The sequence below is a fragment of the Phocoena phocoena genome, chromosome 20 (genome assembly GCF_963924675.1).
Source record: "Phocoena phocoena chromosome 20, mPhoPho1.1, whole genome shotgun sequence".
Classification (NCBI taxonomy): Eukaryota; Metazoa; Chordata; class Mammalia; order Artiodactyla; family Phocoenidae; genus Phocoena; species Phocoena phocoena.
In genome coordinates, this window is record NC_089238.1 from 2277010 (window position 1) to 2348397 (window position 71388).

The 71388-nt window shown below is 45.3% G+C and overlaps 5 protein-coding genes across 5 annotated transcripts; 4 read left to right on the plus strand and 1 right to left on the minus strand.

Moving 5' to 3' along the window:
• Window positions 1–913: 913 nt before the first annotated feature.
• On the plus strand, window positions 914–10019 carry LOC136141526 (uncharacterized). Its single transcript, XM_065899718.1, has 6 exons — window positions 914–983; window positions 1625–1716; window positions 4136–4241; window positions 6580–6669; window positions 8624–8715; window positions 9837–10019. The coding sequence occupies exons 1-6, from the start codon at window positions 914–916 to the stop codon at window positions 10017–10019; spliced, it is 633 nt and encodes a 210-aa protein (XP_065755790.1).
• A 14949-nt stretch (window positions 10020–24968) lies between these two features.
• Window positions 24969–31875, plus strand: ZIM2 (zinc finger imprinted 2). The gene is made up of 6 exons (XM_065899045.1): window positions 24969–25347; window positions 26955–27058; window positions 27703–27750; window positions 29018–29144; window positions 29329–29421; window positions 30893–31875. Exons 1-6 carry the CDS (start codon window positions 24969–24971, stop codon window positions 31873–31875), a joined length of 1734 nt encoding a protein of 577 aa, XP_065755117.1.
• An 8422-nt stretch (window positions 31876–40297) lies between these two features.
• LOC136140901 (olfactory receptor 5AR1-like) lies at window positions 40298–41264 on the minus strand. Its single transcript, XM_065899046.1, is given in 4 exon segments — window positions 40298–40749; window positions 40752–40861; window positions 40863–40913; window positions 40915–41264. Coding segments are annotated over 4 exon segments (963 nt in total).
• Window positions 41265–41915: 651 nt separating this feature from the next.
• Window positions 41916–42883, plus strand: LOC136140902 (olfactory receptor 6Z7-like). Its single transcript, XM_065899047.1, is given in 2 exon segments — window positions 41916–42773; window positions 42776–42883. Coding segments are annotated over 2 exon segments (966 nt in total).
• Window positions 42884–65788: 22905 nt separating this feature from the next.
• Window positions 65789–67335, plus strand: ZNF835 (zinc finger protein 835). Its single transcript, XM_065899048.1, is given in 2 exon segments — window positions 65789–67276; window positions 67279–67335. Coding segments are annotated over 2 exon segments (1545 nt in total).
• Window positions 67336–71388: the final 4053 nt, after the last annotated feature.

The window sequence follows — 71388 nt, forward strand, 5'->3', positions numbered from 1 at the left end:
AAACTAAATAAAAATGATTTTTATGTAGACATGACCCATGCAGTGTTTGAACGTACTTATACTAAAAAATGTGTTGTGTATCTGAAATTCAAATCTCAGTTTGCTGTGTATTTCTTGTAATCTTGTTGTTGTTCAATCTGGCGAGCTTGATCCGTGAGATCTCTCGGCTCGTGACGGGAAGGCTGGAACCCCCCAGTGCACCCTCCAAACACACTGGCCCAAGTCCCGCCGAGGGTAAAGCTAGGGTGGAGGCGGGGTCCCAGGACCCCACAGCTGAGCCTGCTGCTAGGCACCCTTGCAGCAGTGTTAGCTTCTCCCCAGGGGCTGTGGTGAGGTGTCTGTGGACCGGCCCCCTTCGTCTTCACCGCAGTCCTGAGAGGCCATCACTTGATCATCCTGTACCAGAACAGGCCCCCGAGGACAGGGAAGAGGGGTCCTGGTCTGAACCGTTTGGTCAAGCTGCACTGTAGCCTTAGGACCAGGCTGAAATACAGCACTGGGAATGCTGGCCATGAGCGTGCTTATTTAGTGCCTGCTGTATATGCCAGACACCAGAGGCCCTTTTGATATCCAGTTAACTGACATTCACTTTCAGGGGCCCAGCACTTCGTGTCATAATATTTCTTGTTTTTCTTAAAGGATCAGAAACCCCACACCCATGGTCTCTGCCCTTGCCCTTGCCAGTCACCATGGCAATCGCTCTCCCCATATCACACACTGGGCCTTGGAAGAACACTAGAGGGAGGCATTGCCAACACTCCCCTTGGATCTTGGGGACCTGGAGACTTGGGGAGGGGATGAAGCTGTCTGAGTCCACCTGACATCTGACAGCGGTGCTGGGGCCACCTGGGTCCCCAGCCCAGACACTAACTGCTCTGGTCTCCTGTCCATAGGGAACACCTGTGGTGTCACGATGCTACCTCTCAGCACCATCGAGGGCCAGGAAACGGAGGCGGTGCAGACCAAGCCGCCGGAGAAAGGAGGTGAGACACACATGGGGTGGAAAACTGTGGGCAGTTGGAAGTGGGGAGGGTCTCCATGGTAAGGCTGATGAGGAAGTGTTGACCCCGAAGATTGATCCCAACCCCAAATATCTCCCGCAGGCTCTTCCTGGGGAGGGGGTGCCTTGAAGGACACCCAGGATGGAACTCCCTGACATCACCTGATGTCAGTGCATCCTGTCACTGCCCTACTCAGAGCTGCAGGGGTCTCCTGGGAGCCGAATGAATTTGGGCTCCTTTTTGTGGCCTGGACACCCCTGTTGTCTTACCCCAGCCCCTTCACCCACTGGCATTCCCTGTCTGTTCCCTGTGGACCTTTGGGCTGCAATTTAATGCATGTCTGCAGGCCCTGCTGTGCAACCTCCAACAAGTGTCCTAACTTCTCTGTGCTTTGGTTTCCTCTTCTCTAAAGTGGGATGATGAGAGTAGCCATCTCAGAGAGATATTATGAACAAGCAAATAAGCTATGATGTGTAAAATACTTAAATGCGTGCCTGGCACAAGGAAACTACTCCACACATATTAGCTCTTGCCAGTGGTTTCATAATGAAGATTTTATTATTATTGAGTTTCTCAAGCCTCTGAGGGCAAAGTGGCCTCATGCCTCTTTCCTCCTCCCTCAGTCCTGCTTTCTGAGAACCCTGATGATCCACCAAAGAAGCCCATCAGAATGAAGGGAACAATGTTATTCAGAGTCCTGCCATTCTGCCCTGTGGTAAGCCTGTTTCTTTCCTCCCTTTGACCAGACTCCTGAGTTCTGAGAGATCCGGAACTTCCTTTGCCCAGCAGAGACACTTGGGTGTCTGTGTGCCCCTTGTCCCTCCCTCATCCCAGTTGTGGCCCCATCCTGTGGGGGACAGTTTTCCTTGAAGATGCTGCCTGCTTTCCTGCCTTCTTTTCTTTACTAATTCCTGCCTCTGCTCCAATGTCACCTCCTCCATGAAGCCTCCCTTGCTCACTTTGGCCTCATTTCTCTCTAACCCCTGCCTTCCTGAATTTTTTTCAGAGTAATTATTGCTACCTGAGAGCACACCTGTATCTGTGTGTTCATCATCTGTGTTCCCTACTCGAGTGGTTCTTGGGGAGCAGCAACCTCCTCTGTTGTTCAATGGCATATCCCCCTGCCTAGAACAGATGTAACCAGCGTTAGGCACTGTATACACATGGGCTGATTGAGTGAGGGAATGAGTTACGTAAGGGTCCCTCCTGCGTAGGCAGCTGTGGCTTTGTCCACCTGGACAACATTCCTCCTTCTGCTACTAACACGCTTGATTTTTCTTGGGGGACCACCTGTCTCCATGCCCTTCGGATGGATCTGATCCCATCCTCAGACCAGCTCCAGGTATGCCCCTGACCAGTCAGAGCCAGCAATGCCAAGGTTCCCCGTGATTGTTCCAGGCTGAGCAGGTGACTCAACCTTGGCCAATGAGGCGTCTGCTCTGCCTCTGGGATTCTTAACAGGTGGGAGGGGAGCTTGGAGCGGCCCTGATGGGGAACCAGGGGGGCCCCGGGGAGAGGTCAGGGGAGGCACAGGGTGAGGATGCTCGCAAGAACACGTTTCCTATTAGTGCCTGCAGCAGTCCCAGGGAGGACTCTCTAGAAATGTTATTAGAAGAGAACGTAAGAGTCACAGATTTTGCAAAGCAGTACAAAGGTCATCCAAATTCACCAATTGTTAATATTTTTCTGTTGGTATGTTTTCTCTTGTAAATATAATATGTATATTATATGTATATAATATGTATGTTATATATATATGTATATATTCCTCAGTGTGTATCACCTTAGATATAGAATATTCTCTTATATAGTGTGGTTTTGAAGACCAGAGTCACACCCTGCCACATGCTAATGTTTTTTGCTGTTGTCGTACGTTGTTGTTTTTTACCTTTCCGCCCAATGAGATTCAGGGTAGCTATGATCTCTGGAATACCATCTAATTGATGCCGTGTCTTGCATTTGAGCAGGATTTCAGGTATAATTTTCTTCCCTCCAGCACAGTAACCACGCACTATATGAGGCTACTTCAATATCAATTAATCAATCTTTAAAAAAATTCAAAACACGGTTTCTCGGCCGCTCAGGGCAGGTTTCAGTGGCCAAATGTGGCCAGTGGCTACCGTACTGGACAGTGCAGATACAGAACATTGCCATGGTCACAGAAGGTTCTGTCTCGGGACTGGGTTAAATATCTTATATTATCAGAATTATCACACAGTGTAGCCACCAGAAAGTGAGGATATGGGCTTGGTGAGAGCTTTTTTATTTTAAGGTTGTTATTTTAAATTTTGTACATAATCAAGACTCAATGGCTGTTTTTATATTACACTCTTTTCATTCTCAGGATCCATATCTTCATAAAGTATTTCTTTTTTAAAAGAAAAACAACAAAGTGTATCTGTTCACATTTCTGCTCAAACTGCCCTTTTGCCAGAGAGCAGCTTGGCTTCATCTACTGAAGGAGCTGGCACAGAAAATTGTCTAGGTCAGGAGTGGGCAGACTCTGGCCATCCAGCCGCAGCCTGTAGTGTAAATAAGGGCTCATTAGCACAACCACGTCCATCCTTAGGTAGGGTCTGGGCTGCTTTCCTGCAAAGTCCAGTAGCTGTGACACAGCCTGTATGGTCCAGATAGGGTAAACTATTCGCCATGACATCCTTGACAACAAAGGTGACTGATCTGGCTTTGAATAGATGCCAGACTGAAAGCAATACGGGTGAAAGTGTGAGAAAAGTTAGAAGGGGAAAACAAACTGCTGTGACTGTGATGCACAGCGTAAAAGATATTTTGTGTTTGGGTCCAGCACGCATGTGCTTCTATGTGTGTGGCATGTGTTTCTTCATATTCCAGTAAGAAGTTTAAGAAACACTACTTACCCTTATTACCTGAACAACTGATTCTCTTCCACCTAAAACGTGCCATTAGCGACATTTTATATCGGTTTCTCTAACCAATGAGGATGAGGAGGTCCCCGACCTCCCCCAATAGTGAAATTGAAGGGAGCACTCAGATACCTGTGCTGGTGTCAGAGACTGTTTTAACCACCTGACTAGTGTTGGTGGTCAGGGGGGTTGAGGGGGTGTGCGTGACGCTGAGCGACTCAGCTCTGTACATTCCTCGGAGTTTGTCCACAGATTCCCTGGACATCTTCGGAGCCAGCGCTGCGCGGGCGCCAAGAACAAACACTGAGCAAGCCTGCCCGCTCCTGCCCAGCGGCCCAGACAGAACCCGGGTCCGGAGGTCAGTCCCGCGGCTGCAGCTCTGAAGCGTCTGCGCCATCCGGGTGGGGGCGCAGCGCGGGGCGGCGGGATGGCGCCGCGGGGTCTCCGCGGGGAGGGCGGCGCGCCCAGGGAGGATGCGCGGGTGCGTTCGCGGCAATGGGGCGCAGGAGCTGCTGCCTAGGAGCCCCTGAGACCCGATGGTGCCCGCGGTGGGGCCCCTTGAGGAACCCGCGTCTCCCCTGAGGGCGGCCAGGATGCTCAGACCCTTCCGAGCCGCAGGGCGACTCCAGGTCCGAGGATTTCTCTGGCCGCTGGGAGGAGGGAAGAGTGGAAGGGACAGAGGAGTTTGGGGTGTCAGTAGTAGGGGTGGCGGGGACTCCGTCCAGGACAGGTGGAGGAGGAGCCCGGGTCCTGGTCCTGAGGTTTTAGGGGGTAGGACGGGCAGACGGGGGACTCTGTAGTTGGATGGAGGAGGCGGGAGGAATAGGTTTGCTCTGCACTCCACAGAGGTCAGTTGGGTATCAGAGGGTCAGGTAACGAATTTGCTTAATGGAACATAGGAAAATGATTTGTGGGAGAGTCCAGAAGGTAGTTTGGGGGGTCGGGAGGGGCAGGGAGTCCCTGCAGATGGGTTGGGGGTTCACAAAGGACGGATAAGAGGGTTAGCAGATGAAAAGGGCGCTTGGAAAACAGGTTTTGAGCCTCCAGTGCTTCTGTGTGCCTGCGTGCTGCGGGTGGGGGCGGGGCGTGTGCTGGGGCGATTATCTTAGAGCAGCGGCCTCTGCGGATGGGCCCTGGGTGAGAATGAGCGTGGGCCCTGGGTATAGGCAGAGGGAAATTATGTTGGAGAGGGTGACGTGTAATTTCAGCCTGTGGGTCTGCGTTTGTGGGTGGCTAGAGGGTGTGTGTGTGTGTGTGTGTGTGTGTGTGTGTGCGCGCGTACGTCCAGGACTTGTGTGAGGAGGGCGTTCAGTACTAACTAGCAGGCCTGCCCACCTGAGTGGTGGGGGTCTCAGAGTTTCCCTGGAGTGTGTCTGCAGGTGTGCTTGTGTCGTCATGCCCTGGTTTCGTCAGTGTTCATTTGAAAATGTGTGTTTCTGACAATTGTGTGTGTGTCTGGCGGGCTGGGTGTTCCCACAAATTGATGCATCTTGTATTTGCACGATTAAGAGTGAGAGTCTGTGATTACATCTTACACTTCTTAAAAAGGTTTACAGGAAGAGGTGTTGACTCTGATTTTCCAGATAGTGTGTTGTCAGTGTGTATGTATGTGTGTGTATTTAATCATATTTAATCCTCGTGTTTAATAATTAATTTTACTCATTTTTCTGGAGAGGAAAGCTGACAGCACAAGAGGTGAAAGAACCTCTGAAATGGGGCTTGCCAAGTAAAATACAGGATGCTTACTTAAATTTGAATTTCAGACAAATAATGAATTACTTTTGAGTATAATTATGTCCCAAATATTTCATGGGACTTGGGTATTCGTAAACATAACTTCGTATATTAAATAAGTGATTTTTATGTAGACATTTACCATGTGGTGATTGGGACCTATCATGCTGAAATATGATTTTCCTATCTCAAATTCAAATCTCAGTTTGCTCTGTGTTGTAATATTGTTGTTAACTCTGGCAAACTTGATCCTTGAGATCTCTCAGCTAGTGACAGGCAGGTTGGAATCCCCACAGTGCACCCTCCATACAAACTGGCTGAAGTTCTGCCCAGGGTAAAGCTGGCGTGGAGGCGAGGTCCCAGGACCCCACAGCTGAGCCTGCTGCTAGGCACCCTTGCTGCAGTGCTGGCCTCTCCCCAGGGGCTGTGGTGAGGGGTCTGTGGACCACCCCCCTCGTCTTCACAGCAGTCCTGAGAGGCAGTCACTTGAGCATCCTGTACCAGAAGAGGCCCCCGAGGACAGGGAAGAGGGGTCCTGGTCTGAACCGTTTGGTCAAGCTGCCTTATAGCCTTAGGACACAGCTGAAATACAGCACTGGGAATGCTGACCATGAGGTGCACTTATCGAGTGCCTGCTGTACGCCAGACTCCAGAGGCCCTTTTTGATACCCAGTTAACTGACCTTCACCTATGATTCCCAGCAGTCTGTGTCATAATATTTCTTCTTTTCCTTAAAGGGGCACCATGGCAATCGTTCGCCCCAAGTCACACACTGGGCCTTGGAAGCAGCTCTAGGAGGCAGGCATTGCCAACACAACCCTTGGATGTTGGGGACCTGGACTCTTGGGGAGGGGATGGAGCTGTCTGAGTCCACCTGACATCTGAGAGCGGTGCTGGGGTTCACACCCAGGCCATCTGGGCCCCCAGCCCAGACACTGACTGCTCTGGTCTCCTGTCCATAGGGAGCACCTGTGGTGTCACGATGCTACCTCTCAGCACCATCGAGGGCCAGGAAATGGAGGCGGTGCAGACCAAGCCGCCGGAGAAAGGAGGTGAGACACACATGGGGTGGAAAACTGTGGACAGGTGGGAGTGGGGAGAGCCTCCAGGGTAAGGCTGATGAGGAAAGGTTGACCCTGAGGACTGATCCCAACCTCAAATATCTCCTAGTTGCTCTTCCTGGGAAGGGAGGGCCCTGAGCGGCACCCAGGATGGAACCTCCGTGACATCCCCTCGTCAGTGGGTCCTGTCTCTCCCCTGCTCAGAGTCTTCAGGGGTGTCTCTTGGGAGCTGGAATCAATCTGGGCTCCATTTTGTGGCCCAGATACCTGCCTGGACTGGCCCTGCATCCAGTTGCCAAGTCAGGAATTGCAGGGTCATTCAGGTGGAAGATGAAGGAGGCCTGGCCCAAGGATTTAGCTGAGGGGATGGGGAAGAGTGGGGTAGGTTGTGGACCCTGCTGGTGGCTTGGTCTCATGAGTGAGGGATTCTGGGTCTGTTGTGATGCTTCCTTTCTGAAACGTCTTACTTTGTGATAATTTTATATCCACAAGAAGTTGCCATAATAGTACATAGAAGTTCCATGGACACTTCATCCCATTTCGCCCAGTATCTTTATTTTATATGATGATACTACAACATCAAAACTAGCCCATGGATATTCGCACAATCCATGTGTGTTTTTACTTGTGTTTCATCACATCTATAGCTGTGTGTAACCATCATACAAAACAAGATACAGGCCACTTTTTAAGCTACATACTCCCTTACCAGAGGTAGCTACTTTCCAGCTTCTTGTCCAATCTTCCAGAATGTTCTATGCTCACTCATACAGACAAGGATGTGTATCTGTTACTATGTATTTATGTCTGATGTACTGTGTGTACTCTATATGCCACTGCCGGTTCCTATTTTGTCTTCTTTCATTTAATTCTGATCTGACACTTGGTATCTTCCAGTCCCAGTCACAGTGCTTTCCAAGCACCCAATCACTCATGCTTCACAACTCTGTGAGGTAAGGACAGTGATTGCCCCATTTTGCAGATGGGAAATCTGAGGGGTGACAGGGATGAATGAACAGCTCATGCTGGGATTTGAAGCGTTTGGCCTCAGGGTCTTTGACCTTAAGCTCTGAGTCCCCTGTCCATCTTGGGGACTCTTCCCCACAAGATGACAAGTTTGTGTTCCAGCTGTCTGGCATTCCATGGTCTGTCTGTCCTGTGTTCTAATTTATTTAACCTGGTTCGTACAGGTCGCCATTTGGGTTATTCCCAATCTTTGAGGATGACAATAAATGCAAGTAGAGGAAGGATTATAGTTGGGCCATATGGCACACAGAGGAGTATAACCATGATAATGTGTTTAAAAATTGAAATGGAAGCATCAAAGGGGTGTACATTTGTAATTTTGACAGGTTGACCGAATGGTCCTCCATAGAGAGACCGATTTCTATTCCCAGCAGGAGAGTAGGAGTTTCTAAGAAAATATCTGGATTTGTTGGTAGCTTTGAAATATCAGGGGATTTCACTCTAAATCAAGACATCTGTCTTCTGTGGGGAAACTAGACAATTTTCTGGAGAGGCATCCCCACAAGCAGCTGCATATCAGCTGTCCCTTCCTCCTGGACACGGGCTCCCCAGGGTGCCACCATCTCCAGAGACCCTGTTGTCTTACCCCAGCCCCTTCACTCACTGACATTCCCTCTCTGTTCCCTGTGGGCCTTTGGGATGCAATTTAATGCATGTCTGCAGGCGCTGCTGTGCAACCGCCAGCAACTGTCCTAACCTTCTGTGCCTTGGTTTCCTCATCTCTAAAGTGGGATGATGATAGCAGCCATCTCAATTTAGCTATGATGTGTAAAATACTTAACTGCGTACCTGACACATGTAGCAAGTACTCAACACATGTTAGTTCTTGTCAATGGTTTCATGATGAAGATCTTTTTATTATTGAGTTTTCAAGCCTCAGAGGGCAAGGTGGCTTCATGCCTCTTTCCTCCTCTCTCAGCTCTGCTTCCTGAGAACCCTGGTGAGCCGCGGAAGAAGTCCACTGGAATGAAGGGAAGACTGTCATTCAAAGTCCTGCCAATCTGTCCCATGGTAAGCCTGCTTGTTTCCTCCCTTTGACCAGAGGCTCCTGGGTTCTGAGAGGTCAAGTACTTCCACCACCCTCTCTGCCCAGCAGAGACCCTTGGGTGGCCAGGTGCCCCTTGTTCCCCCCAAGGATGTGGCCCCATCCTGTAAGGGATGGTTTTCCTTGAAGATGCTGCCCTCTTTCCTGCTTCCTTCTCTTTCCTAATTCCTGCCTCTGCTCCAATGTCACTTCCTCCATGAAGCCTCCCTTCCTAACTTTTGCCCCACCCCCCTGACTTGCTGAATATTTGTCAGATAATTATTGCTACCCGAGAGCATACCTTGTATTTGTTTGTTCATTCTGAAGGGGTAGGAACCAGTTCTGTTGTTCAATGACATATCCCCCTTGGCTAGAACAGATGTAACCAGCGGTAGGCACTGTACACATGTGGGCTGATTAAATGAAGGAATGAATTAGGGAACGGTCCCTGCTGAGGCAGGCAGCTGTGGCTTTGTCCACCTGGATACCATTCCTCGTTCTTTTGGTAAAACACTTGATTTTTGGGTGGACCATCTGCCTCCATGAACTTTGGATGTGTCTGATCCCATTCTCAGACCAGCTCCAGCTATGCCCCTGACCAATCAGAGCCGGCAATGCCAGGGTTCCCTGTGATTGGTTCCGGGCTGGGCACGTGACTCAACCTTAGCCAATAAGGAGTCTCCTCCGTCTCTGGGATTCTTAACAGGTGGGAGGGGAGTTTGGAGGGCCCTGATGGGGAGTCAGGGGGGCCGTGGGTAGAGGTCAGGTGAGGCACGGGGGCAGGATGCTCGCAAGAACACCTTTCCTGTTAGTGCCTGCAACAGTCCCAGGGAGGACTTTTGAAGAGGTTTTCTTATTAGGGAATAGTGTGAGAATCAAAGACTTTATAAAAACAGTACAGAGGTCATCCAAATCCACCGATTGTTAACACATTTTCTATTTGCATGTTTCCTCTAATATGAAAATATATAATACATGATGTTGATGGTGCTCAACATCCTGCAATGTACAAGATGCCCCCCTTCCCCGAAAGAATGATCTGACCCCAAAATGTCATTAGTGTGACACTAACGTTCTGTTCTTTCTTCTCTGTTCGCTTTCCTTCCAGCCAAGTGTTTGCTTCACCTATTACTTGGAACAGGATGACCCTGACTCTGATTCCCAATTTCCTCTTGAACCTTCGAAACCTGACCCAAATTGCACCTTCGTTCCTCTGCCTGTGTTAGAGTTTCATGAAATCAAGGTGTGTGAATGTCCCCTGTGCTGTCTCAGCTTTGTCACTGCTTCCTAATACCTGAGCTCCCTCTGCTTCCTGCTCTTGACTCAGCACCCTGGAATCATGCATGCTGGGCTACTGTGATGTAAAATCCCCAAATACAGCTGCTTAAATAAACCGAACTTGATGTCTCTCTCATGATTGTGGTCTGTGTGTAAAACTCCCAGGGCTGGGGTGTTACATCCCCGTGGAGTTGGGCAGCCTTGCCCACCTTGACCTTGGTGCTCTGTGCCACGTGGCTGGAGAGGGCTCACCCCCCATATCCCGTCCACATTGTGGCTCAGGGGAAGGGGAGGAGGATGAGGGAAGGGGAAGCCACACTTTAGTCCTTCAGAGGACAACTCCTACAAGATGCCCAGATCACTTTTCCTTAAACCTCATTGGCCAGAACATAGTCACATGACCACATCTAGCTGCAAGAGATGCTGGGAAGTGCAGTCCTTAGCTGGGCAATCCTGTGTCACCTACTAGCTTCTATTATTACAGCAAAGGAGAATGGATATTGTGTCCACCGCTGACCGGGTCTCTTATGTTAATTTAGCCCCGGCACCAGGCTGTGATGAACACATGAGTGAATAAATGTACTCTTCAATACTGTATCTCTCTCCCATTGACTAGGATCTCCTCCATTTTTACACAAATATTTAGAATGATGAACCTTCAAGCGCTGACCATGTGGTAGGCACTGAGCTAATGTCTTTACACATTTTGATCCACTTAATTCTCACAACCATATGGCTGGTTCTGTTATTATCCATCTTTCCAAGAGAAGAGAACAGAGAGGCACAGAGAGTTCATGTCACTTGCTTCAGGTCACACAGATCATAAGTAGCCAACCCAAGATTCAAGCCCAGGCAGGCTGGCTCCAGAGTCTCTGCCAACAGCCACAAAGTCGAAGTTGTCGACTGAAGTAAAAATACACAACATGAGAGGGGTGAATTTCAATTTTACTTGGGGACTTACTGAGGATTAGAACCAGGAGATAGCCTCTCAGAGAGCTCTGAGGAACTGTTCCAAAAGCTAGGTAGGAGGTCAGTTTCTGTGTGATTTTGGAGAAGGGGCCCATGCAGTCAAGCACACATCTCAGCACAAGGTTCCTGTTGGTCATGAAGAACAGACATCTCAGTCAATGATTTTAGTGCTTTTCTAAGTATGGGAAGATGCAAGAATCTTGGTTCATAATATTTTCTCCTGAAAATATCTAATTATCTGAGGGTCATTTCCTCCACTTTTCCCAGAGCATAGAATGCCTCACCCGGATCTTCACTTTGAATTCCTTTCAGGGTGAACTGTAGGTAGGACTGGAGAGTGGGAAGCATCCTTTAGTTGGTAAATTTTAAAAGCAACAGCCACAGGGGGTCATGGAGGTGTCTCTGCTGAGATTTCTGGGCTCCTCCAGATGCCTGGTGGACGCTGGTCCTCAGCTCACCTAGGCTGGCTCCTCTTGGGGGACTGGGGAGACCTGGCCCTGCTCCAAGTATCTTTCATCCTCCAGCAGGCTTGCCTAGGCATGTTCATCCCCACGCAGTGTTCAGGGCACAAGATAGAAACCAATAACAGTTTCTCAGGCACTTCAAACTTCTCCTTAAGTCACATTTTGCCAGGATCCCATTGGCCAAAGCAATTTTCATGGCCAAGCACAGATTCAGAACAGGAGGACACTGCACACTTAAATGTCAAATGGTATGGACATGGGGCAGGGTGGAAAACTCTGGCCGTTTTTGCAATCTACCACAATGCAATTCTGAACACATTCCCAACTTCCAGTGGATTTCCATGTCCTCTCCTGGGCCGCGTGGGGGACCAGTCCCTCGGTGAACAAGGATGCTGTCTGGCGGTACAGGAACCAGTGATCTTCAAGGACGTGGCCATGTCCTTCACCCAGGTCCTGCTGGAGCTGGTTCAGAAGGACCTGTACAAGGACGTGTTGTTGACAACTGTGGGAATCTGAGCTCCCTGTGTAAGGACGGCCTCCCCCAGTTCAGACACGGCTCGCCAGAGCTTGGTGGTCTGGTGATTCCAAAAGGCTATAAAGTTTCCAGAAGACACGGATGAGCTCCAGCCCAGGGCTGGCCTCTAGCACTGGGGTTTTGATGGTGTTGGCTCTGCTCCTGGTCTCAAGACAGCTTCCAGGAGCCCCAGGAGCACCAGTGCTCTAATTCACTCGCAACAGGAATGGTAGACTATTTTGGCGCTTGTATTCCCCCCAGGAGTCTGACCTGATCTGATTGGACCTGGCTTCATCACATGACCACAGCTAACCAATTACAGTGGCCAGAGAGATAAGGTATGAGCTGATTGGCTGATGTACGCAATGGGGTGGGCTCTGCTGCCTGGGAACTACTTGGGTCTCCATCCTTAGAAATTTGAGCTGGTGGGGTGGAAGGTGTGGGTAGGTCAAGGTGGATGTGGAGGCTGGGGAGGGAGTTTCCCCACGTTCTCTCTGGAGGTCCTTTTTTTATCACACGGTTGGTCTTTCTATGCAAACATTTGGTCTGGGTTGCATGCTGGGAGGCATCTCACTCTTCTTTCCTTCTTTGGAGCAGGGCATCAGGTTTTCAAACCAAAGTTGACCACCAGGTTGGAGCAAGGAGATGATCCTGGTGTCAGGGAGAGAGATGTCCCTGGAGCCCCCCAGCAAGGTGATGTGGAATCAACGTGAGCAGGAGAGATAGCACTGCAATCTCCATGGGAAATCCTCCCTATACGCCCCTGGGGAGGTGGGACTAGTCTGCAGGACAAGTTTCCTTCCAGGATGGCTTTTCCATTCCTCCAGCCCGAGAGATCCTTCCACTCTAATGTTCTCATCCCCACCCTTCTTCCTTGTCCTGCATCCTCTGTATCAGACTCCTTGGGTGGCAAGTGAGAGAAACCCTGACTCAGGGCCTTGGCACTGGCTGTTTCCTCCATCTGCAGGGCCCCTCCTCCAGGGTTTTTCTGCTGCTGCTTCAGCCAGCACCTTTTAATTTTCCTCCTCGTACGCATGTATTGGTGCCTTCATAGTTTACAAGATATTTATGGCAGTTCTTTCGTGCTGGCCGGTTTTAAGATTATCACCAGTTTACAGCCCTCTGTTACTTAGGAAGGCATCCACCCATTTCTGAGTAGTAAAATTATCACCTATCAGCTTCTTCACCTCAAGAATATAGGAGAACATATAGAGAGTTTTCTCATTCAGATAATACACACATTTCCTAAGAATCCCAAATAGTAACAAGGTGTATTCATTATAAAAACAAACAAACAAACAACCTTTTTCTCACTCCAGCTTCTACTTCTGAAGTTCTAACTTTGTTGATATTTATAACCTATCCAGCTTGAGATATTTCAATAAATTTAAGTTTTGTTTTCCAAAACCAGATTCCAGTGGTACACGTACACATCCATCAGAATGACTAGAGGAGAAATATGAGAGTTGGTGAGGCTGTGGAACCCCTGGAACTCTCATGCATTGTTGTGGAAGGGTAAATTGGCGCAGCTCTTCAGAAGAGAAAACTAGTGGCTGGCATCTAGGAGAATTGCACCTATACATGCTCCGATCCGAATAACTCCACAGTGTGGCTGGGGGTCAGCGTGTGTCTGATGATTCTGCAGCCCCCCTACCCCGCCCCCCTCCCCGTGACCCGGGCATCCAGGCTGTTGTGTCCCTGCCGCTCAGAAGCATAACCTGCGGCTCTTCCCTGTCAACTCGCACTTCCCTTCTCCTGGAAGACCTGGTCCAGGACTGGGTCCAGGTGGGGTGAGGGGGAGGGGCGCTGTAGGGAGGATGGCTGTTTGAGGCCCAGCTGGAATGCCCAGAAACAGAGACAGTGAGGCAGGAACGCTGGGGTCAAAGAGGAGGTGCAGGACCAGGATTTCCAAACCCTAGTAACGATAAGTTGTAGCCAGCAAGACAACTTTGTATACTTTGTTTCAGGCACTGTTTCAGTCACTCGACCTGAGTATCTATGTGGACAGTGGAGGGGCAGTGGTCGTGAGGGGCTCCTTTCGCGCCTTCGTCCTGCGCGGTCCCCGGGCACGTTTTCTGGACCCTCTGCAGGATGCCTGGGACCAGCACTGAGCTAGCCCGCCCCGCCCCTGTTCCCCGGGAAGCCCGCGCCAAGTCACAACCCGTTCGGGAGGTCAGTCCTGCCGGCTGCAGCTCTGAAGGGTCTGCGTGTGCTCGGGGCTGGAGGGCTGATGGGGGTCGGGGCGGCAGTGGGATTGCGCTGAGGGGCTGCAGAGGGAAGGGGAGGGGGCTCTCGGGGAGGGGGCTCCCTGAGAGCGCGCGCCAAGTGCGTTCAGGGTCTGGGGGGCTCAAGGGGCGCTGCCTAGGAACCCGGGACCCGTGTGGCGGGCGCGCCGGCTAGTCACGTTGAGGACCAGGGAGTCACCCCAGGACGCCCAGCAGTTCTTGGTCCGGTTGAGCGCACGGGCGACTCTGATTCCCGTGGATTCCTCCTGCCACCTAGAGGAGAGAAGACTGGAGGGACAAGACAGGACGCTGGGTCCAGCAGGGAGGGGACCATGGGGGCTCTGTCTTCCTGACTGGTGGGGAGCACGGGTCCAGGGGGTATGGGGCCAGCGACAGGGACTGTGATGCAGGGGATCTGAAGCCCCGGAGAGGAGGTGAAGGAAGCCATCTCCTGATACCCCCTAATAACAATAAAATTGTAGCCAACCCATAAATTGCCTGTACAGGTCTCATACACTATTTCAGTCACTTGACATGTGATGTGGTTCAGGATACCCTACGCCTAAATGTGGCACCTGGCATATTGAAGCTGAAGGGGTTTGAGAAAACAGCCAAAGCAGGAAATTCACTCTCACCTCTCCTTTCCCCTTCTTCCCTGAAACAGGTCATAAATCCCTCATGGGAGACGTGCCCTCCCTATACCAGAAGGAAAGGAGCATCCTTATCTCCAAAGAAAAAGGAACGCTTCCAAGAAGAATCCTAACACACAGGCCTTGCTAAGTTTCCACCAGGTTATTAAACTTACCTCCTATTCCTTAACCTCTTATAGTCTTCCACAACCGTCCACGCCCTATCAAACCTAGCATAAAATACTCAGGTCTGTTTCTTTGGGTCTTCATTTCCTTAGGAAGGCTCTTGTGTCATGTAAAAGTTATATTAAAACAACTTGTAGGCTTTTCTCCTGTTAATCGTCTTTGTTAGTTAACTTTCAGACCCACCCAGGGACCATAAGAGGGTAGAGGAAAAGACTTGCCTCCACTACGCATGCAGTTAATCATATTTGATTCTTATATTTAATAAGTTACTGTCTTTTCATTTTGGAGGGACAAACTGAGGCTCAGAGAGTTTAAATGACCTCTGAGTTGTAGATTTCCAGATAAGGAGGGCACTTTTGGGGAATCCCCCCACCAGGAGTTCGTGTGTTCCGACTTTGTGAGACTAGGCTTGACTCTGCAAGAGTCTCACGTGTATACCTAAAAAGTCATCGCCAAATCTCAGGTCATAGGTTTTTCTCTTGTGTTTTCTTCCAGGGGTTTTCAAGTTTTGGTTTTACATTTAGGTGTGTGATCCGTTTTGAGTTAATTTTTGTGATGGGTATAAGGTCTGTGTCAAGAAATATTAACCATTATGTCATCATCATCATCACTACCATGAATATCATTATGCATAAAATAATTATTGCACGTTTCAGTATGCTTTCCCCGCATATCTTGAGCCCCTGCCCGATAAATATTCTTTAGTTAAATACAAATGGCTCCTAAACACAGGAAAACATGTTCTACCTTGCTCATGAAAAAAGAAACATAAACTAGAACTGCCTTGAGTTTCTCAACCTTGGTTTTGGAAAACTTTAAAAAGCATCATATAACACTGAGAATGCAGGTTTGCTCACACAGGCTGGTGGGGGTCTAAGCTGCAACAGCGTCTATGGAACGCAATTTAGAAATCTCTATCAAAATGACACACACACGTGCAGTTTGCCTCAGCGATTCCACTCCAGGGGATTTATCTTCCTAGCAGATTTACACAACTCGGAATCGCTGAAGGTCAAAGTTATGCACTGAATACTGGTAGCAAAGGGCTGAAAACAACTCAACCACCCAGTAGTCAGGAATGGGTTAAATAAATCAAGTCACAACTATATGGCAGAATCCAAACAGCTGTTCAGAAACAGTGGGCAAATTCTCTTTGTACTGATATGAAAAGCTCTCCGAGGTATACTGGTAAGTAAAAAATGAAGGCACAGGGCTTCCCTGGTGGCGCGGTGGTTGAGAGTCCGCCTGCCGATGCAGGGGACACGGGTTCGTGCCCCGGTCCAGGAAGATCCCACATGCCGCGGAGCGGCTGGGCCCGTGAGCCGTGGCCGCTGAGCCTGCGCGTCCGGAGCCTGTGCCCCGCAACGGGAGAGGCCACTGCAGTGAGAGGCCCGCGTACCGCAATAAAAAAAATAAAAAAAAAAAATGAAGGCTCAGAATACTGTGCAAAGTCTCCCACCTTTTGTATAAAAAAGGGAGGAAATAAGACCAGGAGTATTTTTGCAAACATAAAAATCTATGTATTATTTTTGGACAAATATATAATTATACGTAATAGTGAATCTATGTATCATAATGATAGCTGTGTTATATATTCCTTAAGTACACATTTTATGTTACAGTATATATCATATTGCGCAAGTGTCATACATTGTATTATATCTTTACATTTTAAATTTATTTATAAGATATAGATTATATTTATATATTTAAAATACTTTATATTTTAAAATATATTTATTTGTATTACAGATATATATGTACAGAATATATATTATAGTATAGATACACGTTTATAATATATATCAATGATAACCAGACGCATCTGTGTGTATAATGCACAGATACATATATATCTACTTATATATACATAAAGAAATTGTGGAAGGACGTTGAAAACGTTCATGCTTTCATAATTATTCATAAATATTCAAATAATTGCACTGGTTACCTGGGTGTATGTGGTTTATGACATTAAAAAGTTGGTGGGTGAACACCACACACTAAAATAAAATCAAAATGGATTAAAGACCTAAATGTAAGGCCAGACACTATAAAACTCTTAGAGGAAAACATAGGCAGAACGCTCTATGCCATAAATCACAGCAAGATCCTTTTTGACCCGCCTCCTAGAGAAATGGAAATAAAAACAAAAATAAACAAATGGGACCTAATGAAACTTAAAAGCTTTTGCACAGCAAAGGAAACCATAAACAAGACCAAAAGACAACCCTCAGAATGGGAGAAAATATTTGCAAATGAAGCAACTGACAAAGGATTAATCTCCAAAATTTACAAGCAGCTCATGCAGCTCAATATCAAAACAACAAACAACTCAATCCAAAAATGGGCAGAAGACCTAAATAGACATTTCTCCAAAGAAGATATACAGATTGCCAACAAACACATGAAAGCATGCTCAACATCACTAATTATTAGAGAAATGCAAATCAAAAGCTACAATGAGGTATCACCTCACACCAGTCAGAATGGCCATCATGAAAAAAATCTAAAAACAATAAATGCTGGAGAGGGTGTGGAGAAAAGGGAACCCTCTTGCACTGTTGGTGGGAATGTAAATTGATACAGCCACTATGGAGAACAGTATGGAGGTTCCTTAAAAAACTACAAATAGAACTACCATACGACCCAGCAATCCCACTACTGGGCATATACCCTGAGAAAACCATAATTCAAAGAGAATCATGTACCACAATGTTCATTGAAGCTTTATTTACAACAGCCAGGACATGGAAGCAACCCAAGTGTCCATCGACAGATGACTGGATAAAGAAGATGTGGCACATATATACAATGGAATATTACTCAGCCATAAAAAGAAACGAAATTGAGTTATTTGCAGTGAGGTGGATGGACCTAGGGTCTATCCTACAGAGTGAAGTAAGTTAGAAAGAGAAAAACAAATACTGTATGCTAACACATATATATGGAATCTTAAAAAAAAAAAAAAAAGGTTCTGAAGAACCTAGGGGCAGGACAGGAATAAAGATACAGACATAGAGAATGGACTTGAGGACACGGGGAGGGAGAAGTGTAAGCTAGGATGAAGTGAGAGAGTGGCACAGACTTATATACACTACCAAATGTAAAAGAGATAGCTAGTGGGAAGCAGCCACATAGTACGGGGAGATCAGCTCGGTGCTTTGTGACCACCTAGAGGGGTGGGATAGGGAGGGTGGGAGTGAGATGAAAGCGGGAGAGGATATGGGGATATATGTATATGCGTAGCTGATTCACTATGTTATACAGCAGAAACTAACACACCATTGTAAAGCAATTATACTCCAATAAAGATGTTAAAAAAAAAATTGGTGGGTGGCACACAGACACACACACACAGACACACACACACACACACAAACGGTGAGCAGACTTTCCACTGCATACTGCTTATTTAATTAAAAAAAATTTAAACCATGTGTTAACTATTGAAAAAACTACTAAAGCATTTACAGGAAGCAGGTCTTCCGTCCCCTCCAATCCAGCCTGGTTCTCGCGTGCCCCCCAGCGGAGCCGGCCGGAAGCGGCCTGCGTTTCCCGCGCGGCCCTCCGGCCGCCCCACAAGGCGCACGCGCAGACCGCACACAGCGCATGCGCCGTGGGTTTGGGCGCCAAGTCCGAGGCCGAGCGTTTCAGTCAGGCGGCGGCGGCGGCGGCGGCGGCGTCGTCGGGCTAGCAAGGTGAGCGCGCCGTTTCCCGGGTCGCACACTGCGGGAGGCACGTGGGGGCACGGAGCGGGCTCGCGGGCAGTGGAGGCGCGGGCCTACCTGAGGCGACGCTGGGGGGGCCGGGCCCCTTCACTGGGAAGTCCACGGGAAAGGAGGCGCTAAGTAGCGGCCCTGAGGGGAAGAGGCAGGAGGCCGCGCGGGCGGTGGTCGGCTCTGAGGAGGACGCGGCGGCCTCCCTGCCCCTCACGCCTCGGCCTCCTGCCAACGACCTCCTCGGCCAGAAGGCTTTCAGGCCTGGACGGTCCGCCCGCTCCCGCCTTTCCCCACCAAACACCCTCCTTTCCCCTTGAGGAGCTTCGCCCACCCTCCCCTTCGAGGACCCCCCCCCGTTCCCCTCAGAACATCCTCCTTCTCCCTTGAGGACCTCCCCCCGCCCTCCCCCAGAACCCCTCCTTCCCTCTTGAGGACCCCCACTCTCCCCTTCGAGTACCCCCCAGCCCTCCCCCTCCAGGACCCCTGCCTTCCTCCCCAAGGACCCAACCCTGGCCCTTCCCTTGCTAGAGCACCCTCCCTCCCCTTGAGGATCCCCCCTCCTCCTCAAGGATTGCCCCACCCCCTGCCCTCCTCAAGGACCGCCCTACCTTTTGAGGACCCCCCAGTCACTTTCCCCCCCCGTAGGCCCCCTCCAGTCCGCATCCAGACCCCGCGCCCCCTTAAGCCCCCCCCCTCCCCTCAAGGCCCAGCTCTCATACTTGGCCCTGCCCTTGTCCCGCCCCTCTGTCCTAACGCTCTCCCAGCTCCACCCCCTCTATCTGCCTCAGCTCAACTCCTTCATTCTGCTCCCCCCTACCTCTGTCCCACCCTTTCTCTCTGTGTTTTTCCCCCTTGCTCTGGTTCCACCTCTCCTCTCCCAGTCCCTTACCTTCCCTCTACCTCAGCACGGTCCCCACTTCCGCTGCTCTGCCTCAGTCCCACTCTGCGTCTGTCCGCTGTGCCTTGGCCCCTGCCCCTCCTTGCTGCTCCTGCCCCCATCTCAGTCCCACCCCTCCTGTCTGTGTTCCTTCCCCTTGACCCGTGTCTCCTTCTCCCTCAGCCCTGTTCCACCTTCTCCTCCGCTTCTGTCCCAACCCTCCTCTCCGTATCCTTCCCCTCTGTCCTGGCTCTGGACCCCTCCCTCTCCTCAGTCCCGCCTCTCTTTTCTGCTGCTCCTTTCCCTGAGTCCTGCCCCGGCACACACCTCCTTTGCCAGACTGGCAGCTCTTTTCTGCGCTTCCTCTTTAGCTTGCCCCACTCCTCTGCTCTGCCCCTGCGCTCTGCCTTGCCTTGCTTTGCTCCCTTTCTCTTGCCTCGGCACCTCTCTTCTGTTTGCTCTCTTCAGTCCCTGCTTCCTCCTCCCACCACAGCCTCTGCCCACCTGGGATCTCTTGGTCTCCGTCCCCTTCTCCCGCCACTCATCCACTCATCCCCATTTCTCTAGAAGTTCTTCCCTGCTCAGAAATCAAGCAACCTACCATCACTCATACATTTTTTTTTAGGAACTCGAGCTTTTTTTTTTTTTTAGTGTTTAACATATTAGCTGCTTTTGTCACTACCTTCTAACATGCTTCCCTGGAGAACTGGGTTGAGGGGGCGTGGGCGCGGGAGTGAGATAGAAGGGGCTATTTGGGTAGAAAGGATAGAAAGTATAAATACTACCTTTCTCCTTTCAGGAAATTTACTTGCTGCCCTCTTTCGTTTCAAAATTCATAATATTTTTGCATTAACTTACATAGTACATCTATATTCGTCACTATAAAACATGTTTCTTAATAGTAGACTTAAAAATTGATTCTTTAGGATGGTATGCCTCGTGATTTTCAGCTCCCACCTTATTTAAACCTTACAGCAACATGAGAAAAAAGGTCTTTCTTCTTTTTCCTTATTTTCACAGATGAGAGAAGCTAAATTTATTTATTTATTTATTTTTAATTAATTTTTGGCTGCATTGGGTCTTAGTTGCTGCACGTGGGCTTTCTCTAGTTGTGGCGAGCAGGGGCTACTCTTGGTTGCGGTGCGCGGGCTTCTCATTGCGGTGGCTTCTTTTGTTGCGGAGCATGGGCTCTAGGTGCGCAGGTTTCAGTAGTTGTGGCACACAGGCTCAGCAGTTGTGGCTCGTTGGCTCTGGAGCGCAGCCTCAGTAGTTGTGGCGCACAGGCTTAGTTGCTCCGCAGCATGTGGGATCTTCCTGGACCAGGGCTGGAATCCATGTCCCTTGCGTTGTCAGGTGGATTCTTAACCACTGCACCACCAGGGAAGTCCCGAGAAAAGCTAAATTTAGAAAGATGCTACTAATTACCCACGTTTCCACATCATTTTGTGTAGATGGCTAATGTTCCAAAATAAAGAAACCATTTACTTCCCGTATGTCAAGTAAATATTTAATAATGAATGTTTAAAGTGGAAATGAAATTATTCTTCTAAGGAACTTTTTGGTGAATGGAGAAATCAGAAGTGCAATTATGAATTATTTTAAAAATAATCAAAACAGGAGTGGTGACATCCCCTAAATTTGATATATAACCAAAATTAACAGCTTTCAATAGTCAAGAAAGAATGAAATAAATTAGGCATTTGTTTCAGGAGATTCCCAAAGTCCCACAAACAAACTGATAAAACTCTTAAGGAACCAGGAGTAAGAAAATAATAAAGATAAGTGAAACTAATACGTGAGAAAACAAAAATAATGGCATTGGAAGTAGCAGCTGGTACCTGGGATGAGTGGCAATAATGAAAAAAAAATAGTAGTAATTAACAAAAAAGACAAACTAGGAATAAAACAACATTGATTATAGACAGGATAAAGTTGTGTACTTAGGATATTTCAAATTCTCAATCATGTGTTAATATATTTCAACTTCAAGCAAATGGATGATTTTCCTGGAAAAGTATTTTTTAAAAATTGGATTCAAGAAATAGAAAACCTGAGCAGACCAATGAGCATTACAAAGCACCGAACAAAGTCATTAATTGGTTGACATCAGAGAGCCTTTTGCCCAGATGGCTTTAGTGGTATCAAGAGTTAAAAAATAAAGTTTAATTAAAAAAATTTTAGGAAGAAAAACAATGTGCCAAGAACTACTGAGGTATGTGGTTAAAAGTTGGATGATAAGGGATGTAGGATTAGGATAAGACTGAGCTCCAAAAGATAAATATTTAAGGGAAGCAGAATCAAGAATTTATGTAAAAGAGAGAAAAGGAGGGATGCTGAGGGTGCCCTCTGAGGAGACAGAGCCATGAGTACCTGTGGCCTGGAGCTCCAAAAGATAAATATTTAAGGGAAGCAGAATCAAGAATTTATGTAAAAGAGAGAAAAGGAGGGATGCTGAGGGTGCCCTCTGAGGAGACAGAGCCATGAGTACCTGTGGCCTGGAGGGCCTTGACTGTTCAAGGTCTTGCTTTCCCTCTTTGGGCCAGGAGAAAGGATTGTGACTCTCTGCTCTAGCTTTGGACCTGGCTAGTCTTGGGAGGCAGGCTGGCAGGATTTCACAGTCATTTCCACTACTCCTTTCTCAGGATCCTTCCCTGGAGGCTGCAGACCTAGAAATTCAATTCAGGGGGGCCTCATACATCCCAAGAAGGAAGCAATAGCAAATTTAATAATTGGTGGTAGGTGGGAAAGGTTTTAGAAAAAATTATACTCTTCTCATACCTTATCCCAGACTAAATTGCAGCTAAAGAATTAAAATGAAATGTTTAAATAAAGAAATAAGAAAATATATTTAAATATTTAACTGATCTCTGAATGGGTAGTGATAAATTGGACTTTGAAATATTAAAATTCTATGAAGACTAAAGAGAAAGTGTGGCATGGTTGGAATTTTTTTTTTAAGCAAATAGGTCAAAGAGTGAATATCCTTTATTTATATGGAGGCTTTACCAATCAGCAATAGGAACATCCTGGTGGAAAAAGGGCAAAGGATAGGAGCAATGTATAATTGGCCAATAAATCTGAAAAAAGTAGTAAGCTCTATTATTAATCAAAGGAAATGCAAAATTAAAGAATAAAATATATCTTTAATTTGTCTTATTGGCAACAGATTTTGAGAAATGATAATGTTCTTGGCTGGCAGAACTAGTTACATAATTTGCAGGGTGGAGTGCAAAATGAAAAAGCGGGGCCCCTTGTTTAAAATATGGAAAGTCTCAAGACAGCAACAGGAGAGCATTAAATTAAGCTTGAGCCCTTCTGAGGCTCTGTGTGACTGCACTGGTTACACGCCCATGAAGCTGGCCTATTGACATGCAGGGTGGGTATGTAATCTTATATATTGAGATTGGAAGAAGAAACTGGTGGAAGCCTTTGAGAGGAAAATTTGGCAGATTGTGTTAAGAACTTTTTAAAAAGTTCATACCCTTTGTCCAGGTAATTTCGCTTTTAGGAATCTGTCCTAGAAGGGAAATATCAGAGATGTGGACAAATACTTAGTTTCAGTGGTGTTCACTCATTATGATTTATAATAATGAAAAACAAAAATGCCTTCAAACAGAAAAACTGCTTGTCATATAAATCACAGGTGCATGTTTTTTAGTGGAGAGGAGAAAAGAAAAAAGGAAATGTTTCCCCCAAGTGGCAATTTTGTTCGAGATTTCATAGAGTGCAAATTTTATAGAAGAAAAGTATTTTTTATTTTCCTGATCATAGAAGATAGAAGGTTCATTGTAGGACATTTGAAATTAGGAAGTAGTTTTGAGGGAGAAAGTATAAAATCACCAGTAAAAATAATTTGTAGTCTCACTGCTCATAGATAACTCCTTTGGTGTGGTATTTTGGTTTACTTTCCAGTTTTTTTCCTGTGCTTTATATGGTTGAGTATACATTCTATATTCAAGTTTGTTTCCTGCTTTTTCACTTAATATTACAACCTAGATATTTCCCCACGACTATAACACAGCTAAAAAATTTTTAGTCAAATATAATACAGAAAAAGGCACAAACCATTAGTATATAGCTCAGTTTTCACAAAACGAACACACTGTGTCCATGTCATGAGCTCCTGGATTAAGAAAATAGACCATTACCAGCTTTCCAGAAACGTCTTATGTTGTCCCCTCCCAGTCATTACCACTGCCCCCCGAATCTCAGTCCCATCTGTTACCACCATTCTGACTTCTAACACCTTAGACTTGTTTTGCTTGTTCTTGACCTGTGTACAAATGGATTCATGTAATGTGGACCTTTTTTTGAGCCTGGTTTCTTTTACTCAACAGCAAGATGCATCCATATTCTCAATTCTGTTTAGAATTCCACTGTTATGAATATACCATTCTACTGTGGTTCTGTCTCCTCTCAAACGCTTAACTATCATCTGAGTTTTTCATTTTGAATATTCTGGAGGGTGTGTAGTGATATCTCATTGTGGTTTTAATTCAGATTTCTCTGATAACTAATGAAGTTGAGCCCTGTTTCGTATATTTACAGCCATTTAGCTGTCTTCTTTTGTGCAGTACCTGCTCAAATCTTTTAACCCTTTTGCTCTTGTTTTGTTTGCCTTTTTCTTACTGATTTGAATGATTTCTTTATATATTTTGCATATGAATCCAGTTCTTTGTAGGATGTATGTTTTGTAAGGATCTTTCCTCATTCTGTATTAACTCATTTAAATTCACTTTTTTTTTTTTTTTTTTGCCGTATGCGGGCCTCTCACTGTTGTGGCCTCTCCCATTGCAGAGCACAGGCTCCGGACGTGCAGGCTCAGCGGCCATGGCTCACGGGCCTAGCTGCTCCACAGCATGTGGGATCTTCCCGGACCGGGGCACAAACCCGTGTCCCCTGCATTGGCAGGCGGACTCTCAACCACTGCGCCACCAGGGAAGCCCCAAATTCACTTTTTTAAGTGACATTCTTCTGTGATTCATCAGTTAGTTCAGTTCATTGTGGTTTGGGGTTCAAGCCTCTTTTCCCTTCACTGCCATTTCTGAAATTTTTCTAGCCTGTGCCTGTGGATCTTCTAGACCTGGTACTGTGACTGAGGCAGCATCCTGTCTGTAGATGTGCAAATCTATGTGAATGTTCATTTAGACATTTGTGTGAAAAGAGCTAACTTCCTTTGCTTCAAATAACCTCTGCTGTCCAGTCCTAACTGTGGAAGCCATTTGTGAGTCTCTCTGTGTAATTTCTGGAGGTCCTGAGGTTTCTGAATCCTTTCTTCATCTGGTACAACTCTGCACACCATCTTCCACAGCAGTGTGTTCTGAAACAGCCTGCCTTTTAGAGTATTTCCATCCTTTGAAGGGCCAAGCTGTAAAGATGCTGCACATGAGAGAGGTTTTGCATATCTCGAGGAATCCCCAGCTCATTCATCTACACGATCAAGAAAAAAATCCAGAAACCATCTGCATAAGAAACCTAGGGGCTCTGAAAGTTTCTCCCCAAAAGTTTAGGCATTTTCAATACCTGTCAGTGACTGGGCCTCACCAAGCTGTGAGCCAAATCCAGGAGCTCTGCTGGCAATGGCTGCAGCCAGAGACCCACACCAAGGAGCAGATGATAGAGCAACTGGTGCTGGAGCAGTTTCTGAATACTCTGCCAGAGGAGGTTCAGACATGGATGAGGTCAAAACAGCCCAAGAGCAGCAAGGAAGCAGGAAACCTGGTGGCAAACTTGATCCAAGCGTGTGCGGAGAGAGGCGAGAGAGGAAAGAAGCAACTGGCTGTTTGCATTTATTGAACATTTGCTGTATACCTGGCATGTAATAGGGAGCTTAATAAAGATTTGTTGAATGACTGAACAAATGAATTTTATAATCCAGTCTAATCTGCCTAATCTTGTGTGAAATGGAAGAAATTAGGGGTTTGGCTTTTGCTTATTTATTATTTCTCTAGGAGTACTCTTCCCTCCAGCTTTGTTCCCCCTCCCCTCCACATTTCTTATTAAGCCTGAACTTTAGTATCAACACAAAAGACCACACAGCCAAAAATAAAAAAGAGGGCATAAAATGTGGGAGATATGAGGCCTGGAAATTTAACTTCTGTTAAAATTTGACTTGTCTCTTAGAAACTCAAGTTACTAGATTGGAACTAAGGGCATTTCAATAATAAGAGAAGAAAGCTGTTCACTCCTAATAGTCCTTTGAATAAAATTGATACTAAAAACAAAGTATTGTTTGGGTGTATATAGAGAGAGACAAGGAGAGAAAGACAAGGGAACAAGACCTGGGTGTGGACCAGTGGGATGGGTTAATTACATTTAAAAGTATAAACAAATTTGAAATAAACATGAGGGTCATGCATGGCTGAATACTGATGTATCATGAATTAAGGATTCTGATCAGTCCTGTGCACCTGCATTCCTTAAAAGAATTTTGAAGATGTTAATAGTGAACATGTTGGACACGTAAAATGTACTACATTCTAGGTATTTTATAATATTCATTTACTTCTCTTAATAGCCCTTGAAATAGGTATTACCCTCCTTCCATAAATGAGGAGACAGAGGCACAAAAACGTTGAATGACTGGCCCCTGATCCCACGGTTAGTAATTGGCAGTCAGGATTCAGCTGGGAGGCTGGCACCAGCGTCTGTGCTCTTAATCACGGTGTTACACTGCCTCCAGTGGACATGTGGGATATTGTCCCACGTTGGTTTTAAACTTGGCCAAAGGCGCAGCCTTTGATGGAGCTGGAATTCAGGGGAAAGGAAAGAGCTCTTTAGGATATGAGAAAAAAGTTACAGATTAATGAAAGATACACTTAGAAAGAGACTGCAGGCAAGGAAGGCCTTCAAGGTTCAAGTTTCTGTAGGGAAGGTGGTGGTTGTATTCTAGATCAGTGAGTGAAAAAGATGTAGGGAAAGCTTAGTGATAAGAGTTGCCATTTTAAAAAAATGCATGCTGTGTGCTTTACATATGTAATGTTTAATCCTTACAGGAACCCTTAGAAGTAGAGGTCTTATCATTTTCATGTTACAACTGGGAAACTGAGGTTCCCTGGTAACTGAATGGACGGTGAGGCTAGGACCACTGATATAAATAAAGAGGAACTCCTGCTTTATTTGGAAGGTACTGAGAAGCAATGGAAGAGTTTAGAGGTGGAAGATAACCAGAACTCTTTTCTGGAACTTGCCATATTGAGCTGAGAAATGATTTCTGTGTTCCTTCTCTTGTCATAGGAAGTCCAGGACTGCTGCTCTGTCTCGTGGCAGGACAGGATGGCGTGGGGGTGGTAGGCTACTCTCTGTGCCTATGGGTGCTGCCTGACTGGACTCAATTCCATGGTCATTTCTGCTCCCTTCTAGGTTTCCCTGCTCGGGACTCTGTCCTTGCAGAAAAGAGAAACACCGAAGAACAACAAAAGAAGGGCACAACGATGTTTGACAGTATACCATCTGCTAGGTCTCAGGTGAGTCGGGCTTTCTTCTGATTTAGTTCTTCGATATGGGGACCTCCCCTTCCTGACTGCAGACATTCCCCGTCTAATTAAACCACATCCTCATTTCCTCAAAGTCTTTATATAAACATTACCTAACTGAGCCTCTTCCTGGCTTTTGTATAAAAAAATGTTCTTCTGACCCTTTGTATTCCCCTTCCCTGCTTTATTTTTCTCTGTCACACTTATCACCACCCCACATACTGTATCTTTAACGTTGTTCCTCTTTTCCTGTCTTTTGAATTAATTTTTCATTGTTTAGTATTCCATTTTATCTCCACTTTTGGCTTAGTCAAAACCACCCTCATGTGGTTTGTACTATTATTATGCTCCTTTTTATATATGAAATAAATGGCAGCTATTACAGGGACATGATACTGTTGTGAGGTGTTTTTTTTTTTTTATTTGCTCAATGTTCTTGTTAAATCACATTTTGAAACCAGAAGAAATTAATATGCTGCACTTCCTTTAGAACCAGAAAAGAATTCATGGGAGGGAGGTGACGATTAGGAAAAAAATTGTCTAAAAATGCTCCTTGAGGGAGAGATGGGGGGATAAAAGTTGAGAAACACTGTCCTAGATGATCTGTTCCTGAGAGTAGCCCTCTGTCCTTACAGTGTCCATGTCAAGGATCCCAAGTGAAGATGCCCACAGGGACTACTGAGGTAATATAAACGAATACCGTATGTAAGTGGGTGGATTATGACAAACTTGGGGGGGCACCTGCCCCATCTAAGGCGAAGCTATGACTCGGCTTCAGCTGATGGCACCGTGTAAGAATGTGGGTCCAGATCCCCAGATCTCCTGATTTTTCTTAAAGAGAAGCCAAAAATCCAGTTAATAATTTGAAATATACAAATTTTTTGGTGTTGGAAGCTAATATGAATTTTGAAGAAAGAATTTAAAAAAACACATGTGAGCCAAATAAATCCCTCTATAGGAGCTGGGCAGCCAGTACACGCCCTCTAGTTTAAGTCATATGTTCATTGATCTGCATAATGTTTCCATAAAAACACAAAAGATGTATATTAGTAAAATGGGTATCATAGTCTTATGTAGTCTTCTAATATCTGCTTTTTAAATTCACCCTTCGGTTACCAAAATTGTTGCATGTAACTGTAGTTAATTAGTTTGTATTGTTGGAATACTATTCCATGGTATGACTATACCATAATATATTTATTTCTTCTACTATAAATGAATGTTTGGGTTTTTTCCATATTTTGGATGTTAAAAGACAGATGTTATGAACATATCTATCTCCAAGTACACATGAGCAAATATACCTAGGAACAGAATTTCTGAGTCCAAAGTGGTTTACTAATTTACATTCCCCTTAGCATCTTATAAGAGGCCCCAAGGGTCCACATTTAAGACAATATTTTGTATTGTCAGACTTCTTAATTTTTGTCAGTTGAATGGGTATAAAATCATACTTTGTCATTTTGAAATGTATTTTCTTATTTATTAATAAGATCGAATATCTCTTCATATTTATGTTTTATGGATGAGTCACTGAGGCTTAACCTATCCATTCTCATAAAGCTTGTTAGAAAGAACCAGACCCAGAACCTAAACCCAACTGTCTCTGATTCCTGAGGTTGAGGTATACTGCTCAGCTTTTAATTATTTGCATTTTTTCTTTCTTTATAAAGTGACTTAAAAGGATTTTTCTCCTGCAACCCAAATCTGTCAAAATTAGCAGCAGGAACTATCTCAGAAATGTTCTCACTTCTTTCAGACTATAAGACAAAGAAAGGTATCTTTCTAAGTCCCTAGAAATAATCTAATTGGATTAGAACACTTGGATTAGAAGGTTTCTGCTGGTCTGAACATCTGCTTCATGGTCAGTCCTCTCTCATCAGGCACCTTTCCCCCTCCTTGGGATAATTCCTAGATTTCAATCATTTAGGAGTGTGTCTGGTATTTTAGGGGCTGGTGACTTTCAAGGATGTGGCTGTGGACTTCAGTCCAGAGGAATTAACCTACCTTACTGCTGCTCAGAGGAAACTCTACCGGGAATTGATGCTGGAAAATTATAGGAACCTGGTCTCCCTAGGTAAGCTGTGATGACCAAAATTGTCTCCAGACATTGCCATAGGCAAAATCATTGGAAACAGGCTTTATTTTTCTTCGTTTAAATTTGCATTTTCCTTATTATCTCACCGTCTTTATAACCCAGGTTGGGAGTTCCTGTGGGTACAGGACAGAACTCCCAAGTTATGAGTCTCCTTCTTCAACAGGGTACCAGTTCCCTAAACCTGACATTATCTCAAGGCTGGAAGCGGAGGAGTCATGTGCAGTGGAGGAGGACAGCAGTACAATGATATGTCAAGGTGAGTAGTGAGACAGGAATCGTGGGAAGACAACCCCGGTCAGCCAGGAGGGGCCTGGGAGCTGTTCCCCAAAGCCCTCTCAGCTCAGGGCGAAGGTTGGTAAGTGCTCTCACCTCAGGGGTTCATGCCACTTCCCCACATCACGTGCACTCAGTACTTCTTTCATCTCCTCTCTGAAGCTCATCTCTTCCTGCAGCATGAGTTCCTCTCCTGCGCAGCTCCAGGGAGGCCAGTTTCCCTTTTTTCTAGTGTTCCAACATAAATGAATGCATTCATTCATGCCTTTCCTCTGGCAGCTAGAAATCAGAGGTCTTTCCTCTTTAACTGAGACAAGCAAAAAACCTTGGCGTGATACCACTCCTTTTTCCAGCCCCACTCAGGGGGTTGCCTTTATAAAGCACAAACTTTTGACCAGCTTCTTACCACCCTCAAAAGAAAATCCAAACTTTTAGCAAAACATTTAAATCCATCCCAATCTGGCCTAAAATTCACATCCCACCCTCATCTCTCTCAGATATTCCAAGTAGAAACCTGTGTTGCTGGCTCCCCAGGACTGTGTACTTTCACAGTTCAGTGTCTTTGCTCAGAATGTTTTATAAGCTTGCCACCTGCTTCACTGCTTACTGAGCCCTAATGCCATCCCCTCCGTTGAGTTTTTCCTGTTCCTAAATGGAATCAACCCCCACCCCCATCTCTTCTCCTGTAGTCATTTATAGCTTGATTGGGGTCCTTTTTACAGACTTATGACCATCTGGTTGGATAATGCTTTGCTCAAAATAGACATTTAATAAATGGTGAATTGAAGGGAATGGGGTAAGATTAGAGATTGGGAGCCAAGAAAAGAGTTCGAGTCCTTTTGCTTTATTCGGAGCAAGAGGTTGTTAACCTGTTTACTCCAGCGTTTCCCTAATGGTCCTGTAGAACTATGGTAATAGGCGTTCTTTAAAAAAAAAAAAAAAAGTGTTCATGATGAGATCAGTTAGAGAAATGCTGCATACTATATTTCCCCTCTTCGGAATTTGAGATGCCAGTTAAAGGTTCTGAAGAGTCCTACAGGATTGAAAGCTGCTTGACTTGGATCCTATGGTATCTCCCAAATTGACTTGACAGTGGGATCCCTTTATCGCCACAGCTATTAGTTGCTTGGAATAGTAGTAATTTGCCAAGCATGGTCTGGATGCAGACAAACCCCAGTCCCAGCTCTTTCTCTGGTTTCCTCCTTGTTCTCCTGTCTGTGTCTCTGGCATCTTTGTCAACGTTCAGTCCTCCTGGATGGTCTCTTTTCTGCCTCATCCTCACCCTTCCTTGCTTACTGTCCTTTCCATCCTCCCATCCTCTCCTTAGGTTCCCAGAAAACTCTCAAACCTCTTTAAGAACTGTTCTGCTATGTTTGGTCTCTTTCTTCTGTTTCTACTACAATGATGTGTCTCTCTGAGTAAAAATAGTAGAGGAACTTTTACATTGCTTTTAGATTGGGAGAAAAAACCTGAAACCAAAGATCTAACTCCAGAGCAAAGCCTGCCTATAGAAAAATCATCCTCAGGGGCAGGAAGACAGGATTTGGACGTAGGTAACTTCTGGTGTGTGTGTGCAGAAGAGTCTTCTCCCGATGATCCATTGGGTTTGCACCAGGTCAAACAGGAGAAACCTTTGAGTCCGGTAAAAATGAATGACCCCAAGACCCTTCCTCAGGAAAGAAGCCATGACCATGATCAATTTGAGAGATGCTTAGATCTTACTAAACAGTCAGAGGGTCTTCTAGGAAAGGATCCCCAGGAACGCACTCCTCCTGGAATTTGCACCAGTCCCCAGCCGGTAGACAGCAGGCCTTTCGTCCAAGAGAACAAACACAACAGATGTGAATTTTGTGAAAGAAGCTTTAGTACCCAGTTGGCCCGTGAGAGACACGAGCAGATCCATACAGGGAAGAAACCCTTTGAATGTAAACAGTGTGGAGAAGCCTTCTACTTCATGCCACACCTCAGCAGACATCAGAAGACTCATTCACGTGAGAAGTCCCCTGGGTGCAATGAAGGTGGAAAGTCTTTCACTCAGCGTGCAAATATCAATGGCTGCATAAGAATTCATAGTCAGGAGGACTACTATGAATGTTTCCAGTGTGGCAAAGCTTTTATCCAGGATGTGCATCTTTTTCAACATCTCAAAGCCCATGAGGCAGCAAAAGCCCTTCCACCCACGTTGCCCCGAAACAAGACACATTTAATTCGATATCAGCGGAAACATAACCATGTCGTAGAGAGAGCCTGTCAGTGTTGTGACTGTGGCAGAGTCTTCATTTGGACTTCACATCTCATTCAGCACTACAGAATTCATGCTCAAGAGAGGCCTTACCAGTGTCAGCTGTGTGGGAAGTGTTTCAGCTTACCCTCCTGCCTCACTCAACATTATCAACTCCATTCTCAAAAGAAACCAGTTGAGCGCAGTTACTGTTGAAAAACCTTGACTCAGAACATTCTCAACACTTTTGACCTTCCCCTGGAGAGAAACCCTTTGAGTGCTCTGAATATGAGAAGGTCTTCCACCAGCCCTCACACCTTGTTAACAACTTGAAAATTCTTCGTGGTGTGGTCAGAAAACAGAGAACGGTTGCAAGAGGTTAGAACAATCTTTTTGCAAAGGGAGAGTCAGCACATGTGTCACCCAGGCAAAAAACCTTACAAAGAATATTTTTGTTGCATAGGAAAGAAGCTAATAGATTTTGCCCTTCTTTGGTGTTATCCATAGAATGGAGAACCTTGATTTTGACATCCTGACAAAAAACTTGCAACTGGTAGTTGGGCTCCAGACAGGAACTCTGTTGCCTAAATCACTACAGAAGTGTTTACATACAGTATCTTTACCACATGGGATGTATCAGCAGAGGGCATGGTAAAAAGATTTTTGAGGTGTACCTATGTTGATTCATCCACAAAGCTGAAGTAATTGGTAATATGTTTACACAGTACTTGTTGATTTACAAAACATTGCCAAATATATTATTTGATCTTTTAAGGAATGCTGCATTGTACCTAGTATGAGGATATTTATTTCATTTTTACAGGTATAGCAAACTTGAAACTCCAAGTTGTCATTTGATTTAACCTGGGTTGTAAGTGATGGGGTAAGAACTGAACCCCAGTGTGGTTTGGTTAGGTTTGGCTTTTGAGATTCCATGAGATATTTATTTTATATCTTGATGCTCAACCCAGGTTTGTTTTATTCCTGCCATACCCCTCTGAAGAATAGGTACAGTACTATACTGACTGCAGCTGTCTTCCTTTTTAGTAATCCCAACGTTATTTCACATTAAATCAGATGGGGACACTTGTAGTATAAGGGGTTCAGAAAGCTTTTGTTTTTGCGGTACGCGGGCCTCTCACTGCCGTGGCCTCTCCCGCTGCGGAGCACAGGCTCCGGACGTGCAGGCTCAGCGGCCATGGCTCACGGGCCCAGCCGCTCCGCGGCATGTGGGATCTTCCCGGACTGGGGCACAAACCCGTGTCCCCTGCATCGGCAGGCGGACTCCCAACCACTGCGCCACCAGGGAAGCCCCTGATATCTTTTTTAAACCTAGAAAATCTAACCTTCTCTAAACATTAGTATTTTTTTCCTGCAGTTTTTATTATTTGTAAAATATACTTTAACTATTATTGAATTTACTTTGATGTATTATGTAAAGAAAAAAATTATCCCCCATTGTTAATTGCCCCAACATCAATTTTAGTAAGTGATACATAGTCATAATATTTTATTTTATAATACAGTTCTGTATCTGGATCATCCACTTTGTTTCATTGTTTTGTCACCCTATTATATCATAGATCTGTATTCTTTTTAACTTTTATAGCCTCATGTGAGTTTTCTATCACTGTGCCTTTAAGAAGTTTATTTATGTATGTTATATTTATATGAGAAAAATGAATTTTATTACTCTTCCAGATGAAAAGTTGTTTAACAATTAAAAACAGCCTTTTGATGATTATTGAAGTGAATTTATAAATGAATTAGGAAGAATTAACATTGTTACATTTAAACTTAGCATCCAGGAATATGATATTGTTCTTTTATGTACTCAAGCATTTTTATCAGCCAGCAAAGTAAGTTCCCCTTAGTTATTCCTACATACTGTTGCAGTTGTAGGTTTCTTTGTGTAGGGTTTTTCTTTTTTTTTGTTATAATTCTCAAAAATCCAGCATCCCAGAAATGAGGTTACTTCACTGTTGTCCCACTACATGCATTCAAGCTAGACAAACCCTACACTTCCAGCAGTTGGGGGCCACAGATGCTCTTAAAGGAAAATGCAGAGAAGCATAGCAGTAAGTATGTGCATACACACACAAACACACACACACACACACACACACACACACACGAATACCACCACCTCAGAAGGGTCAGCCATACACCCACCTGGGCCCAAGCTTTGAATCTCCTACCACTCTGGGTCTAGGGCTGGTGCCCAGACCATCTGATAGTCAGGTCTCCTCCAGGTGAGACCCTCCTGAAGGAGGGATGAAGTACAGGTACATTGCCATGGTACCCAACCCACTTCAGCCTTTCAGGTGAAGAGACCCATTTGGATTCGTTAACTATAGGTGTGTGGGTTTTGTTTTTTGTGCTTTGTTTTGGGTTGGGTTTTTTTGGGTTGTTGTTTGTTTGTTTTTTGGCTGCACTACGCAGCTTGCAGGATCTTCGTTCCCTGACTAGGGATCGAATCCACTCCCCGTGAAGTGGAAGCACGGAATCCTAACCACTGGACTGCCAGGGAAGTCCCTCCCCATAATTTCTCTTTTTAATATGGTATAAGATATGTGTTTAATAAACCCAAAATCTTTAGTGTTTCTCTAAAGACGACAAAGTATGTAAATTTAGACATGTTTAGCAATGAATGTTTCAGTATTTTTATCTTAACTGAAAATGATCTGGATGTTCAGTGAATTCCCATCATTTAATTTAATTTAGGAAAACTCTAAAGTTTCAAGTTATCAAACATCTGGAGAAATTAATTTTAGGTAGACATACCATAAAACAATCATTTTTAAAGAATTCATGTAAAAATTTTAATCCCATTGATCTCTATTTCATTACCTATGAAAATATCATCATACCAAGTTAATTTTCTTGCTGACAAATTTTGTGACAAAGATAACATGAACTTACTTTTAGTAAACCTAGGAACAATTAAAGAATTAATACTTAATGCTGATGACCCTAAAGGCATGTCTATATTAATCAAAGCAACAACTTAGGCTTGTTTTCATTTATTAAAGAGTAATTCTATATCACATGATCCTTTAAACATTTGGATTACTTTTTTGTTACATTTAAAATATTAATTTGTAAGTGCTTACTTTTAAGTCAATAGAGCTCTTTTACAAATTCATATTGATAATATCATCTGTAGGTAGAAACAGATCACATTTATAACATACACAAACATACATACATCCAGATAGACACAGAGATCTCATAGTTTTCCTGCTTTAGTTTTAAAAGTCCATTTTTTTTAAGGTCTTAGTTTCTACTAATTAAGCCAAGGCTGTAGTCTCAGGCAGCATGGGCTGTGTTTGCATTTCAAGGACATGATAAGAGTTACAACTTCAAGCCTTTTCCTAGGAGTACTTTTGTCTCTGAGGGTCAGAATTTTGAAAAGATGTTTTATCAAGCCAGCTGTGTTTAACTGTGCATGCAAAATTAGTTTTGGAATGTCAAAAAAAATTTCATCTTGGCCAATTTAGGGTTAGGTAAATATCTGTAAGTATTGGCTCCGTACCAGTTGCAGAAGCCAGCCGGAGCTCCAGTGGGTGGCTGCCTGTCCAGGAGCTGGGAGGCTTTAGAAGCACAATCTCCTGCTTTCTTTTAGTTTCATTTTACTATAAAGTGCAAATCTAAATTTAAATTTCCAATTTTAAGCCACATTTAAAAAATCAGCCAACCCAGTTCACTGCAAAATTCCTTCCAGGCCTTCTTGCCTGGACCTTCCCCCAGGTCCTCTGCCTAGGACACCTACTGGCACCCTCTTAAGACTCCAAGTCTTAAGATAACAGCTCAAATAAAAGTCGTGGACCATCACTTAATATAAGGAGACCCGGGTATCAGGAAAAACTCACCAAATCACCTGAAGGGTGCTGTGAAGCCAGAGGGGCTCAAGGGGCCCATGCTTGTTATAAGCGTGGTCTAAAGTAGACTCCAGGTGACCTCAGGTGGGTTCTTCTGATATCCTGCTAACTACACCAAAGCAATGTTAATGAAAATAATAATCTGTAGAAGAATAGAAAAGAGTTTTATTTATTATAGAAAAGAGTTTTTATTTTTATAAGCCAAACTGAGGGCTAACCTGAAAGCCATCTTCCCGGATTACTCTTGAGAAGCTGCTCCAGTTTTCAGCAGCTTTATATATTGTCAGAACAAAGAACATTAAACAAGTCAGGGTTATATTTCTTCAACGTTAAAAAAAAAAAAAACAGATCAGCACATACACAGCGAGTCAGTATGGCCTTGGCACCTGGGAAGGGAGTCTTTATCATTAAAGGAGGAAAAGGAAGAGAGGCACTTAATCTTTATTTTTAACATGGACATTCTTTACTTCTGGTCAGTGTGCCCTTAAATAATTAAAGCAGATGTACAACGTATATACGACAGGCCACAAACAGGCTATTTTAAGTAGCATAACATTCAAGTTAACTCAGGTATAAGCCTGAATGGCTTCCCTGTATCTCAACGTGTGAACATTTCTTTTATCAACAGCCACCACAGGGCCCTGCATACCAGTGGACAGCCACCCTGGGATTTCCCCTGCAACATTCAGGATCACCCCTGAAACCTTTGGGCCCCACATGTGAGCGGACAGCCCCCACAACTTTCCATTTCCCATCCTGTATTTCCCGACATCTTGGTGCTCACAGGAGTTTCCTCGGTCTGCTGGCTGGCTCTGCCAGTTGTTGGGCTGCACCCCACAGGCCTCAAGGCCTGAACTTGCCCGGCCTCAAGACCGAAGAAAGAGCCCGGAGTCAGCAACAGAGACATCAATGGTTTAATGGGTTGGGGCGCTTACACGTCTGAAGCAACACCGCACCGTGTGTGGCAGACGGCGGGCAGGATATGGCGTCTTCACAACGTGGCGAGGAAGGGGAGATTGCCAGTTATGGGGGAATTAACATCAGGTGGGCTCATTGGTTACCAGGGAAACCAGCAGAGGAGCACGACCCTCACGGCCCGTTTGATAAGAGCAATCATCAGCTGGGGCTTGGGGCAAGTGTAGGAAAGTGAGTCATGTGTGTGAGTGTAGGTGATGCAGGCACTGGTCCAGCAGGGATGTAGAGAGCAAGAAAACGGCCACCTTGAGTGGCCTGACCATACAGTATGCCTTTTAGGATTCTGTCCTGATTCGTGGATGACAGTGCCACTAAGTGGGGTGAAAACTGGGGAAGATCCAGGTGTGGAGGATAAATGAAGAGCTCTGTGTAGATGTGTGAAGTCTGAAGTGCTTGCTACATGTCCATTCAATGTGATTCAACGATGGTCTATCCATTCACTAACCAATTGTTTATTGAGCTTCTATTATGTACAGGGAGAATCTGGTCTGGGTCAACTGTGTGCTGGAGCATGCTAGTACCAGCTCACAAGAGCTAATTGTTAAATATTCAAGAATGTTGCAAATCGGTCATTAAGCTATCAGTAGCTTGGCATTAGCTGTGGTGAGATTGTTTACACCATGGAAATTGACAAATGCTGTTTTTTTTTTCCAGAGAGTTGATTTATCAGCACCACAGTAAATAAGCCAAAGTAATGTCTGTGTTCATGCAACTTTCATTCTAGTGTCAGAGACAAATTTTAAACAAATGATTATAGAATAATTAAAATTGCAATGCGTATTTTGAAGAAATGAGAGTGATGAGAGTATAGGAGGAAAAATGGGCTAAGTTGGCCAGCAGGGGGTGATAAGGAAGTCATGCTTGAACTGTGATCTAAGGCTGAACAGCATGTTTTAACATGGATCAGGATGTGTTCTATTGATGAGGTGTCATGGTTTGATTGGCAGTATCTTTTTCTTCCTTAGTGGAACTTAAAATAATGGAGTATCTTTCAATGAATGGTGGTTTAGATTCACTAGCAGGTATTAATCTGATTCAGGAAGGGGTGTCTGAACTGGATTTGTGGGGCCCAAAGATTCCAGGCAGGTGTTGCAGAAATGACCATGGAGATAGGAAACCACCAAGGCTCAGGGATCCCAGCCCCCGGACCCCAGCTCACACCAGGGAAGCTCTGATTTTTGTGTTTTGCTGTTCTGCTTCATATTCGTTCAGAAAAATACACATTGAACACCAGTGTGTGCCAGACACTACGACACACAGGCGATACAGTACTGAGGAGACCAGAGCGCTGCCCTCATGGGGATTATATCTGAAGGAAGGGGATGGGGATTCGGGGCAGAGCAAACAAACTGAATAACTTAAGTAATTTCAGAAGGATGATAAATGCAATGGAGGTAACAAAACAGGATGCAGGCATGGTGAGTCACCTGGAGGAGATCTGCTTTGGATGGCAGGGCCACAGATGGTCGTTCGGATGAGGTGACCTTGTAACTGATAGGGAGTTGGCCACTCAGGGGTCTGGGGGTTACACCAAGCGCCTTGATGTTTTCTGCCTCAGACAGTATATCTCAGGTAATCGTGGGAGTGACACCCGTCACCTTTGCTGTATTCTGTTTGCTAAAGTTAAATCACAGTTTACTCCCACACAAGGGGAAGGGATTATTACCAGGATGGGACTCATTGGCATGTGCCTGCCAACCCCAGGAATCACCAAAGACTTGCCTGATCTGGCCGGCTGGTCACATGCCAATTTATGTCTCTCCCAGGGATTATGCATTTGATCAAGAGGTTCATGTTCTCAAGTAAAGGAGAGCTCTTCAACCCTCAAGGATATGTTGGTAGCACTGCAACCCTCTCCTAAAAACTCCCAAAGAAATGTCTCAACAAGGTAAGATTTTTTAAAGTCCTAGAGAAATACAATCCAATCTCTATCATAAAAAGCAGAACACCCCCCCCCCCGCAAAGTAGAACCCCAAATGGTTCTGGACCAAAAATATTGGATCCTTTCTCAACCCTCTGAACTTTGGGTAGATTGCCTATCCTATCTGAACTTCATCTTCCACATGTAAAATGAAGAGGATTTTATAAAGAGTGATAGAGATAATGTATAAAAGTACAGGTGGCCTGGGAAAAAAGGGAAGAATTGGAAGCATGACAATAGGTGGAATAAAAAATAGTGGCTTGGGGACCTCCCTGGTGGTGCAGTGGTTAAGAATCCGCCTGCCAATGCAGGGGACACTGGTTCGAGCCCTGGTCCGGGAAGATCCCACATGCTGTGGAGCAACTAAGCCCATGTGCCACAATGACTGAGCCTGCACTCTAGAGCCTGCGAGCCACAACTACTGAGCCTGCGTGCCACAGCTGCTGAAGCCTGTGCACCTAGAGCCCATGCTCCACAACGAGAGGCCACCGCAGTGAGAAGCCCACGCACCGCAACGAAGAGCAGCCCCCACTCGCCGCAACGAAGGCCCAATGCAGCCAAAAATAAAATAAATTATTTTTTAAAATGTTGGCTCATCAAGAGATCAGATGTGGAGGAGTGATTAAAAAATAGTAAATATTGTTCTCTCCATTTTTTTCTGGAGCTTTATCTGAGCACATGGTAACCCAGCTGGAGACATTTCCCAGCATCCCTTGCAGGTCAGAGTGGCCATGTGACTAAGCACTGGCCAATGGGATGTCAGCAGAAGTGATGGGTACAACTTCCAGGTCACATCTGAAAAGCACTCTCCTTGCCCTCTACTTCCTCTGTCTTCCTTCCTGCAGCTGGACTGTGAGTGAGTTGCTAGTAAGCCTTCTCCTACCATGTGGATAAGGAGACTGTATGGGATGGTACAGCAATGAGATGGGAGGAACCTGGTCTCAGGATGACTTTGTGGTGTAGAGGCACCCATGTTTACAGGAAAGAGAAAAAAAAAACCTTCTGTATTATTTAAGCCACTGTTGTTTGGTCTGTTAAAGCAGCTGAACCCAAAACCCAACCAATACAGTGCTATCAGGTAAACATTAGAGAAAGAAAAATGTATCCCTGATGTTCTCTTAGGAAGGAGCCACATGAAGACCATGTCTCTGCAAGTACGATATGGACTGTTTTTCTTCCAGAATAGTTGCTTCTTCTGATGAACTCACTGACTTGCATTTCAGACAAATATTAGATGGAAAGTGTGTACCACTAAGCATTAGAATCGTTTTGAGCAGGTCAAGGTGTGATCACTTGTGGGAGGTCCATGGAAATGGATGAGCTGAGCAGAAAGTCCCCTAGTGGACTCACACTCCAGGATACAGGGTCATTGGTGGGCTTTGGGATGAAATGACCCCTTACCACAGTTGTCGTTCAGTACGCACAGGGGATTGGTTCCAGGACCCACCAGGATACCAGAATGGATGCTCAAGTCCCATAGTCTGCCCTCCATACCCACAGGTTCTGCATTCATGGGTTCGACCAACCAGGGATTGTAAACAGTACACGATCCACGGTTGGTTGAATCCGCAAATGTGGAGCCCGTGAATACTGAAAGTCAACTGTTTTTTAAATTTTTCTCTCCCTCTTTCTACCTTCCCCTGTGTATGTACAGTACCATTTGCCTAAATTAAATGCACCTGGGACACGTCTCCATTTTATCCAGCTGCCTATTGGGGCTTCCTGCATGAATCGGCATCAACGTTGTTGTCAACTTTTTGGGCCACCCAGTGTGTTCCTGGTGGTCTCTGGAGACATTAACACCTCCACTATGACCACAAGGAAAATCCTGTGAGGCTGGATTTCTGGGTCACTCCATGTCTTAAGGTGGCACCTTAAGATACAGCTTCCGCAGGGATCCCTTCATGTCCTTGTTCTTCAGGCTGTAGATAAGCGGATTTAGGGTGGGCATGAGGATGCAGTAGAAGACGGCAGCCAGGCACCCTTGCTGTGGGGAATATCGCGCAGTGGGCATGTAGGCAGAGCTGCCAGTGCCGTAAAACAGGAGGATGGTGGCCAGATGGGAGGAACACGTGGAGAAGGCCTTCCAGGGGCTGGCTGCTGAGCGGATCTGAACCCCCGTGGCCAAGATGCGCACATAGGACAGGACAGTGAGGCTGAAGCAGCTGATGATGACGCAACCGCTGGCTGCAAATCCCGCAGTGTCGTGGACACCTGTGTTGGCATAGGCTAGGCGCATGAGTGGTGGGATGTCACAGAAGTGGTCAATCACGTTGGGGCCGCAGAAGAGCAGGGAGAAGGTGTTGGTTAGGGGAGGGCAGAGAAGAGGAGCCCACTTCCCCAGGCCGCCGCCATGGAGACGCAGGTCCGGGGCCTCATGGCTGCCCCGTACACCAGGGGCCTGTAGGTGGCCAGACAATGGTCAAGCCATGGAGGTGATGAGAAAATGCTCTGCGGACTCGAGGCAGACAAAGGCAGAGTTGGGACATGTATGCATGGAGGGAAATCTGCCCCGAGCCCAGCAGGGTGGCCACCGGGGCCCAGGGCAGGGTGGTGGACACGGAGCAGATATCCACCAAGGAGAGGTGTTTGAGGAAGGAGTACATGGGCGTGTGCAGGCGGGCGTCCAGCGTCACGGCGGCGACGATGGAGATGTTCCCCAGAAACGCGGCCGGGTAAGCCAGAAGGAAGGCAGCAGCGCTGAGCAGCTGTATCTCAGGGACCGCTGAGAAACCCGGAGGAAGAAAACAGGCACTGCCTTGAGATTGGTCATGTTGTGTCTTCGGAAAAGCTCGCGAATGGCAGGGGATGCTCAAAAAGCAGTGCATGGGGCTTCCCTGGTGGCGCAGTGGTTAAGAATCAGCCTGCCAATGCAGGGGACGGGTTTGAGCCCTGGTCCGGGAAGATCCCACATGCTATGGAGCAATGAAGCCCGTGCGCCACGACTACTGAGCCTGTACTCTAGAGCCTGTGAGCCACAACTACTGAAGCCCACGCGCCTACAGCCGCTGCTCCACAACAAGAGAAGCCACCGCAAAGAGAAACCACCGCAAAGAGAAGCCCATGCACCACAACGAAGATCCAACACAGCCAAAAATAAATAAATTTATTTTTTAAAAAAGTAAAGGAATAATCATGACTCTCTCTATAAAGCACTTTCTCGTCTGTTGCTATGTTTAATATCCATAAGGACTAAGGACCTCCTGGGGATAGATTTCACCTCCATTTTACAGATAAGATAAAGGAGGCTCACAAAGGTTGGGTATCTTGTCAATGATCAGAGATGTAGTAAAGTGTTAAATTTTCCGTTTCCGGTTTTGCAATTTCCCAACTGCTCCTTGCTGGCGCTCAGAGCAAGAGTCAACCTACAGCAAAGTAGCATTGGCTCTAGGGGCCCTAACTGTATATGCTCTGCCCCTTTGATCAATTTATTTCTGCATGGATCATGGTCTCTACAAAGCTGTTTCTTTCTTACATAGATGGAGAGGTCTCTGGACTTGGGCAGTATGTCCAGAGTGCAAAAGTTTATCCTACTGGGTTTATCTGCCAGGCAAGGCATAAGGATTGTGCTGTTTGCCGTCTTCCTGACTCTCTACCTGCTGACCCACCTGGAGAAAACGCACATCATTTTCCTTGTCTGAAGTCATGGTGAGCTCTGAAAGCCCATGTACTTCTTCCTGGGCAACCTGAGCTGCCTGGAGATGTGCTACATGTCAGTGACCATGCCCAGCTTGCTCGTGGGGCTGAGGTCCGGTGCATGCCATGTGCCCCTCACAGCCTGCATAATTCAGCTTTTTTTATTCATATCTCTCATTGGCACCAAGTGCACCCTCCTAGCCTCCCTGGCCTATGACCACTATGTGGCCATCTGCCACCCACTACCCTACCTGCTGCTCACGAGGCCCCAGATATGCCTGGGTTTAGCTTTGTCCTCATGGCTTTGTGGGCTGTTGGTCTCGGTGGTCAAGATATCATGCATCGCCAGCCTGTCCTCCTGTGGCCCCAATGTCCTCAACCAATTTTTCTGTGATGTCTCCCCTCTGCTCAACCTGTCCTGCACCCACGTGACCCTGACGGAGCTGGTCGACTTCATCTCTGCCATCGTCATCTGCAGGATTCTGCTAGTTGCTCTGGCCTCATATGCGGCCATCAGGAGGGCTGTGCTCCAAATGCCTTCGGCTGCTGCCGGCAGCAACCCCTCCACCTGCGCCCCCAACCTGACTGTGGTGGACATCTGCTCAGTGGTTCTCTTCACGTATTCCCGCCCCAGCCGTGTCGAACCCACTGACCTCAACAAGTTGCTGTCTGTCATCTACACGGTGGCCACGCCCATGTGCTGCCTGATCTAGTCTACTGCCTGCGGAACAAGGAGGTCCACGCAGCGCTGCGGAGAACCCTCCCACAGCGCCGAGTCTATTCAGCGAGAACTGACATTTCCTGCTCCTGATTTTAACACTTTCGTGGCCAAAACACGTGCACAGCTTTCAAAGGCAAATAGAAATCTGGAGGAAAATATTTGCAACATAACGTATAAAGACTTCTTTAAATAAAGGAGAAAAATATGAAGACCTCCACCGAGAGAAAAACCAGAAGGAAAATGGTCATGAACATCAAGGCTATTGAAGGAAACATGTAAGTGGCTGATAACCTACAAAAAAGATGTGCACGCCCTCTAGTAATCCAAGAAATGGAAATTTACTCCTTGCCCACTGTAAAAAAAAGTATAATACAAAATTTAAGCACAAGAATTTTTATTACAACACTGTGAAATTTGGAATAAACATTATTTTATTGGAAATTTTTACAAATAACTCCAATGTCCACCAACCTGAAATTATTTAAATATGTTACATTATATACATAGTGTGAAATAACAGGCATTCATTAAAGAGATTAAACCAGACTTGCAGATACTGCCATGGAGAGACAGTAAGTTGTTTAGTTAAAAATGAAAGAAGCAGTATAAGAGTATGTCAAAGATTTGTAAAACAACAATAATAGACTAATTGCAGTAGTTATTTATGTTAATAACTAATAACCTAGAAAAGAATCTGAAAAGATATATATCAAAGAGTTATTAGCTATGTTTTTAGGCATGAGACCACAGGGGACTCATATTTTCTATTTTATACATTTGAATTTTTTGCAATAAACTTGTATTACCTTTATAATTGAATAAATATGCATTTTATAAGAGAAAACAGAAATTCAAAGAAAGACCTTCTATAGAATGACTTACTACCATACTAGCATATTTTTCATTTTTATTTTAAGTAATAAAAATTCGTGTTGGGGGACTTCCCTGGCGGTTCAGTGGTTAAGACTCCGTGCTTCCACTGAAGGGGGCACAAGTTCCATCCCTGGTCGGGGAACTAAGATCCCACATGCAGAGTGGTGCGGCCAAAAAGAAAAAAAATAAAATCGTGTTGACAGTGCCTCAAGGGAAATGAACATGTTCTAGTGTGTTTGGTGAGAGTATATGTTGGTACGTTTTAGAAGGGCAGTTTGCTAATAAATACAAAAAGCCTCGAGAATCTGAATGGCCTTGCATTCATCCATTCAACTTTGGGAATTTATCCTGGAGAAGAAAGTAAAAGATATGGGCAAAAGTTAACCTACAATGATACCCATTCCAAACTATTTGCAAAAAGACAAATAACCCAATAGTTCATCCAAAAAAAGGCAATAGAAATGGCCAATAAACTATGGAATAATATTCAATCTCCACCACAACTAAAGAAATGAAACTCAAAGTAATAAGATGCTCCCCCCTGGTAGTGGAGCATCTTTTAATTTGCTCAGAGCAAATTAAACAAAAAAAAAAATCCTTTGAGAGAACCCAGTGTTGGTTGGATGTGGGGCAATGTACCCTCTGAGACTACTGTGGGAATGCAGATTGAGGCAGTGTTTTTGGAAAACAATTGGCCAATATTTATCAAATTTTAAATTCACAATCACTTTGACACAGCTATTACCATTTTATCTTCATCTTCACTGATGTTTCCAGCTCTCTACCTTCCAGGCTCTTTATGCATGGGTGAGATCATGTGAGTGGTACTGGCCAATGAGTAATATGTCACTTCTAGACCAAATCATTTAATTCCTGGTGTGAGACCCTCCAGATCTCTCTTTTCTGTTTGGCATGGTGGCAAGCAAAGTTCAAGACTGGCCTTTTCCACCTGAATTCCGACCATGGTTAGCAGAACACCCTTTAAAATGGTCATAAAAATTCTCTATATGCAAATCTTACAGATACATTGCTAAGTGACAAAAGCAGGATGCCAAATATGGTCTGGGAAACGGGAGAGCTTGGTTCCAATTGTTTGGAAAAATTTGTGCCACCAAAAATTTTCATGTTTCGTCTTTCCTCAGAAATACTCCTCTTTTCAAAGCTCCACCTGGCCAGGTGTGGGAGCACTTTGAGTCTGTCCTCTTTGCCCATGGTTCTTCTCATCCCCAGGCTGCCATCCTTCCCAAGCCCTGAACCAATAATTGTGGTTGTTGGCCTGGGGTGGGGGAGGGGGGAGGTTGCAATGCTCTAGTTGGCCAGCAGGTGTTACATGCCCTCCCCTAGACCCAAGAGCCGCTGTGGCCAGTTCACTCAAGACATAAGGGCAGAGCGTGGGGTAGCGTTTCTCCCCCAGTGGGGTATGTGACTAAAAGGACACCTCTTTAGGTGATAATGGAGTCAAGAAAATATCAGATTCTACTGCAGCTACAATTCCATGAGGGAGATGCATCCTATAACAGGGAAAGGGGCAGAAGACAGAGATTACAGTGATTTTTTTAATATTGAAAAATAATCTTATTATAAAAGCAATACATGCTTGCCACACACACAAAAATTTTTTGACAAAATACAATGAAGTGAAAATGAAAGCAAAGCCTTCCCAAGGTCTGCCACACACTGGCAATCGCCATTAGCAGTTCATAGTGTTGATTTTCAAATTCTTTCCAATATACATACATACACTCATTGCATTACAAAATCAAAACGTAATTACACTGTCCATGCTGTTTTCTAACCTGAATTTTCCACATCAGGATATATAATCGACATCTTTCATGGAAGTAAATATACTTACAAAATTTGTTTCTCATGGCACTGTAGGATTCCATGTGTAGCTGTTCCTCAGTTTAACGACCCCTCTATTGTTGAATAGAGGTTTCTCCCAACAGCTCTCCATTAGAGGCACAAAATGCTGGGACTTCCCTGGCGGTCCAGTGGTTAAGACTCCGCGCTTCCACTGCAGGGGGCCCGGGTTCCATCAGGGAACTAAGATCCCACATGCCGTGTGGCATGGCCAAAAATTTAAAAAAAAAACAAAAGAGAGAAAAGAAAAAGAAGCACAAAATGCTATGAATATTCTCGCAATTACATTGTTGCAAGCATTCCTAAGTTATTTTCTTGGCAAAAAATCCTTAAAATGATACATTGTCAAAGGCCATGAACATTCAGATCTTAATGCATATTGACAAATTGCGCTCCAGATACATTATACCAATTTCAGTTAATACCTTTCATGATTGCTGAAATTTGGGGAAAAATTCAATTCCTTGAATTTTGGGGTGTGCATCCTCATATGCAAACATCTGTAGCTAGGTCTAGAATTTTTGTCTTTACGTTTTTTAATTTAGAATTTTATTTAGAATTTTACTCTAAATTTTTACATTTTTATTTATAACTATAACAGGCCTCCATGTCAATATACAGAGATACAACTAATTTTTTTAAATTGCTTCATAAGGTCTCACAATATGGGGGCAACATAATCTATTCAGTCATTATGTTATTGGTGAATATTCACATTCTTTCCAGTTTGGGCCATTTAAAACAATGCTACAATAAACATCCTTGTACATGTAATTTTACAGATCAGTGCTTTAATATTCCTGTGAGATATCTGCAAACGTGGCGATTCTGGGTCAAAGTGTAGCCAGAACAATTCAAAATTTATTTATTTATTTATTTATTTATTTTATTTATTTTTTGGCTGCGTTGGGTCTTTGTTGCTGCGTGCAGGCTTTCTCTAGTTGCTGCAAGCGGGGGCTACTCTTCATTGCGGTGCGTGGGCTTCTCATCGTGGTGGCTTCTCTTGTTTCGGAGCACGGGCTCTAGGCGCGTGGGCGTCAGTAGCTGCAAGCATGCAGGCTCAGCAGTTGCAGCACACAGGCCCTAGAGCGCGCAGGCTTCAGTGGTTGTGGCACACAGATTCAGTAGTTGTGGAGCTTAGTTGCTCTGCAGCATATGGGATATTCCTGGACCAGGGATCGAACCCGTGTCTCCTGCATTGGCAGGCGGATTCTTACCCTTTGTGCCACCAGGGAAATCCCCACAATTCAAAATTTTAATGGGTGATACCAGGTTGTTGTCCAAGGTTTTAACAATTTATGCCAGCACCAGCAATGTATGAGAGAGAGAGTGCCCACTTTTTTAAAACCACTGCAGTTCTAGGTGTTAACAATCATTTGAATTTTTCCTGATCTGGTACAGTGATGGTAAAACATTGTAACTAGCATTCTTCCTGAATATCAAGGAGACTTATTAGATTCATTGCTCATTTGTATCATCTCATCTATAAATTGCCATTTATAATTGCCCTCCTTACCCTGACATACATATATTTTTAAAGTAGGGCATTGAACACTTTGAAAACAGTTTGACAATTCTTTCTTTTTAACATCTTTGTTGGAGTATAATTGCTTTACAATGGTGTGTTAGTTTTTGCTTTATAACAAAGTGAATCAGTTATACATATGTTCCCGTATCTCTTCCCTCTTGCGTCTCTCTTCCTCCCACCCTCCCTATCCCACCCCTCTAGGTGGTCACAAAGCACCGAGCTGTTCTCCCTGTGCTATGCGGCTGCCTCCCACTAGCTATCTATTTTACGTTTGGTAGTGTATATATGTCCATGCCACTCCCTCACTTTGTCACAGCTTACCTTTCCCCCTCCCCATATCCTCAAGTCCATTCTCTAGTAGGTCTGTGTCTTTATTCCCGTCTTACCCCTAGGTTCTTCATGACATTTTTTTCTTATATTCTATATATATGTGTTAGCATACGGTATTTGTCTTTCTCTTTCTGACTTACTTCACTCTGTGTGACAGACTCTAGGTCCATCCACCTCACTACAAATAACTCAATTTTGATAGAAAGCCCAGAGATAAACCCACGCACATATGGTCACCTTATCTTTGGTAAAGGAGGCAGGAATGTACAGTGGAGAAAGGACAGCCTCTTCAATAAGTGGTGCTGGGAAAACTGGACAGGTACATGTAAAATATGAGATTAGAACACTTCCTAACACCATACACAAAAATAAGCACAAAATGGATTAAAGACCTAAATTTAAGGCCAGAAACTATCAAATTCTTAGAGGAAAACATAGGCACAACACTCTATGACATAAATCACAGCAAGATCCTTTTTGACCCACCTCCTAGAGAAATGGAAATAAAAATAAACAAATGGGACCTAATGAAACTTAAAAGCTTTTGCACAGCAAAGGAAACCATAAACAAGACCAAAAGACAACCCTCAGAATGGGAGAAAATATTTGCAAATGAAGCAACTGACAAAGGATTAATCTCCAAAATTTACAAGCAGCTCATACAGCTCAATAACAAAAAAACAAACAACCCAATCCAAAAATGGGCAGAAGACCTCAATAGACATTTCTCCAAAGAAGATATACAGATTGCCAACAAACACATGAAAGAATGCTCAACATCATTAATCATTAGAGAAATGCAAATCAAAACTACAATGAGATATCATCTCACACTGGTCAGAATGGCCATCATCAAAAAATCTATAAACAATAAATGCTGGAGAGGGTGTGGAGAATAGAAACACTCTTGCACTGCTGGTGGGAATGTGAATTGGCACAGCCACTATGGAGGACAGTATGGAGGTTCCTTAAAAAACTAAAAATAGAACTACCATATGACCCAGCAATCCCACTACTGGGCATATACCCTGAGAAAAGCATAATTCAAAATGAGTCATGTACCACAATGTTCATTGCAGCTCTATTTACAGTAGCCAGGAGATGGAAGCAACCTAAGTGTCCATCATCAGATAACTGGATAAAGAAGATGTGGCACATATGTACAATGGAATATTACTCAGCCATAAAAAGAAACGAAATTGAGTTATTTGTAGTGAGGTGGATGGACCTAGAGTCTGTCATACAGAGTGAAGTAAGTCAGGAAGAGAAAGACAAATACCGTATGCTAACACATATATATGGAATCTAAGAAAAAAAATGTCATGAAGAACTTAGGGGTAAGACAGGAAGAAAGACACAAACCTACTAAAGAATGGACTTGAGGATATGGGGAGGGGGAAGGGTAAGCTGTGACAAAGTGAGGGAGTGGCATGGACATATATACACTACCAAACGTAAAATAGATAGCTAGTGGGAAACAGCCGCATAGCACAGGGAAAACAGCTCGGTGCTTTGTGACCACCTAGAGGGGTGGGGTAGGGAGGGTGGGAGGGAGGGAGATGCAAGAGGGAAGAGATATGGGAACATATGTATATGTATAACTGATTCACTTTGTTATAAAGCAGAAACTAACACATCATTGTAAAGCAATTATACTTCAATAAAGATGTTAAAAAAAAAAGTGATTTCTCCTGGAGTATTCTACCTGATACAAATGCAAGACTTACAATTAGTCTAAGTTTCGAATAAAAGCACATCTATACTAAAAAAAAAAAAAGGTACACACAACTATATATAAAATAGGTAAGCAGCAAGGATTTACTGGATAGCACAGGAAACTGCATTCAATATCTTGCAATAACCTATAACGGAAAATAATCTGAAAACATATGTGTATAACTGAATCACTTTGCCGTGCCCCAAAATTAACACAATAATGTAAATCAAGTATACTTCACTTTTTAAAACTTTTAAAAATTATCATGCTGTATACCTTAAATATATACAATTTTCACCTAAAAATTAAATGACATTAAAAAGAAGAATTAAAGAGGACCTACATTAATGGGTGCATGTTATAAACTTGAGTAGTCAGTAATTTTCACTTCTCATTTTTACCTATATTAGTCTGTACATTTTGTGTCATCCCAGTCAAAATCCCACAAGGGTATGTGTGTGCATGTGTAAGTGTGTGTATGTGTGAAACTAAGCAAACTGAATCCTAAAATTTATATGCGAAGGTAAAGGACCAACTCTAGTAGAAAACAATGCTTGTCTCAAAGCTACAGAAAGTAACAATAAGGAAATCTGACCAGTGAGCTAGCAAAGAGAGCAAAGAGCTGAGCCAACACACAAATGTTTATTTAATTGATAAGAAAAAATGGCATTGCAGAGAAGTGAAGAAAGTAAAGGCATTTCAATAAACGGCCTTAGCCCAATTCACCACTACTAAGAGAACATGAGGGGACTTCCCTGGTGATGCAGTGGTTAAGAATCCGCCTGCCAATGCAAGGGACACGGGTTCAAGCCCTGGTCCGGGAAGATCCCACATGCCTCGGAGCAACTAAGCCCGTGTGCCACAACTACTGAGCCCACATGCCACAACTACTGAAGCCCTCGTGCCTAGAGCCCGTGCTCTGCAACGAGAAGCCACGGCAATGAGAAGCCCGCGCACCGCAACGAAGTGTAGCCCCCGCTCTCCACAACCAGCGAAAAGCCTGCGTGCAGCAACAAAGACCCAAGGTAGCCAAAAATAAATAAATAAATAAATTTAAATTTAAAAAAAGAGAGAATGTGAAATTTTCTCAAGCTCAAACTCTTCTTAAAACTATGTGCCCTCTATAATATACATATATCGAAACTAACACAACGTTGTAAATCAACTATACTCCAGTAAAATTTTTTTAAAAAGGTAAAAGACCAAAAAAATTATGTTCTAAAGAAAGAAGGAAAAGTGAATTCAAAATCAATAAAACTCTTAGAAGATGGTAGGAGACACATTGCTTTGGGGTCTGTTTAGACTTGGAAACAAGCGCGACTGGTTTAATTATATAAAAACTAAGCACTCTATCACACACACACAGTGAAAGGACTGAAAAGTCAAGCTATAGTGTGGGAAATTGTTTGCAACACATATCTTTGAAAAAGAGCTCATATCTTGAACACAGAAATAACGTCTCTAAAGCAAAAAGAGGGAATTGCCTGGTTGTCCAGTGGTTAGGAGTCTGTGCTTCCACTGCTGGGAGCCCAGGTTCGATCCCTGTTTGGGGAACTAAGATCCCACAAGCCGCGGGGTGAAGCAAAAAAAAAAAAAAAAAGAAAAGAAAAAGAGAGGAAAATACTTCAGAAGAAAACAGTGGGGAAGAAACTTAAACTAGCCCATCAGAAAGAAGAATATTGAACTGCCATTCAATAGATGAAAAAATACACAAACTCGTTAGCAATCAGGAAAATGCAAAAGAAAAACATAATGAGATACAACTACAGCCAACACCAAACCATGCTTACTGCCAAGTTTTGGAATGGGAAATAGATGGAAATACTCATTCACTACTGCTGGGGGTGTAAATCGGTCGACTGTGGCAATAAAATTGGCAGTATCTACTAAAGGTTAATGCACACAAATTTATGACAAAGCATTTCCACTCCTACATGTGTATTTAGGGGTAATGCATGGACTTGAGCACCCAGACACGTACAAGAATATTTATAGCAGCGTCAAACCAGAAGCCACACAAGTGTCCATTAACACCAAAATATGAGAAAAATTTAACCAAAAACAAACGCAATGAGAAAAAAAAAAGAAAAAAAAAATGTCACCTTCTTGAGATAAAATTTCATTGTAAAAAGATGGACCTAAATGATGACCAAATTACACCTACATGCAACAACATAGTTAAATCTCACAAATGTGTTGAACGAGATATCCAGAAACATATAGTGTACGAAGCCACGTATATGAAGTCCAACAGCAGCTAAAACAAAATTATACTGTTAGACACCAGTATTGTACTCATGTCTAGGGGGAAGCAAGAGGGTAGTGAGGAAAGGAATCAAGAAAAAGTCTTTGAACATAAGAAAGTGTATGATTTTACTAGACAAGGGTACGGTTATATGTAAAATATTATTCGTTGCATTGTAAAATCTTGTCCTGTGTACTTTTTCTACATGCGTTATTTTTCACACACAAACATTTTTTTAATTAAAAAAAAAAAAAAAAAAAAAAAAGCCTGTTTACTTTCCTACGATTCAAGGGCGCCATCTAGCGACCTCACAGGCACTTCATGAACTCAAAAGCATTCCCTAAAATCGAAACAAAATAACCGAGATACTTTTGTTACTTCGTATTTTTAAGGGTTTTTTAATATGACTTTTTCCCCGAATTATGATAATCGTGCACACGGCCTTGGAAGTCTGTAGGGCTTTGGATATACAGCGCGATGTTCTGTGGGATTCCTGCAGCCCTGGCGTGGACGTGGCTTGGGGATGGAGTGTAAGGCTGGGTTTCACATCCCCACATCATCTCGGACGGTGCCTACCGGCAGCGTGAAATATGCACACCGTGCCCAGCAGCCCTGACTGTCAGCGAGGTCCTCGGAGCATCTGCCCCCGACAGATGAGAACGCTGAGCTCAGAGACGGGAGGGTTCCTGGATGTCTGGTCCGGAGCCCCTGTTTCCCACATCAGCCCCCCATCCTGCCCCCGAACAGCCAAGGAAAGGTAAACTGGGCCACCTCCAGTAATACCTGCTACACACCTGCTTTTTCTGTCCTCAGACATCGACCCTCTCATCTTCATTGTCACTGGATTCCTGTTTCCCTGATAAAAGTAGCAACAAGAAGAGAATATTTTAATAATTTCATAGGAAATCAGGAAGAGTTGTTATCTTTTCTCTTTGGATCTTTTCAATTCCCAGTGAGAAATATACACCAGCAGAAATCCAGAAACTTAGCTCCATTCTTTGTGCCATCGTCCTAAGAGTTTACATTCTGATGGGGGAACATGCAGTAATGAAATAAGCAGACAAGAGAAGCATCAGGTTTGTGATGGAAACAAGGCAGAGGTATGCACGGAGGGCCTCTGGAGATGACAGTCAGAGTGGACTTCCCTGAGGAGGTGACCTCTGGCCAGAACCCTGAATGGAGACAGGAAAGAACCACATAAGGACTCAGGGGAGGAGGGGCGGGAGTAACAGCAGGTGCAGAGGTCCTGAGGTTGGTTCTTTGAAGAGGCAGAGAAGCCGGTGTGGCTGGAGCCCAGTGACCAAGGGGGAGATAAAGTCAGCAGGGCCTGGCCGGCCACAGAAGAATTTGAGTTTTATTCTGAGCAAAGAAGCCCCTGTGGGGTTTAATCTGACTTGTACCTTAACTTCATTTCCTCCAAACATTTCTTCTGTCTGCTGAGTGGGGACTTGAATGGGACTGAAGGGGAGTGGAGCGGACAGGAGACAAGGGAAGGGGGTATTGGGGATTCAGGTGAGACACCTGAATGAGACACCTGGATGGGGTAATGGGGAAGGTGGAAAACATCAAGAACATTGACCCCTTCTAATCCTGCCTCAGACGTCTGTGCAGGGAGATTACAAATAGTGTAAAGAGAACTTGGTCTGTGGGACTTCGGGCAGCAGCCACCCCGGGAATCATGGAGTTGGAGTCCCTGGGGAGATGTCTGCTGGGAAGTTCACCTCAAACCTCTCACCCCAGTTGCAGGGGAAGGGTTAGGAATTCCTAACACGAGCTGCAGGGGAGGGGATGGACCTAACTGCCCCCCCACCCCCCCCCGCAACAAATCACTGTGTGTGTTCTTTCTCTCAATTCCTGAATTCCTTTCTCTAAGTCGAGCTTCCTCCTGCAGGTTACCATGGCAACAAGGACATTCCATCCTCTTAAAGATGTCTTTGATACACGTGTATGATATTCTGGAAAATGTGAAATTATAGAGATGACAACCATATTGGTTGTTGAGAGGGGTTGGGGAAGAGACAGGAAGTGACTATAAAAGGGGGAAATGAGGGGCGATTTGGGGGTGGTGGAGTCATTCTGCATCCTGATTTTAGTGGTGCTGGTGGTATTGAATCTATGTGTGTGTTAATACTCATAGAACAATACAGCAAATAAAGTCAACATTTTTAGAAAGTGTTGTTTCAATACTGGCAGCCATTAAAAAAATATGTTGCAGAAAAAGTCTTAATGACAAAAAAAAATAGTTCTTGGTATGTGTAGTTAAGTGAAAAAAAAAGCAAGATTACCAAATGCTATACACTGTATAATCTCTTTTTTTTTTAACATCTTTATTGGAGTATAATTGCTTTACAATGGTGTGTTTCTGCTATATAACAAAGTGAATCAGCTATACATGTACATACCCCTATATATCCTCCCTCTTGCGTCTCCCTCCCACCCTCCCTATCCCATCCCTCTAGGTGGTCACAAAGCACCGAGCTGATCTCCCTGTGCTATGCAGCTTCTTCCCACTAGCTATCTATTTTACATTTGGTAGTGTATATATAGGTCCATGCCACTCTCTCACTTCGTCCCAGCTTACCCTTCCCCCTCCCCATGTCCTCAAGTCCATTCTCTACTCCTGCGTCTTTATTCCTGTCTTGCCCCTAGGTTGTTCATAACCATTCTTTTTTCTTTTTAGATTCCATATATATGTGTTAGCATACGGTATCTCTTTTTCTCTTTCTGACTTACTTCACTCTGTATGACAGACTCTAGGTCCATCCACCTCACTACAAAAAAACTCAATTTCATTTCTTTTTATGGCTTAGTAATATTCCATTGTATATATGTGCCACATCTTCTTTATCCAGTCATCTGTCGATGGACACTTGGGTTGCTTCCATGTCCTGGCTATTGTAAATAGAGCTGCAATGAACATTGTGGTACATGACTCATTTTGAATTATGCTTTTCTCAGGGTATATGCCCAGTAGTGGGATTGCTGGGTCATATGGTAGTTCTATTATTAGTTTTTTAAGGAACCTCCATACTGTTCTCCATAGTGGCTGTATCAATTTACATTCCCACCAACAGTGCAAGAGTGTTCCCTTTTCTCCACACCCTCTCCAGCATTTATTGTTCATAGATTTTTGATGATGGCCATTCTGACCAGTGTGAGGTGACACCTCATTTTACTTTTGATTTGCATTTCTCTAATGATTAGTGATGTTGAGCATCCTTTCCTGTATTTGTTGGCAATCTGTATATCTTCTTTGGAGAAATGTCTATTTAGGTCTTCTGCCCATTTTTGTATTGGGTTGTTTGTTTTTTTGATATTGAGCTGCATGAGCTGCTTGTATATTTTGGAGGTTAATCCTTTGTCAGTTGCTTCGTTTACAAATATTTTCTCCCATTCTGAGGGTTGTCTTTTGGTCTTGTTTATGGTTTCCTTTGCTGTGCAAAAGCTTTTAAGTTTCATTAGGTCCCATTTGTTTATTTTTGTTTTTATCTCCATTTCTCTAGGAAGTGGGTCAAAAAGGATCTTGCTGTGATTTATGTCATAGAGTGTTCTGTCTATGTTTTCCTCTAAGAGTTTTATAGTGTCTGGCCTTACATTTAGGTCTTTAAACCATTTTGAGTTTACTTTTGTGTATGGTGTTAGGGAGTGTTCTAATTTCATTCTTTTACATGTCACTGTCCAGTTTTCCCAGCACCACTTATTGAAGAGGTTGTCTTTTCTCCATTGTATATTCTTGCCTCCTTTATCAAAAATAAGGTGACCATATGTGTGTGGGTTTATCTCTGGGCTTTCTATCCTGTTCCATTGATCTGTGTTTCTGTTTTTGTGCCAGTACCATACTTTCTTGATTACTGTAGCTTTCTAGTATAGTCTGAAGTCTGGGATCCTTATTCCTCCAGCTCCATTTTTCTTTCTTAAGATTGCTTTGGCTATTCAGGGTCTTTTGTGTTTCCATACAAATTGTGAATTTTTTTGTTCTAGTTCTGTGAAAACTGCCATTGGTAGTTTGATAGGGATTGCGTTGAATCTATAGATTGCTTTGGGTAGTAGAGTCATTTTCACAGTGTTGATTCTTCCAGTCCAGGAACATGGTATATCTCTCCATCTGTTTGTATCATCTGCAATTTCTTTCATCAGTGTCTTATAGTTTTCTGCATACAGATCTTCTGTCTCCTTAGGTAGGTTTATTCCTAGGTATTTTATTCTTTTTGTTGCAATGGTAAATGTGAGTGTTTCCTTTATTTCTCTTTCAGATTTTTCATCATTAGTGTATAGGAATGCAAGATATTTCTATGCATTAATTTTGTATCATGCTACTTTACCAAATTCATTGATTAGCTCTAGTAGTTTTCTGGTAGCATCTTTAGGATTCTCTATGTATAGTATCATGTCATCTGCAAACAGTGACATCTTTACTTCTTCTTTTCCAATTTGTATTCCTTTTATTTCTTTTTCTTCTCTGATTGCTGTGGCTAAAACTTCCAAAACTATGTTGGATAATAGTCGTGAGAGTGGACAACCTTGTCTTTTTCCTGATCTTAGTGGAAACGGTTTCAGTTTTTCACCATTGAGGACGATGTTAGCTGTGGGTTTGTCATATATGGCCTTTATTATGCTGAGGTAACTTCCCTCTATACCTACTTTCTGGAGGGTTTTTATCATAAATGGGTGTTGAATTTTGTTGAAAGCTTTTTCTGCATCTATTGAGATGATCATATGGTTTTTATTCCTTAATTTGTTAATATGGGGTATCACATTGATTGATTTGCGTATATTGAAGAATTCTTGCACTCCTGGGATAAACCCCACTTGATCATGGTGTATTATCCTTTTAATGTGCTGTTGGATTCTGTTTGCTAGTATTTTGTTGAGGATTTTTGCATCTATGTTCATCAGTGATATTAGCTTGTAGTTTTCTTTCTTTATGATATCTTTGTCTGGTTTTGGTATCAGGGTGATAGTGGCCTTGTAGAATGAGTTTGGGAGTGTTCCTCCCTCTGCTATATTTTGGAAGAGTTTGAGAAGGATAGGTGTTAGCTCTTCTCTAAATGTTTGATAGAATTCACCTGTGAAGCCATCTGGTCCTGGGCTTTCGTTTGCTGGAAGATTTCTAATGACAGTCTCAACTTCAGTGCTTGTGATTGATCTGTTTATATTTTTTATTTCTTCCTGACTGAGTCTCGGAAAGTTGTGCTTTTCTAAGAATTTATCCATTTCTTCCAGTTTGTCCATTTTATTGGCATATAGTTGCTTGTAGTAATCTCTCATGATCCTTTGTATTTCTGCAGTGTCAGTTGTTACTTCTCCTTTTTCATTTCTAATTCTGTTGATTTGAGTCTTCTCCCTTTTTTTCTTGATGAATCTGGCTAATGGTTTATCAATTTTCTTTATCTTCTCAAAGAACCAGCTTTTAGCTTTATTGAGCTTTACTATTGCTTTCTTCATTTCTTATTCATTTATTTCTGATCTGATCTTTATGATTTCCTTCCTTCTAACTTTGGAGTTTTTTTGTTCTTCTTTCTCTAATTGCTTTAGGTGTAAGGTTAGGTTGTTTATTTGAGTTGTTTCTTGAGGTAGGATTACATTGCTATAAACTTCCCTTTTAGAACTGCTTTTGCTGCATCCCATAGTATCACCTATTTTTAAAACAGAAAAACCAGATGTTGACAGCAACGTCCTTCATCCCAGAGAGAATGTGGAAAGCACATAAATGGTCTTCAGTTGAGGATTCACTAAATAAATGTAAGGTGTAATTTAGGTACTTGCCATCTTTGGACTTCTTTTACCAGTAAGGGATAGAGAGATTCAAGCCATACTTGGGAATACATTTTAGCATGATAATAATTATGCGTGAAAGGGGTTGACCCTGAAAGAAGATGTCTGGAAACAACATCCCTTAAGGAGTAGTTGAAAGATCTTTGCATCTATTTTTTATAGAGGAGGAGTGTGTGCAATTCCACTAGTGTGTGTGACCCCAGACTATATCTGATCGCTTGTATTTATGTGTGTGTGTGTTATAGATTACCCAAAAAGTGAAGCTAATTTTCCACCCTTTCTTGCATCCACCTGTCTTGCAACATTTCCATTTTCCCACTCCTTGAATCTGGACTCTACCTGTAGTTTGCTTTGGCCAATAGAATGCTGTGAACATGGAAATGCATCCACGTGGAGCCTGGGACTCAAGTGGTGTTGCAGACTCTGCTCACACTCTTGGAACCCCACCCAGCTGCCATGTGGACAGGCTCGGGCTAGCCTGTTGGAGCAGAAATGAGCCATCGCAGGTGAGGCCACCTTAAATAAGCCAGTCCCCAGTCAGCCCGTAGCTGACCAGTGATGCATGAGTGAGCCCAGAAGGACCAGAAGAACTGCTCAGCTGAACCCAGCCCACGGCTAACGAACTAAACCACAGCTGTTGTTTAGAGCCTCTGTATTAGTTGCTAGGGCTGCTGTAACAAAGTACCATGAACTGGGGGTGCTTAGGAAAGAGAAATGTATTGCCTCACCGTTCTGGAGGATGGAATTCTGAAACCACGATATCAGCAAGGTTGGTTCTTTCTGAGGGTCTTGTGGGAAGATCAGTTCCAGGCTTCTCTCCTTCCCTTGTGGATGGCCTGTGTCGCTTTACATCATCTTCCTTCTATGCCTGCCTGGCTCTGTATCCAAATTTCCCCTTTTTATAAGGACATCAGTCCTATGGGATTAGGACCCACCCTAATGACCTAATTTTAACTTGGTTTCCTCTGTAAAGTCCCTACCCCCAAATAACATTCTGAGATACTGAGGGTTAGGACTTCAAAATATCATTGGCGGGAGGGGATGGGAGGGAGACACAATTCAGCTCATAACAGGTAAATATAACTTTATAAAGAAAACGATTTTAAAAATCACATTTATCACTTATATGTGGAATCTTTTAAAAAAAAATGACACAAATGGGAATTTCCCAGCGGTCCAGTGGTTAGGACTCAGCACTTTCACTGCTGGGGCCCACGTTCAATCCCTGGTCGGGGGACTAAGATCCCACAAGCCGCATGGTGGCACGGCCAAAAAAAAAAAAAAAAAAAATCACCACAAATGAACTTATTTACAAAACAGGAACAGACTCACAGACATAGAAAACAAACTTATGGTTACCAAAGGGGAAAGGGGAGGAAGGGATAAATTAGGAATTTGGGATTAGCAGATACAAACTACTATGTATAAAATAGACAAACAACAAGGTCCTACTGTATGGCACAGGGAACTATATTCAATAAATTGTAATAAACTATAATGGAAAAGAATCTGAAAAAGAATATATATATTCAGTTTTATATATACATATGCAAATATATTTATATATAAATATATGTATATAAAACTGAATCACACCAGAAACTAACACAAACTTGTAAATCAACTATACTTCAATAAAAAATAAAAACAAAAATATTTAAAGGAAAAGAACCTTGAGCTGTTTCCATTGTCCATTCTTTGAGGAAAATGTCCCCTCTCATGATTTCAGCAAGGGCGGACAAGTATCCATAAACCCTGAAGAGTGAAGATACTATTGAGTTGGCCAAAAAGTTGGTTCGGTTTTAAGTAAAAATAAAAGACACATTTTCCCCACGAACTTTACTGAAAAATATATTCATTAACTGAACAAACTTTTTGGCCAACTCAATTTATATCACTGTAGTAAAATCACCACTATTTTTCATTCAAGAAAAAATATTTTTTCTTGGTATAAATTGAGCTATTTCTGCTTTTCTTTGGTAAAATCATACTTGGTGTTGTTGTCTATCCAAAATGAGGCTAATGTTAGTTAAAAACCACCATGGACTTCTGCTTCTGGCCAAGTTGGAGTAACAGGAACCAGATTTTCCCTCCCTTATGAAACAACCATAAAAGGGGCAAAACATAAAACATAGTGCTTTTTAAGACAGTGCACATCAGGCTACAAAGGCCAGTGGGACATGGGAAATGAATGAAGGGAGCCCTACCATTTCCCTGGCTTACTATCTTAAGAGCGTTTCTAGGTCACGGTGCAGGGGGAGGAATCCAGGCAGAGCCCTGTAGACCCCCTGAGTTGAAGAGATGGCGCTGAGAATCCAGGAAAACCAACGTGGCCTGAGTTCCTAGGAAAGGGTACTGAAGCGAATAGGGCCACCCGGAGATCTGCAGAGGGCCCCCCTTGAGCGCTTAGCAGAACCAAGGTTCAAGGCCAGGGAAAGAACTTCCCAAAAGGGTTAAGGAAACAGTGTTCAGTACTCACACCAGGCAGGCACACGTAGTATCATAAATGCAGACTATTCCAGCTTTCTTTTTCTTTTTGGCCGCGCGGCATGGCATGCGGGATCTTAGTCCCACCACCAAGGATCAAACCCGGGGCCCCAGCAGTGAAAGCGCTGAGTCCTAACCACTGGACAGCCAGGAAATTCCCTCTTCCAGCTTTAAAAGATATAAAGCACAGCAGCGATTGCCTCGCACATTCAGGAAGTGTTCTTAGCATGGCCCACAAGAACCTGAATTACCCGGCCTACACTTCAGCCTCATCTCTGGGCCCTGCCTCTGTCTCAGTCAGTTTATTGCCAATAAACTGCTATGTAACAAATCGACCCTCCACTCAGTGGCTTGCTCCTGGCTTACTCCTGTTGAAGCCCGGAACCACTGTATGAGAAGTTCTACTACTCTCGGTCCACTGTGCTGTGAGGAGGCCCAAGCGAGCCACATGGAGGTGTCTGGCCAGTCCCAACACCCACTGCATGGAGAAGAGCCAGGCCCCAGATGTATGGACCAACTGAGCCAACCCAGCCATCCCTGGCTCCCTGGCCACCCCGATAAAGTCCCACTGTGGGGCAGAGATGAAGCCCTCCCTCTGTGCCCTGCTTGAATTGCTACTAATAGAACGTTTTTTCCTAATAACCACAGAATAATGAAATGAGCATAATAAAATGTTTTTCTTCATAATACTTCCACATCATATACTTGAATAGAAAGGTCCTTTCCTGTATTTGAGTAATCCCTGCCTTTTTTAAAAAAAGGGGGGGGGAAAGCTTTTTAGTAAAAAAAAACCCAAAAAACCTTCAGCCTTCTGAGCTCCCTACATGGTTTATGAGGAAAGTGTAAGAGGCATTTTTTATTTTTATTTTAAAAATAAATAATTAATTAATTTTTGGCTGCGCTGGGTCTTCGTTGCTGTGCACGGGCTTTCTCTAGTTGTGGTGAGTGGGGACTGCTCTTCATTGCGGTGCGTGGGCTTCATCACGGTGGCTTCTCTTGCTGCGGAGCCCGGGCTCTAGGTGCGTGGGCTTCAGTAGTTATGGCACATGGGCTCAGTAGTTGTGGCTCACGGGCTCTAGAGCACAGGCTCAGTAGTTGTGACACATGGGCTTAGTTACTCCACGGCACATGGGATCTTCCCAGACCAGGGCTCGAACCTGTGTCCCCTGCAGTGGCAGGCAGATTCTTAACCACTGCGCCCCCAGGGAAGTTCCTTGATGTTTTTTAACTATTCAAATGTAAAACTAAACCAGAAAAAAAATTTAAAACCTTGGTGGCTTAAAACAAAAATCCTTTCTTCTCATGCTTACAGGTCTGTGGATTGGCTGGGAGGCTCTGCTCCATGAGTCCCAGGCTTGGAGGGGCAGTGGGCGTGTTCTTACCATGCAAGGCCAGAAGCTTCCAGAAGGATGAGAGGAAATCCACAATGCCTCTGGACATCTACACATAAAACAAAAACTTGAAAGGTAAAGAAAGCATGTTTCCAGTAGAGTGAGGGAATGGGGGGAGGGGTAAAATAGGGGTATAGGATTAAGATACAAATTACTATGTATAAAATAAATAAGTTACAAAGACATATTGTACAACATAGGGAATATAACCAGTATTTTATAATAACTATTAATGGTGTATAACCTTTAAAAATTTGAATCATTATGCTGTACACCTGAAACTCATATAATATTGTACATCAACTATACCTCAATTAAAAACAATAAAAAGCAGGTGTCATGGTTTAACGGGCAGCCTTGGGAGTATGTAAAATAATATAGTATCTCACAATCTGTAGCATGTTGATTCTGGTGACATACATACGTCTTCCCATTGTATATTCACACGTTTCTCTGCTTTCCCAACTGTCTAAAAATGAGCTTGTGCCCATTTCTCTAATGGCCGAAGGAAGGATTTATGAAGGCTAATCCTATGAAGGGAATAATTTAGGAAGCCTAACTCTATGGAGAAGCACTTTACAAAAACAGCAGGCCAGGGCTTCCCTGGTGGCGCAGTGGTTGAGAGTCCGCCTGCCGATGCAGGGGACACGGGTTCGTGCCCCGGTCTGGGAGGATCCCGCATGCCGCGGAGCGGCTGGGCCCGTGTGCCATGGCCGCTGAGCCTGCACGTCCGGAGCCTGTGCTCCGCAACGGGAGAGGCCACAGCAGTGAGAGGCCCGCGTACCGAAAAAAAAACAAAAAAGAAAACCAGCAGGCCAATAGTGACTCTTATGTCGAGTTCTGTACTATAATCGTTTGCCCACGTCAATGGATTTGTCACCTTTTTCCCTCTGGTCTAGAATTACATCATATCTCTGAGACAAATGATTTCCATGGCTTAAGGGTGAACTGTGGGTTGCAAACTCCAGCTCAAGCCCTTTCTGTGCTGTGTGGCCTGGGGTGACTCACTTAGCCTCTCTGATCCTAAAGGGTCTTTTTTACCCTCACCTGTGGACTCCGCCCCCTCCTTGAGGAAGAAGAGTCCCGCCCCCATATTACTGGCCCCGCCCACCAGGGCGCCCAGGTCGTGGTGAGCGGAGCTCGGGTAGACACGCCCAAGCCCCGCCCCCAGCCGCCCTGCCCTCCTTGGGCTCCCGGAGCCTCTGAGATTCGTCATCCCACTGGGTGCAGTCGCACGTCCTTCTGGGAGTTGTAGTTTCCGTACACCGGCGCTGCGGGCCTGAATCAATGTGCAGGCGCAGCGCGGCACCTTCTGGGAGTTGTAGTTCTTGACGGACCCGAGCGAGCCGCAACTCTCCCAGTGCGCACGCGCAGTCCGGGCCGGCCTGGCGCTTGGGCTAGTTTGTGGTGGCTGATACCTTGACCTGTGTGGCCCGCACGTCCGCGCCACCGCCGGACGAAGGGTCACCGGGGCTCCGCGTGGGCCGGATAGGCCAGAGACCGTGGAGAAACTGACCCAAACCCGCCAGCCTCGGCGGGAGCCGCCCAAGGCCTTCAGAGATGGTCCCAGAGGCGAGGGCGCCGCGGTGCGCATGCGCGATTGTGTGTACATTTGTCCCCTGTGTGTCTGTGTGACGGTATGATCCCGACTCCAGCGGCGTGTTCCTGTGCGTGTGAGGCCTGCCCTGCGTGCCACTCCAGAACTTTGTGGCGGTGCGAGCGTGTAGCTATGTGTGTCACTGTGCGTGTAGGCCCGCCTGTCCCATCTGTGCATGAGACTTCATGTGAGTCCGTCCCCAAGTGTCACCACATGTTTGCACGTGCCTGACCCTAGCGGCCTGTGCCTGTGAATTTGAGCATTTGGGGACCTCTGCCTATCTGTGACTTTGGGTATGTGTGGAACTTGTTCTCCTAGGTGGGTGTGAGGTGTATAATTCCACACTTCCTGGCTGTGCAACTGCGTAGGGTGGCTGGGTGGGTGTGCCTGCCAGCATGGAGCTGGATGGTCAGGGTGTGCCTGAGTGGAGGGCTGTGCACAGGATATTGATGAGAGACACTGCGAGGGTGGGGGTGCTGCGTGTGTGTGTGTATGTGTGTGTGTGTGTCTGTTTGCGCGAGGGGGAGACCCTGCAAACCTGCGGCTCTGGACATGTGCGGAGCTCTGCCCACCGCATGACTCTGTGTGTGACTAGGGGTGCCACTGTGGGTGGTGACCCAGGCCAGGCCTGCCCGTTGAGCAGGGCGGCATGTGTGACTTTGTTGTGTGTGTACCCATGTGTGCATGGGCAGGCGTGACCGCAGACGTGCTTGGAGTTGAGTGGGTGTGCGAGACTGCCTGCCTCCTTGTGTATGGGAAGGACTGTGCCACAGCATATGGGTGACTGTGTAAGGGCATCTGAGGGCCAAGGCAGGGGATGGTATAACAGCCCCCCCCGCCCCGTGTGGTTGCATGCAACTCCATGTGTGTGTCTGTGTGTGATGTGACATGTGTCTGCCTCTGAGCATGTCTCCGTCTCCCTTTTGGTTGCTTGCTTGGGCACCTGACTGGCCCAGGTGTACCCCACCCTGAATCCACTTACCTTCCCCACGTGCACACAGAGGAAACACCCTGCGTTCTTGCTTCACCCACCCACCTGCGCCTGCCCCAGCATCTTCCTTCAGGGGTCCCTGTTTCTTTTTTCTCACAGATGCTGGCTGGACCCACTGAGGCACGTGTGGCCACGGCAGGAGCCACAGCCTGAGTGACATGGACAGGACCTGATGCTCCCAAACCCACGAGGTGGGTACCACTGCCTGCTCTGGGGACCCAGTCAGGCCCCACTCAAGCCTGAGGGCTGCCTGTGGGAGTGGCACCAGAACTGGGACTGGCCCCATTTGGCTCCCACCAGCAAAGTTCTCACCTCTGCACAAAGACCCTGCATGGTCTGGCCCTCACCCTGCCATATCTAATCTCCCCTGCTCTCCGCCTAATTCACTCTTCTCCAGCGCCCCCCAACCCTGCCCAGCCCCCTACTGTTCCTCCATCACCTCCATCATGGTCCTGCCTTAGGACCTTTGCACTTGCTGGGCTCACGGCCCAGAATGCTCGCTCCATAACTTCCTCCAAGTCTTGGCTCATTGAGCCCTGCACTGGGGGACAAGCATTCCAGGTAGGTGGAACAGCCAGTGCAAAGGCCCTGTGGCAGGAGCATGCCTGGAGTGTTTGTGGAACAGGGAAGAGGCCTCTGGCTGGAGCAGGGCAAGCCCAGAGCAGGTGAGAGTGTTGTAGAGGCTGAGGTCAGGGAGATGCTGTGCGGGCCATGGAGAGGAGTGTGGCATTTATGGAGCCATTAGTGATTTTTTAAAAAGTATTTATTTATTTGGCTGCTCAGGGTCTTAGTTGCGACATGTGGGATCTTTAGTTGTGGCATGTGGGATCTTAGTTCCCCAACCAGGGATCAAATCTGGGCCTCCTGCATTGGGATCTTGGTGTCTTAACCACTGGACCACCAGGGAAGTCCTGCCATTAGTGATTTTTTTTTTTTTTTTTTTTTTTTAGTGATTTTTAATTGGGAGAGAGAGGAAGAGGAAAAGCTCTGGAGCTGGGCAGCCCAGGTGTGGGTCCTGGTATTGCCACTTCTGGGAGCCTCACTGAGGAATAAAAGAGCTTAAAGGGTGATGGGCACATAGGTGTGTGTTCAACAGGTGCTGGTTATTTTGGCCACTATAATAATACACCCAAGTTGGCTTCAGAGTGGCCGGGACCAGTGCCTCTTAGATGTTCCTGTGCCCACAAACCACCCGGGGCTCTTATCAGAAGGCAGATTCCAAGTTACCAGGCCTGGGGAGAGGCCTGAGCTCTGCACTTGTCCCGGGCAGTGCTGATGCTACTGGGCCTTGGGCTAGGATGGAGCGGTTTTGATTTCAGAGTGGAAATCAGGATCTCTGTGTTGACGGCTGTCACGCTCTGTGTGCTAGTTAAGATGAAATGTCTCCTCCTGGTCCGGACACGTGGCCCGCCCGCCCGTGAAAACTTTCACTGGCTTCCTGTACCTGCTGTGCGTGTTCTGTGTGCCATACACACCTGCTCGTCGCCACCTGTAGCTTGTCTTTGCTGGGGTTGGGGTGGGGAGCACCAGGGGGATGAGGGGAGCTCAGAGCCTGTTGAGGGAGGCTCAGGCTCAGCCTGTGAGTGTGACTTTGCACACAGCAGGGAGCAAGCTGGAAGCTGGTTGCTACTGGTGGGAGACAGACACTGGGCCTCTGGACCCACGTGAGCAGGGTCTTTCAGGGAGGGGTGTGCTGCTGTGATACCAGGAGAAACTCATCACCCCTAGGATGGCCCCCACTTGGCCCACCCACCCCAGGGGGCTGAACCCAAAGCAGGTCACTGACTGCTCTCCACACGTGCACATAGTCACAGGCACCAGGGATTAGGACTTCAGTACATCTTTTGCATGGACGCAATTGAACCCATAACAGCAGGGTTTAGAAACATTTTTGGTTGTCACACCTGGGGGCATCCAGTGAGTAGAGGTCAGGGACGCTGCTCACCATCCTACAAGGCACAGGATGGTCCCGCAACAAAGCATGATGTGACCCAGACTGTCAGTAGACAGACCCTGCACTGATCCTTTTCCAGCCCGGGACAGGTGACAAACCTGTTTGGTTTTTTGTTGTCATTCTTTTTTTCTTTCTTTCCTTCTTTTCTCCTCTTCCTTCCCTCCCTTCCCTCCCTCCCTCCCTCTCTTTCTTTCTCATCCAGTAACGATGATGTGAAATCGAGGCAGCAGCTCACAAAGCCGGGATGGAAGGACTCTTGACGGTTGCCGTCCAGCAAGACTCTGAGTTGGAAGAAACCCCGAAACACGAAGGTCATTTCAGGGATGGCCAGGAGAACCAGGAAAGTTGTTTGAAGCAGGAGGTCCACGAGGAAGACCCCACTGAGGACTGCGTCCCAGAGCATGATGAATGCACCAGAACCCCCAGGACCAGATTGAGCCCCACAACTACCCAGGCTGACTGCAGGCCCCAGAGGCGCGGTGCACCAAGAAAGAACCCAAACCAGAAGAACACAGACGCCAGCGCAGAGGAGGAGGAGGAACGAGGTGGTGGCACCAGAAAGCCGTGGAAGTGTCAGGACTGCGGAAAGGCCTTCAGCTACTGCTCGGCCTTCACCCTGCACCAAAGAACCCACACGGGGGAGAAGCCGTTCTCCTGCCCTGACTGCAGCAAGGCCTTTAGCCAGAGTGTGCACCTGATGCTGCACCGGCGGACACACTCAGGCGAGCGGCCCTACACATGCGGTGAGTGCGGCAAGGCCTTTAGCCAGGGCTCCTACCTGGCGGCGCACCGGCGCACACACACGGGTCAGCGGCCACACAGCTGTGCGGACTGTGGCAAGGCTTTCATGCGCCCCACGCACCTGGCGCAGCACCGGCGTGTGCACACAGGCGAGCGGCCCTTTGCGTGTGGCCAGTGTGCCAAGGCCTTTCGTAACCGCTCCTCCCTGCTGGAGCACCAGCGCATCCACACGGGCGAGAAGCCATTCGTGTGTGCACAGTGCGACAAGGCCTTCCGCTTCTCCTCGGCGCTCATCCGCCACCAGCGCACGCACACTGCCGAGCGGCCCTACGCCTGTGGCCAGTGTGCCAAGGCCTTCACGCAGATCACGCACCTGGCGCAGCACCGTCGCGTGCACACCGGCGAGAAGCCCTACACGTGCCCCGAGTGCGGTGCGCCCTTCAGCCAGAGCGCCTCGCTGGCCGAGCACCGGCGCATCCACACGGGCGAGAAGCCGTACACGTGCGCACAGTGCGGCAAGGCCTTCACGCAGGTGTCGCACCTGAGCCAGCACCGGCGCGTGCACACTGGAGAGCGGCCCTACGCCTGCCGGGACTGCGGCCGCGCCTTCAGCAACCGCTCGCACCTGGTGCAGCACCACCTCGTGCACACGGGGGTGCGGCCCTACAAGTGCCTGGAGTGCGGCGCCACCTTCAGCCACGTGTCCTCCCTAATTGAGCACCAGAAGGTCCACACCGGAGAGAAGCCCTACCGGTGCAGGGACTGCGGCCGTGCCTTCAGCCAGGGCTCGTCGCTGACGCTGCACCGGCGCACACACACCGGCGAGCGGCCCTACGCGTGCCCCGAGTGCGGCAAGGCCTTCAGTAACCGCTCCTACCTTATCCAGCACCACATCGTGCACACTGGGGAGAAGCCGTACGAGTGCAGCGGCTGCGGCAAGGCCTTCGGCTTCTCCTCCGCCCTCATTCGACACCAGAGGACACACGCTGACAAGAAGGTGGGGGACACCTTTGCCCAGTTGCCACACCTGACTCAACACCTGAGCTCTGACTGGGAGGAGGAGCCTGTTGACGGTGGTGGTCCTGCAGAAACCGTGGTGGACCAGCCCAAGAATGAGGGCTGAGGGCTGCCAGGGCCTCCTATAGGCAGGCACCCCGCTGAGCCTTTTATACCTTGTGCTCGGGCTCTCAGCAGTAGCGGGTAGATACTCTACCATCCCCATGTTGCCGATGAGGAAACCAAGGCTCTGGGAGGCTCCGTGGGGTGCCCGAGATCACACAGGAAGGATGTCACAGGGTCAGGACTGGACCTCGCATCTACCAGACTCACCTCCACCACCTCCCTGGTTCAAAATTCTAATTGTGACCCATGAAAGTAGACCTGAAGATATATCTGTGGGTCTCTGGTCGGCCTTTTGATCATTTTATGACTGAGTAGACATTTGGTCCACACATTTAAATAAATAAAAGGTTCAGTTCCTTTGGTGCAGTTGGCATGGTAACAGGGAGCAGGGTCTTAAGAATAAATGTGGGGACTTTCTGGTGGTGCAGTGGTTAAGAATCCGCCTGCCAATGTAGGGGACATGGGTTCGAGCCCTGGTCCAGGAAGACCCCACATGCCGCAGAGCAACTAAGCCCATGCACCACAGCTACTGAGCCTGCACTCTAGAGCCCGTGAGCCACAACTACTGAAGCCTGTGCACCTAGAGCCCATGCTCTGCAACAAGAGAAGCCACCCCAATGAGAAGCCCACGCACCACAACGAAGAGTAGCCCCTGCTCGCCGCAAGTAGAGAAAGCCTGCACGCGGCAATGAAGACCCCACGCAGCCATGAGTAAATAAATAAATAAATTTATAAAAGAATAAATGTGGATCCCTAGGACTGAAACAGTGCTTCCAAAATTAGAGAAAAATGAGCAGAGAACTCCAGGGCAGGGAAAGTTGTTTTAGAAGGAAGCACCTCTCCCCTGACAGACCTGTGGAGGGTGATTTTTAGAGTGCACCCCAGTCTTTTTTTCAGTATGAGGAAACACCTCCCATTTCCAGATGTTTTCCCCCAACTCAAAGTCCTGACTTTCATGGTTGTCTCTGTTAGCTCTTGCCAAGTAACAAGTCGCCCAGAATGTCCATTTAGTGTTTCCCATGCAGGGTGGTTCTGGAAGTCTGGACCAGTTTCATTCGATGTTGGGAAGGGGAGGGCCCACCATACCAGCCCCTTTCTCAGACCTCTGGGAGTGTGGGAGCGCATAAGCACCAGCGATTGGCCACAGAGTGGAGGCGGGACTGAAATCAGAGCTGATCCTCAGTGGCTGTCCACACCTTGGATTTACATTACTGCCACCACCTTTGTAAACTCAGTGCCTGCAGGACAGCCAAGTGGACTGCAGGTGTTCCCACAGTTGGGATAGTCTGGCATTAGCAGCTGTGTGGCCGGCCTGGAGTCTGGGCTGCTTCCGCTGCAGTCCCGATACCTGACTAGTGGATCAGTGCCTACAAATCTGTGCTTGTAGTTTTGTGAACACAGCGCCTGAGGGACATCTGGGCTGATTTCTTGCCTTCCCACAGTGGAGGCAGGGCCGAGGGCAGTGCCAACAACAATGTACTTTGTGAGCGCACATGACAGGTGACAAGTGACACCACAGCATGCTGTCTGATGGGCAGCTCCAATTGAGGAATACTCACTGACTCCTCTCCCATCCCACCCCCCTCACACCACAGCTTAAAAATGGGTCTGGGGGCCTCTACTCCAACAACTAGAGAGCATGTCCCTACCCCAACAGGGCAGTGAAAACCACAGAGCAAAGAGGAGGCCCCACTCCCTATCCAGGGCAGGCTCTGGTCACCGCAACACCAGTCACAACCCCTATCAAGCAGATAATGGCCAGCACACACTGAGGAAAGGCGCAGCAGGCATCCATACTAAAAGCAGCCCTCGCACCAAACGTACTAAAACCACGCAGGCTACACAAGGACATTCCATATAAAAATAGCCCTTGGGAGTTCCCTGGTGGTCTAGTGGTTAGGATTTGGTGCTTTCATTGCCATGGCCCACGTTCAGTCCCTGGTCAGAGAACTGAGATCCCACAAGACATGCAGCATGTTTAGCCAACATAAAAACAAACAAACAAACAAAAAAGCCCTCTAAGACCACAGTAGATAACTGTTCCTCCTAAACCCATAGGGTAAGAGAAATATAAGTAAAATGAAGAAGTAGAGGCATCACTCCAGATTAAAAGATCAAGAGAATTCCCCTGAAAGAACAAACAATGAAACAGACCTCCTCAGTCTAATAGACACTGAATTTTAAAAAGGAGATAATGAAAATACTGAAGGAATTAAGAAGAGATATTGATAGAAATGCAGATTACTGTAAAAAGAAACTAGAAGCTATAAAAGGAACCAAGAAAAATTTAAAAATTCATTTGGTGAGATGAAAGCTGAGCTAAAGACAATAAATAGCAGATTGAATATGGAAAAGAATGAATAAGTGATCTGGAAGATAGAATAATGGAAATCTCCCAATCAGAACAGCAGACAGAAAGCCAAATGAAGGAAAAAAAAAGAAGAAAGCAATATAAGAGACCTATGGGATAATATAAAGCATGCCAATATATGCAAAATAGGGATACCAGAAGGAGAAGAAATAGAAAAGGGGATTGAAAATGTATTTGAAGAAATTATGGCTGAAAATTTCTCAAACCTAAAGAAGGAAACAGATATCCAGGTACAGGAAGCACAGAGGGTCCCAAACAAGATGAACCCAAACAGACCTATACCAAGACATATCATAATTAAAATGGCAAAAGTTAAAGAGGGGATTCTAAAGGCAGCAAAAGAAAAACAAAGTTAATTACAAGGGAACCCCCATAAGGCTATCAGGTAATTTCTCTACAGAAACATTGCAGGTTAGAAGGGAGTGGCAAAAAACAAAAGCAAAAAAAAAAAAACAAAAAAAAAAAAAAAAAAGAAGGGAGTGGCAAGATACATTCAAAGTCCTGAAAGGGAAAAATCTGCAACCTAGGATACTCTACCCAGCAAGATTATTTAGAAGAAGAATAGAATAGAAGAAGAGATAAAGAAATTCTCAGATAAGCAAAAAGTAAAAGAATACAGCAATAGTAAAACCTAGCCCAAAGGAAATACTGAAAGGCCTTCTCTAAATAGAAAAGCAGCAAGACTCTATAGGAAAGAGAAAATCACAACTGGAAAGTAAATCACTTAAATAAGCCAGTGCACAGATTTTTCAAAAATCAAAAAAAATTTCTGCAAAATTTTCTGTGAAAGTGCTGATAACCACAATGAATGGCAGAAGGATAAACATGCAGATGTAAAAGAGGACGTCAAAATCATACAATGTGGGGGAGGAGAGTAAGAAAATGTAGTGGGTTTATTTTTTTTCAGAATGTGTTTCAGCTTATATGACTACCAGTCCAAGCAAGTAGATATAGGAAGAGGTTAACATACTTGAAAAACAGGGTAACCACAGATCAAAAAACATACAATAGATTCACGAAAACCAAAAAGAAGAGAACACAAGCATAATACAAAAGAAAATAATCAAACCACAAAAGGAAAAACAAAAAGGAACAAGAAGAAATACAAAATCAATGGGAAAACAAGGCTTAAAATGGCAATAAGTACATATCTATCAACAATTACCTTAAATGACAATGGACTAAATGCTCCAATAAAAAGACATAGAGTGGCAGGTTGGATTTAAAAAAAAACCAAAAAAGCCTACAATATACTGCCTACAAGAGACCCACTTTGGGGCAAAGGACCCACATAGATTGAAAGTGAGGGGATGGAAAAAGATATTTCATGCAAATGGAAATGACAAGAAAGCAGGGGTCACAATACTCATATCAAACAAAACAGAGGCTATAAACAGGAAAGATAAGGACACTATATAACGATAAAAGAAGAGGATATTACACGCGTCAACATATATGCACCAATATAGGAGCACCCAAATGCATGAAATAAATACTAACAGACATAAAGGGGGAAATCAATGGGACTACAACACCCCACTCACATCAATGGACAGATCTTCCAGACAGAAAATCAATAAGGCAACAGAGATCCTAAATGATACAATAGA

Coding starts and splice junctions, on each gene's coding strand:
- LOC136141526 (XM_065899718.1), top strand. CDS start 914: ATGCTACCTCTCAGCACCATCGAGGGCCAGGAAACGGAGGCGGTGCAG. Junction 984..1,624: donor CAAGCCGCCGGAGAAAGGAG/GTGAGACACACA, acceptor CTCCTCCCTCAG/TCCTGCTTTCTGAGAACCCT. Junction 1,717..4,135: donor TCCTGCCATTCTGCCCTGTG/GTAAGCCTGTTT, acceptor GTTTGTCCACAG/ATTCCCTGGACATCTTCGGA.
- ZIM2 (XM_065899045.1), top strand. CDS start 24,969: ATGCTGCACATGAGAGAGGTTTTGCATATCTCGAGGAATCCCCAGCTC. Junction 27,059..27,702: donor TACCATCTGCTAGGTCTCAG/GTGAGTCGGGCT, acceptor CTGTCCTTACAG/TGTCCATGTCAAGGATCCCA. Junction 29,145..29,328: donor TAGGAACCTGGTCTCCCTAG/GTAAGCTGTGAT, acceptor CTTCTTCAACAG/GGTACCAGTTCCCTAAACCT.